This window comes from Tupaia chinensis, unplaced genomic scaffold (assembly GCF_000334495.1).
Source record: "Tupaia chinensis unplaced genomic scaffold, TupChi_1.0 Scaffold000290_1, whole genome shotgun sequence".
NCBI classification, from domain to species: domain Eukaryota; kingdom Metazoa; phylum Chordata; class Mammalia; order Scandentia; family Tupaiidae; genus Tupaia; species Tupaia belangeri.
In genome coordinates, this window is record NW_006159775.1 from 5,375,418 (window position 1) to 5,437,548 (window position 62,131).

Below are 62,131 nucleotides of genomic sequence, written 5' to 3' on the forward strand. Positions count from 1 at the left end.
AATGTGTTCAGAGCTCAGAGGATGGAAGTTTCTGCCGTTGTTCTCACATGCCCTTCCCAAATTTGGCTGTGTGCCCTTTGGCAGTGCTGTGTGCCCACATTGCTTTTAAGGTTCACAGAAAGAATCCTGGAGGAATGGTGCTCATTGTGGCAACTAAATGGTGATATATTCCTGGCTCTCCCTACCATGGTCACTGTCTTTTAGATTGGATGTTCATATAGTTTTGGTATAATGCCACTTGCCCGAGAACAGGATGGGTATCATTTTCCAAGCTCATGCTGTAGCATCCCTGTGTACCCTCCTGGGAGGCTCAGGTGCATCCAACTATAGAGTATTTGCCTTAATGTGCCTTAAAAATGTCTCTGTGTCTCTATGGTCAAAATAAAAATAGGTAAATGAATAAATAAAATTAAAAATAATTTAAAAAATGTATAGTGTCCTATAACCATATACCCTTATCTTTCTACACATTTTATTTACTTATCCATTCCTAGGTGAGAGACAGAGAGTAAAGACAAAGAGAGAGGGAGAGCGAGAGGAAGAGAGAGAGAGAGAGAGAGAGAGAGAGAGAGAGAGAGAGAGAGCTCTTCAGTAGAATTTTGCCATTCTGCAATCTGCCTGCCCCAGCCTCCCAGCCATTCAGGATCACAGGTCTGTGGCACTACAACCTGCTTTAGGAACCAAACCAAGGTCCCCCTCAGGCTTCCACCCCCCAACCCCCGTGCATCTTGTTTCATGGAACAGCACCTCTCCACTGGTCCCTGTGGCTGGAACAAACATTTCTTTTTTAACTCTTTTGTTCTATTATTCGATCATTAGTTGCTTTAAATCTTGGTCGACTTAAATCTGATCTAAGTTAGTGTAACTGATTCTTTAAATAAACGTTTCTAATTGAATTGGAAATAGATCAGTGAGTTGATAAAATTGAGTTTTGTTACTCTACAGACCTGGAATTAGAAGCTGCTCTCCTCTTTCAAGAGTAGGGTACAGGCTGTGCAGAGCATCTGTCTGGAAGGCATTTCATATCTTAGGCACTCAAGGGAGGAGAATAATATGATATGCAAAATGCAATGCTTATCTTAAAAGATAGATCATTTAAATATTTTCTTCCTGAGCTATAAGAATGGTTTAATAATTCTAGAAGAGATTTATCCTGAGGGTTTAGTTTTCTTCTTCTTCTTTTTTTTTTTTAGCTATTTCTGACTGGAAAAAAATTCTCATATGACTTAATATTCCATAACTAGTTGCAATGTAATTTTGACATAGCTAACATTCCTTCACTTTGAAAGAAGTCCACAGGGAGATAACTGAAATAAATGGACTTGATCAACTTACCCTCCCCTTTACTCATCTGCACTGGGAATTTTCACAGTGATCTGTCTGAATTAAGAATGACTCCAAGATAATACAAATTTCATTTCCAATTATAGAATTGTCCTAACACTTCATCTGAGTAAGATTATGTCTCTAAGGTTATTTAAATTCAATTCAGTCAAATTTTCACTCTGCTTCTTTATGGCGCTTGGTCCCTCCAGGCATTTCCTTTGAAATCAATGGAGGCTAAACTCCTGGAGCTCTCTTTGCAGGAAGGGGTTGAAAAATGGTACAAATCCCATGTAGAAATCCCAGCAGCTGAGAGAGAAAACAAGCCTTTGAGGCTGCATTTCCTTCAAGTTCTACTTACCATTAGAATGATCAGAAGGCAAATGCTTCTGAGAAGGAGCCAATCCATTCCTTTAGGTTTCTCTTGCACACAAATTCCAGTGAACTTCAATTTTAGTCCCAGTCTTCTGGGTTCTGAAGGTGGCTCTGCAGCAAGATGTACTTCGAGATGCCCTTTTGGGAGGGCATCGGTGATAACTCTGATGCTCTCTGGGCAGAGGGATGAAGATGTTCTATAATGACTCTGTTTCCCCACCCCACACTCCTGGGCTGGTCTGGAAGGCTGGCATTGTTTGGGCTCTGGGTAAGAACTTAGACACACCTTGCTTCTTATTGCAATGAAACCCTTTGTTGGACACCAAAGAAAAATCCTACAGCGCGAGGACTAGATTTACAGGGAAGATACCCAATGAATAATAAATTACTCACAACATGAAAAATAATTAAAATGCTAGAGCCTATCATCATGCTGAATAAAATTAGAAGGCTTCTTCTTACTGCCAACATTGTAAAAGCAAAATTACATATATTGACAGCACATACACACTCATGCCCACTACGGAACCAACTTCAAGGAATGATACTTCTAGCAGAGGGCATTGTGAAAAGGCACCAGGTCTAACGTATGGGACAGGAAGAAATAGAATAATGAAACTCATCTCCTCATTCAAGTGATTTCTGCTTCCTTCCGTAAGAAGCCCTTTGGCTGAGCTGAAGTCTCACTTTTAAAGATGTTCTGAAAAAACAAGGCTAAGACTAAGAAACTCTGACTTAACTACTACTAGTATGTTCTTTTTCATTTTTTTTATATTTTGGCACCTCCTTTCCTGATTATATGATCGAACTTCTATGAGACAGTATTAATAAAATCATTGTAAAGTAGCCACAATACAGTTTTCTCACTCCTTCTACATTCCTCCTGATGAAATAAGTACAGAACATCTTTTAAACCATCACAAATGTTTACTAAAAAGAAGCTCAATTTGGAAAAAGACTGGAGCATTATCTAGATATTTATGATTATCTTTTCCTTTTTTTTCATTTCTCTTTTCTCCTTCATTAGCAAGGATTTAAATTAAGGTATTACCTCCTTATGAAAAAATTGCAGGCTGTTAGAAATATCAATATATATATATATATAAAGAAGATGTAGTTAAATGTTCTCTAATTGCTAATACATATTGGTTGGAGGATTTCAAAAAGAGATGGCATTTTGTTTCATTATCCCATCATCATAATTCAGAAACAACTCAGGTTCTAATGATGGAATGTGTCTAAATAGTGCTTAGTCTCTTGAGAAACTTAGTCTAGCATGTTTGGAAGTACAAAAAATAGTCTATGCAATTAAAGGGCTACAATGGTATCCTAAAATGAAGAGGATAAAGAGAAAAGAATTATATGTTGAAGATAGTTATGAGAAAGAGAGAAGAAAATTATATTTAAGTAATGGATAAAAGTTTCCACAAAGAAGCAGTATTTGAAGACACCTGCCCAAAACAAATTTGAAATTTAGGGGTATCTGTTTAATTCAAAAATACATAAGGTGACCACATGAAACATATGCTTGATATTTTCTGTTAACAAATATCTTTAGGTAATCACTGAAATGAGAGTCAGAGTCCTAACTGCAATATCTTAACAAATCTTTCTGTGGAACAGAAAATATTGACAATTGGCACTAATTTGTAATTAATTTCAGTATGTTTTAACAATAGAAAAAGTATTTTAGATTGGCATGGCATTTGGTGGTAGATTGTCTAGAACACTAGCACAACCTATATATACTGGGTGATTTATTAATCCATTCTTCTTTTTATGCTGCATAGGTCTTTAAGCCATGAATTATGAAAAGGGATGCTTGTTAAAAATTGCTAAGACATGGAACCAACTGAAAAGTACATAAACAGATAAATGGATTGAAAAAATGTGGCACATATACACTATGAAATACTACTCAGCCATAAAAAATAACAAGACCCTAGCAGAAATAGATTAATTTGGAAGATTTACTGCTAAGTGAAGCAAGCTAGACTATGAAAGAGAGGGGTTGTATTCCCACTCAATATATACTGAATGTTTGTGCTATATGGTGGAAACAAAAGATTGGAAAATATAAAAGCGTGGAGAATGATTGTGGATACTAGAGACAGTGTGGGAGGAGGGTAGGAAATGGGGGAGGATGATAGGAAGAGGATCAATAGGAAAAATAAAGAAGTAACACATTTAAGGGATGCATTAGTGGAAAATTATCTATTTATGATAATATGTATGATAGTATCTTTGACTAGATTAATATACAGTGTGTTTTCATGTTGGGAAAATTCATTTTCCATGCTGTAATGATATACAGTGGTTGAATGTATAACAAATAAAATATTAAAAATGTAAAAAGCTATGTTTGAATAAATAATCACTTAAAAAGTCTTTTGTAACTGTTGCACATCTAACTGAACTTTCATTATTGTTTATTTTTATAATATTTTGTCCAAGGCTTTGAATAAATACCATAGATAATTTTCATTTTACATCTAGATCAGAACAGCATTAAGTTGCTTTTACTCGTGAGATGTATCCTCTTTCAATGGTATCGGGAGCTTCAGGCTCTTGGAACATGATTGACATTTCTCCTTGCTTCTCAATATGTTAAGTACAAATAGTGGTGCTCTTGAGCTCACTTTAAAGAGACAGGGCAGCTATGAAGAGGTTCTCTCCATTCCAACCTACCAAGATCTTTTAATTAGCTCTAACATTACTGTGGCTTTGTTTTTATCTCTGTGCAAAGTATTAGACTTATTTTGGAATAAGGAAGAACAGTAAAAATTTGATTGTAATAACAAGTAAGGATATTCCTAGGCTGATAACTTGAAGCATACATCACAATCAGCTCTGGAGATGGTTTGTGTTTTGTGTAAATTTAATATGTAATACTGTTTAAGATTTGAATTGCAGACACATAGGAGGAGAATGTAAAATGTCTCAAGAAAAAAATGAATGAAACTTTCTGCATGTAAAATTCCAAAGGCAAATTTGATGTCCTCATCTTACAGGGAATTTGAAAGGATGGTGGAGAATATATAGATGCTTCAGCACTTCTAGTACTTTGCTTTGGGGTCAATCAGCAATAAATGTGGAAGACCTTTGTTCTTCTCCTCCTCCTCTGCTTCTTAATTTTTTTAGTTTACAATATGGTGCATGCGTTCTTTTGGGGAGAGAGAGGAGAGAGAGAGAGAAAGAGAGAGAGAGAAAGTGAGAAAGTATCTTCTTGGGGGGGGGGTGGTTACACTGCAATCCCTTCCTCATTCCCCTGTGAGGATTTTGGGCATGTACACATATACACCAAATATGTTTTTCAGGCTGCTGGGTTCAGAATTCAAACTGCTCAGTTGGCTATGTGGGATCCAGCTACCTTAACTACCATGCCACTGGTTGGCTTCTTCTTTTTCTTTAAAGCTTCTTTCTTCTTTTCTTCTTTTTCCTTTCTTCTCTCCTTCCTTCCTTCTTTTTGAGAAAAACACACATAACAGGATCTTGCCATGCTATGATCCTCTCCCTGGATGCCTGGTGTGTTCAAGTCAACCTGGGATCTGAACGAGAGGCTTTTTCATTTTGCTTCAGTATTGTGCAGTGGAACCCTACCACCATTGCCACCACAGCTGGGCCTACATGTGGGAGATTGCAGATTATAATGGAAATCACTCTGGAAAAATCAAGAATCCCTACTATATATCTGACATTGTTTTAGATGTCAGAAATATACCTATAAACAAACAGATAGAGAACAGCAGATGGTATAATGGTTAAATTGCCAGACTCTCATGAAGTTGACTGTGGTTCAAGTCTCAGACCCGGTGGCTTAAAACTCAGGCTGCGTGCATGTATGTGCCCAAAATTTCAAGAGGAGAATAGAGGAGAAGAGATTGCAGCATGGCCATCCCTCCAGGGAGTATTTCTTGCTTTCTGTTTCTCTTTCTCTCTGTTTCTCAAAGAAGTGTACATGCCCTATAGCAAAAAAAAATCTCTCTCTCTCTCAAAAAAAAAAAAAAGGTAAAGGGATCAAGAAGTCAGCATCTATTATGATGATTTTATTTTTAAAGCTACTTTCAAGTAGCTTCAGAGGCAACCAATAATAGTGTATTACATTAGCACGTATCATATGGAAAGCTGAACATTGTTTAGCCAGCTAAAAGAGTGGACTATTATTTATTGCAGGTAATATTGCATTAGAATAATTTACTTTGTTGAAGAGAATTACTAAAACAAGTGCAGATCCTATGTGACATTGCATTTCACAGAGACAAACAACCTCCTCCTCCTCCTTTTTTTTTTTTTTTTGCTTCAGGACACATGTGTTCACTGGAGAAAAACAGAGAGAGAGAGAGAGAGAGAGAGAGAGAGAGAGAGAGAGAGAGAGAGAGAGAGAGAGAGAGAAAGGAGATGGTGAGAGGGGAAAGTGAGAAATCACCCCTTGGGGGGATGGCCATGCAACCATCCTTGCTCCATTCTCCTCTCAGGATTTTGGGCATATGTGCACATGCACCCAGTGTGATTTCAAGTTGTCAGGTCTGGGACTTGAACCCTGGCCAAATATGTGGGAATCCAGTACCTTAACTACCTTGCCACCTGCTGGCCCCACATCATTCTTCTTTATTGCTATTCCTGATGAGGTATTTTATGAATGTTTCCTCCATATTCTTTTTAAACTATGAGTGGTTAATTTTTTTCTGAAATACAAGATTTCCTGTGTACCTGTATGTCTTTTCTATACCTCATAAGATGAACTTTAAGGAAGAGAAACAACAAACCACAGAAATAGGTACTAGATAATTTAGATGGATTCCTCTGGTTTTCCTCATTGAAACTTCTGATTTCAATGGTACCTAACAAGTTGAATCCAGAGATTACTATCATCAGCATTTTTAAGGGATTTTGGGATTACTAAGAAGAAATTATTTGGAGGCTCATTACCTCATTTGTGTTTACGTCTTGTGAGGGTTGTGGGGATGATCTCAAAGTCGAGTCCCAAAGACGAAGTTTGGCCAGGACTCTGAGCTTCAGCACATGAAGAACAGCTTCTGTGGTCTGTTTTGGGAGTACTGTACCAGTTGTTACAGAAACCAAACACAAACATATTAATGCTTTAAAATACTATCAAGATGATATAATCCAATATCTCCTCTTCTCTTCTCTTTGATCCATGTTACAACAATAGCCCAGAGAGGCTACACAGTTTATTAGTACCAAAGCTAGAATAAGAATTCTATTCCCTGATTCACTACTGTACCAAGTTGCTTTTCAATATTTGCCATGCATATGAAGACAAAATAGTTGATGGCTGAACATTATTAGATTTAAAAATACTTTAGCATATTTTAGAGTTTTCATATTTTAGTGTTTAGCAGTTATTTCCATATGCTTTTTTTTTTTTTTTTTTTTTTTTTTTTTTTTTTTTTTTATTATTTCTGCCTACTATTTATCTTGATGTCAAGCCAGTGATATTTCCTTTGCTCAGATGAGAAGGTACATTAAATTTCAGGGATGCACTTGATATTTAATTCTTGTTCTTGTGCTTCTATACTAGTGTCCGGGTAGCAGGACATTTTAATTCCCCACACCATGTGCTGTAGAACACTGTGAGAGCTTTCACACTTGAATTTTTCAAAGAAATGCCACAGAAAGTAGTATGTGCCAATACAAGTTCTCTTTGAAAAGAGCAATATAATTTGTACAGGCAAAGATATTATGGTCCTGGTGTTAGAGCAGTTTTCCATCATACTGTCATAGTATAGGGCTATCATTGGATATGATTTTGGTATCCAAGAATAGGTCTTTTTATTTATTTTTTTAAAGCAGGTGTTCTAAAAAAGGAAATAAAAAATATATATATACACACACATATATATACATCTGTGGCCCTAAACTATGTTTGTTAAATGTAGTACAAGTACCTTCTAGAGCTTATGCCGGCAGGAGGGTTTTCATTAGCCTGGGCGTGGGGGAATGGACAAAAGGTAAACAAGGCTTGTCTTAGTTCTGACCTAGAGTGGTTTCTGTGAGTACATGTTTGACTGTTCACCTATAGCAATGAAGATAAACATCCTGTCCCCTCATTAAAGACATTTTTGTATGTACTGCCAACCAGGTTATTTAAAGGGTGTTAGAAATCACGGAGATTAAATGTCAGTTTCCTAAAGAGTTATGTTAATACAGTACCATAGGGTGATGTTGGTTTACACCCTAAAATCATATTATACCCTGACAGACATGCCTTGTTGCTTCTTTGTGACTTCAGGTCATTGGTGTGGGATGTATTCCAAATGAGTGGAGACAGAATAGCGTGGCTTCTAGTTCTGTGTTAATTAAAGTGTATTACTTACATATTTATTACATACTTGCTACACACTTCTCCTGGACAGTATCATCTTAATCCGTCCCTCGACTCCTGATCATGACAATGGTTGCTGTTCCACAGTGTGGTAATTACTCAGATGCCAAACTGGCTGCTTCGATGACACTGGTCATGCCTCTCCATGAATATGGTTACCCTTTGATGCTGTTAGTTATGCAACTGGCAGACAGATATGGGATATTAGGCACCTCAGGTGGTTTGGGGGAGAACTCCAGAAATAGAATGGTCAAAAGGTAAGAAGTGAGTGTTTGAAATATATTTCTTGGGCCAATATGCCCATATCTTGGCCTCAGATTTACTGAATCAGAATCTCTGGGGGAGAAATCTAGAATGATTCATTCTTAACATGCTCTTCAGATCATTCTGGAATTGCAGACTGACGTTTAAGGACCATTGAGTCAGGATAATTACTATGGGCGACCCAGGGAGAAATGATACCAAGTAAGCCAGACAGTTTTCTAATATGAATAAGATTAGCATCTCTTTGGTGGGGAGGGGTTGTAGAAGAAGGGAAATGGGCCATTTATTTTTTATTTATTTATGTTTTTTGGAGAGACTTTTGCTATAGGATGCATGCACTCACTGGAAAAACAGAGACAGAAAGTGAGAAATCACCCTCTAGGGGAGATGGTCACACCACAGTCCTCTTCTCCTCCATTCTCCTCTCAGGATATTGGGCATGTACACACACACAATTGGTGCAAGTTTAAGTCACTGGGTCTGGAACTCAAACTGCAGTCAACTACATGGGAGTCCAGTGATATAACCATTATGCCATCTGCTGGTCCCCATTTGTATTTTTTTTTAATGTGAAATGTTTACTTTCTTTCTCCTTTTCTTCCTTCCATCCACTCTCCCTTCTTCTCTTTTCTATGAGAGAGAGAGAGAGAAAGAGAACAAGAGGGACTAGAGAAACAGCACCCCCTCAACAGGATCTTGAAGCTGCGGTTCACCCCCTGCCTTATCCAGCAACGGATCAAGGGCACGTGTGTGCCTGGTATACTCAGGGAGGTCTCTGGATGCAAACCCAGAGTTTTTTTTTTTTTTTTCTTTTTGAAGTTGGGTTATTTTCTATTCTTATTCTATTTATTTTTTTTTATTTGGTTTCATATAGCCAAATAGAGTTGAAATATCTTGGCTCTACATCATTTACTAAGAATCATTATTAGTGCCTTCATTTTTGCCATCTTCGTCAGTTTTTATTGTATTATTACTATTTCTAATTTATAAAACCCTGGCTCCTAATTTGTCAATAGTTGTACAATGATATCTTATTCATCGTTAAGGTGTATGTGCTATGTTAGCATGGTGTATTGAAACGTGCAAAGAATCAAGCCCGGTTCAAATTGTACAAGTCCACTAGTTTTCTACATTTGGATGAAGGAGTTAATTTGGTTCTCAAAATTGCAATTTCCTCATCCATATCCCTCTTTGGTGGATTTTGCCATAGGGTGGGCGCCATCACGCCCCCTTTGTGGATTTTTGAAAGAGTAGATTAGATAAACTTTTTATAAGTAAACTAGCTTATTGTAGACTATCTTTGAGTGGTATTCTCCCTTTCAAAATCTGATAGTGTTTTTAATACACATGTTATTTATTCAAAATTATGGTAAGAAGGATAGGTCTAATTTTTTTCTCTATCTTTTAATATTCAGTTTTTCGTAATAGACATGAAATGTGACATTTCTTTCTTGTTGTTATTCCAGTTTGTAACACAATTTCCGAGAATTTTAGATCACCACTTAGATTTTTATTCTATTTCATTGACTTTTAATATCTAACTTGGATTTAATGACTCCTTCTGCACACACACACCCCCTTTCCCCAGTGGGTGCATGCATTCACTAGAGAAGAGACAGAGAGAGGGAAAGCAAGAAATAACTCTCTAGGGGAGACAACCATGCCACAATTCTTGCTCCTTTATTCTCCTCTCAGGATTTTGGATACGCATGCCCAGTGTGTTTCAAGTCACCAGGTCTGGAACATGAACCATGGTTAGTCATGTGGAAATCCAGCCACTTTAACCACTATGCCACCTGCTGACCCAAAGTTAGTGACTCTTTAAATACATAATAGATTTTTTTCAATTTGAAAAATTTCTTTAAAAATTTGCTATAGGGTGTGTGTGCTCACCAGAGAGAGAGAGAGATAGAAGAGAGGGGAAGGGAGAAAGCATCCTTCAGAGGGGATAGTCACATTTCAATCTCTTCTTGAGCATGTGCCCAAGATCCCAGGAGAGAATGGAGAAGAGAGGATTGAGGTGTAGCCATGGCCCCCTCCCTGGCACGGGGGTGGGGGTGATTTTTCACTTTTCCCCTCACTGTTCGTCTTTCCCTCTGGTGAGCACATACCCTAAGGCAAAGCCTCTAAAAATAAATAAATAAATAAATAAACTAGACAAAGAGACTGCGTAAATTGGCATAATGTTAATGATAAGTTATTAAAATGTTGGGGTTAGTTCTGCTAAACTTTAATGAACTTGTAGCCATTCTTTTTCACAGTAAATAGATACTGAAAGTGGGACCAGCAGATGGTGTAATGGCTATGTGGCTGGGCTTCCATGTAGTTGACAGTGGTTTGGTTGGGCATGCATGCCCCAAATACCAAGAGAGAATGAAGGAAAAGGGATTGACATGTGGCCATCCCTCCTGGGGGGTAACTTCTTACTTTCTCTCTCTCTCTCTCTCTCTCGTGCATGCACCCTATAGCAAAAAAAACTCTTGGGAAAAAAAAAAGATACCCAAAACAATTTTTGTCCCACGTGCAGTGGCACAGGTGGTAGGGCACCGCCACCACAATGCCAGGGCTGCACACTGGGCTGGGTTTGAAGATTGAATCAACATGAACACACCCAGCTGGCTGAGAGACTTGGGGAGGACTGGTGTGGCAGTCTATTCTCTCTCTCTCTCTCATGATGGGAAGAAAGAAAGAAACTTAAAGCAAGCAAACCTGTTATCTATTCAGGTCACTCTTAAGTGTGTAGCAGTAAAGCCAAGTCATGTAGTATGGGGGAATGATTACATGTCTAAGTATTCTGTGGGGGAAGCAAGCATCTAACTAATGTTAATGATACAAAATCATGAAGATAGAATGAATGACAAAGGGAACCTGAAGACTTTCCTGTTTCACATCATTGTGTTTTGTTACTCAACCTATCAATAGTTTAAGCCCCATGCTTATTTACATATGTTCAAGAAAGACCTGTCAAATCAGAAAATTCTGGGATTTATTTCTCCTAACGTATTTTACCAGGGCAAGACAGAGTAGTACACCAATTGCTGTAATGAACCTTGGGAGGCCCTCTCCAAATTTCGCTCCTACCATTTCAGTGCCCACCCAACACCCAATTGCCAGCTCCTGTATTCATTTCAGTGATGCCAAAGACACTGTCCACCTGAGCAGCAGGCTCCAGGGATTAACTCTCCCCAGAGGGGCCCCCTAACTGTTAACTGATGGCAGCTGATGTATACAAAGCCACGACTTCCCTCGTTTCTTGGATGGTTTAACCTTTTGGTGCACAAGCTACACTGGCTCCCAGTGTTTGCCAGGAGTACTGAGCTTCAGCTGCCCATGTTGTAACTGGTTTGAAAACACGCTATTTACTGGCTGCTTTCCTTCCCTGTTCATCTCCCCCACCCCACCAGTGGTTGCTTTACCTCCATCTAAAATTGCCCTCAAATCTTGTCTCAGGGCTGCTTCTGGGTAAACTTATGTAAGGCAGTGATCGAAATGAGTTGAGAAGCTCAGGTCTATAATTTGTCAAGCAGAAATTGACAACATTTTTTTTTCTTTTTCTTTTGAGAGTTTTTTTTTTCTATAGGGTGTGTACATTTGCCGGAGAGACAGCGAGAAATCACCTTCGAGGTAGGATGACCATGTTGCAATCCGTTCTCCTTCATTCTCCTCTTAGGATTTTGGGTATGCATGCACACCCGACGTGAGTATGAAGTTGTATGCCTTGGACTTGAACTTTGGTTGGCCATGTGGGAGTCCAGCATTATAACCATATGACATCTGCTTGTCTCTTTTTTTTTTTTTTGCATGCTCACTGGCGAGAGAGAAAGAGCAAGAGAGCAAGGAAGCACCTCCCATGGGGATTGGAAATGCAACAATCCCTTCTCCTCCTCCTGCCTTGTTTCTGTATTTTGAGGATGCCCACACACATGTTTGTTGTGTTTCTCAAGCTTCCAGGTCCAGGACTTGGGCTGGCTGGGAGGGATTCAGCTACTTCAACCACCAGGCTATGGGCTGGCCCCTGACATACATCTTAAAAGATGTATCTAGTAAGTTAAATTGAGGAAAGTTGGATTTTTTTTTATCAAATTTTGAAAAAATGACAAATTACATTCTGAGTCAAACCAGACTTGAACTTTGGTAAGAAACCAAGCCTGGTATTTTGAGCAGTTTTGGGGATGGTTCTGGAGGCAGAAGCTTTTTCCCATAGGTTTTATATAGGAGGTTAAGAAAGAAGAGAAGTGGGAGCAGCAGTTGGCATAATGACTGTGTCGCTGGACTCCCATGTAGTCAACCGTGGTTTGAGTTCCAGACCCGGTGGCCGGGCGTCTGTGTGTGTGTGTGCGTGTGTGTGTGTGCCCAAGGTCCCGAGAAGAGAGTGGAGAAGAAGGGATTGCAGTGAGGCCATCCCCCGGGGGGTGATTTCTCGATTTCTTGCTTTCTTTCTCTCTGTCCCTCTCTGTCTTTCTGGTGAGTGCACATGCCCCATAGCAAAAACCTCTAAGAAAAAAAAAAAAAAAAGAGAGAAGAGATGTGACAGGGAACCAGGCTCAGAATGGTATATATACCAAGTTTGTAATTTTTTTTTTTTGCTAAAACTAGAAAAAGTAGGTCTCACAGGGTCAGTTGAAATTTTTCTTATTTGAATTCAATTGCCAAGCTCATAACTAGAAACTGACACTGTTTTGACTACTCGTACTTTTTATGCTTGAGTTTTCCACTTGCAGTTTTATGCTTGAGTTTTTTTTTAAGGCAATTTATAATGTGATTTAAATTAAATTTGTTGCTCAGTGATCCATTTTCCAGTTTGTTTCTATACATTGCATTCTTGATCTGTCTAGGATTTTTTTTTTCCAATTTGTTTTGCAACCAAACTATTGAGGTTGAACTAGTCACTCACTGGAATTATTTTAGTAGCTTTCTAAGCAATCTCCTTGATTCTGTGATTGCTTTCTAAGAGAGTGGTCTCTATAGGTAGAGTAATCTTTCAACAATACAAATGTGAGCAGAGCACTCCTCAGCCCACGGCTTCCAGTGGCTCTCAGTATATTCAGAATAACTCCATCTTACAATGGCTTGTAAGGCCAAACTCAATCTCACCCTGTTACTTCTCAGACCTCCTTTCCCACTGTTTTCACTCTTTACTTTTTGCAGACACACAGGTCTCTTTGTCCTTTGAATACCTCTCTGTCTGAAATGTACTGTAATGAGATCATCCCATGGTCTATTCCCTAATGTTCTTCAGGTCTTTGCTTAAATAATACCCTATAAGAGACCTCTGCCTCAACTACCCTATGTAAAAGAACATACCTCCCACCACACACTCCTCACTCTGTTTTAACCTACTCTAGTTTTTCCTTAGCCATTTACTGCTATATAAAACACTATATATTTACTAGTTTAGTTGTTTATTATCAGCTTCCTCCCCCAGTACACACACTCATTATTTTCATTATAAACTCCAGGAGAAGGGGACCAGCAGATGGCATAATGGTTACATTGCTGGACTCCCACATAGTTGACTGTGGTTTGAGTCCTGGGCCTGGTGACATAAAAAGCTTGTGGCTGTCCAAAATTCTGAGAGGAGAATGGAAGAGAAGGGATTGTTGAGTGGCCATCTCTTCTGGAGGGTGATTTCTTGCTTTCTGTGTCTCTGGCAAGTGCATGTGCTCTGTAGCAAAAATCTCTTCACAAACAAAAAACAAAAACCAAAACATTCCATGAGAAGAATATTTTCTGTTCACTGTCATATCACTAGTTCTTGTGAATAGGAATTCAATAACTATCTATGGAATAAGTTAATGAATGAATGAATGAATACAAAGATTGGCCAAGGAAAAATACCTGAGGCAATAATATTTAAATTCCTAACTGAAGAATGAAAAGATGCAGCCACATAAAAAGGAAAAGAAAAATGTTCCATCAAAAGTGAATACTAACCATAAAGGGCAAATATTGCTTCAGTTCACTTTTCGCCTTCTTCATTATGTCTATCCTGGTGTGAACTACTCACTTTTCTGCTTCAACCTACCTAGACCTGCTATTACTGTGCTAGACTGGGGTCAGGTCAAGCAGACTATTCTGAGGCAGTCAGTGGAAATTCATTGAAATTCTTAAAATAGGAGGCTGACTTAATCAAATTTATATTTTTAGAATGCCATATAGATTCAAATGTGAAGGACGAAGTAGAATCAGAGAAAGTATTTAAGAGGCAGTTGCAGTAGGATGGTGGAAGATGGGGATGAAAATGATTAGATGGCTCAAGACATATTTTGGTTATAGAACCAGCAAGATTTCTCAATGAATAAAATCTGGGGAGTTAGAGAAGGGTTGACATCAAGGAAGAACCTTTAATTTCTGTCTTGTGTAATCAGCAGATGTGTAATATTCATTAGGTTGGGGGAATTCTGGGGGATAACATTATAAGTTTAACTTGAATGTTTAAAAAGGGGTCCAGATAAGGTCCCACCGAGAGTATAGGGTGTTAAGAGGAGAAGGCTTGGGGCTCCACTTGGAGGGAAACATCAGTATTTTAAGATTGGGGAGATGAAGAATAAGCAAAAGATAAAATACAAGAATGTGGCCAATGAAATACATGAGGTATCAGGAGACTGTGGTGCTATAAAAGGCAAGAAAGAAGAATGTTTCAAGGAATAAAGAATGGTTACGTTTTTTTAGATTCATCCCAGAGTTTAAGAAAAGAGTACAAAACTCTGGACCTTCTATTTGGCAATGATTAGACCTTAAACCTGCTTGATGGGAAGGCTTTGAAGTCTGATGGAACACGAAAAGGAAAGAAAGCACATAGATGTGAATCTTAAAAGTTTGGTGAAAGAAACAAATGAGGCAGTAGCTCTAAGAATGGGTATTGATGGAAATGTTCCAGGAGAGAAAGAGCAAGAGATGGGGAGGGGAAGGGAGAGGAGAGAGAGAGAGAGAGAGAGAGAGAGAGAGAGAGAGAGAAGAATGTATAGGAAAAAATGAGAAAGAGACTTTTAGGGAAGGAGCAAAGTCCTTGAGTACAAATGGGAAATTGTCATTTTATATGAGTAGGACACTAACTCCATGGAATAAGCTGGTGGGGAGGAGAGGATGGAATGCAGATGCAGATGAATATAGAGGTCTGACAGAGGAGGACGAATGGATTTCAGATGAATGACCTTTCTGTCCAATAAACAACAGAATTAGGTCGTGAACTAAAAGGAGAAGGGAAGTGGAGGTGCGGGAGATTTGAGAACAGAGAAGGTATGCAGTAGCAATCTGGTAATTGGGATGGGAATAATTAGAGAAGCAGGTAGGATTTCAGGGAGGTATTTAATGTTCGTCTGAGATTTAAGATTGAGTATTTAAAATGAAAAAAAAAACCTCACTTGAATAATTTATCTGTGTGCAGATGGAGATGGAGGATGAAAGTTTTGGGGGATGTGTGTGAGAGAGAGCAAGGTGAGGAGTTGAAAGACATTCACGAAGAAGTGACTATGGTTGGACTCTTGAAGGTAGATGAGATTAGGAAGGGAGTGAGACTGACAGAGAATGAGAAAGTGGTGGGAGTCAATGAACTCGAAGCTTTGGTCAAGTGGAGGAATCACAGCCATTGAAACCCAGGAGTGACGAGGTTGGAAGGATAAGGGGCAGTGGTCAGAGGTGGTGAGACTAAAACTAGGGCCTCCAAGGCACTCTCATGCTGGCTATGAAAGGGAAATGGCAGCTGAGGGAGTGGGGAAACTAGCAGTCTAGAGACAGAATCTGGGCTGTCAGCTGGCTTATTCATGGGGATGTGTAGATTACTGTGAATCTCCTAAGGAGCTGGAGATGTTGCAGAAGAGTGTGGGTCATATATGAATCTTATTAAAAGTGGAAACATTAAATGTGGAAGAGGGAAGGGATTAATTCCATGAGTCTGAATGGGGTAAGGTTTTGTACAAGCTGGAGGTGATAATAGTCTGAAAGTGACACTGGAAAACAAAAGAGATTTGCATCCCAAGAAAGATAAGAGGATCCAATTTTAAGAGCAAATAAGAACCAAATCAATTAAAAAAATAAAATGCTAGTGTAGATAAAAATAAAACGTTAGCATATAGAGACAGGTAAAAGCATAAAGATGCTAAATATCGAATGGAAGTGTCAAATGCAGGGTTTTGGCATCTGCTCCTTTGTATGAGGCTAACCACCTGGTTAATGCTGTGCTCTGTGGTCACTCAGCAATAATATGGAGAATAGGCTCCTCATCAAACATGAGAAAAAGAAAAAGAAGAAATGGAAAATGAAAAAAAAAAAGGTGTTCTCACATTGTGAAAATAAGATAATTATCCCACCCTCGATATAGGATGAAAATAGTGAGATTTGATAAATTCTAATTATTCTTTACCATCTTTCCTTACAACTCAGAAAAAATAATGGAAGCATATCAATCATTTTATTGCTGTGAACATGACTCTTTGGAAATTGCAAACCAACTTAAAATAGCCAACAAATGATCAAGTGAGGAACAGTACCCTATTAATCCAAAAGTTTTTCATTGAAACTTGAAAGAAAGCATCTTATTTTGAACATCACCAAAGATGAATATTAGAGTTTTAAAATGCTCATAAAATAACAGTAAAGAAGGGACCAGCATATGGCATGGTGGTTATGTTACTAGATTCCGACATGCCCAACTGAAGTTCGAGCCCCAGACTTGGTGGCTTTAAACTCACGCTGGGTGCCTGTACGTGTGTGCCCAGGATCCCGGGAGGAGGTGGAGGAGAAGGAATTGTGGCATGGCCATCTACCCCCCCCTGGGGGGGGGTAATTTCTCACTTTTCCTCTCACTGTCTCTGTCTCTCTCTGGTGAGCACATGCATTGTAGGCCAAACACCTAAAAAAAAAAAAAAAGACAGCAAAGGAAAAATAAGTTAGACTAAGTATAGTTTGATGATAAAGTAATTCAAATATAATTAAATAAGGGAAATGGGGACAATTAAACAATAGATTATTCATTGCCTTAAAATTATTCAGTGGCTAATAGGTTGATCTGTTTGAGCTTTGTCCTGACATAAATGGAATAATTTGGAACTAGAAAGTAGTTTGGTTTTATAGGCACTAACATTCTACCATGGACTTGTGTATTCTAGTGCAAGGTGGAGGAGGTCTTAAAAATTCCAGAAATCCCAGAAAAGGTTGAAATTTATTAAATAGGCATACAAAAATGTGTCAAATACAGTTAAAAGCTTGCTTGGGGTTTTAAACATCTCTCTAAAATAGCCATGACCATTTTTTTGTTGTTGTTGTCAATAATTATAACATCTCTAAAGTTTTGTTCTATATGTTTCATACTTTGGCTGACATAAAATCTCAGTACAAATTTATAAATAAATTGTAAATTGTGTAGGTAACTAAGAACATTCACTTCATAGAGTAAAATGCTATTTTTAAAGATACAAAATTAAAATTTTGTAAGATTACTACATTGAGTGAAAATTATAATGTTTAAAACTATATACATACATAAAACAGATATCCAGATTAGAGTATAAAACTGACCCCAAGTAGATAATTTTTCTGTAAATTTTTCAGTGCAAATACAGTTTCGTCAGGCAATGTGCATAGAGGTAAATAACATGTAAAAGATATATCTGGAATTCAATGTCAAAATTAGCTCAAGATGGTAGTTTGGTTGATATCAAATGGTAAATAAGATACTTATGCCGCACTGTTTTTTTTTTTTTTCCTAAGGACTATCTCTTTAGAAAGCCATATATTCTATAAACATTATGACTGATTTTCAAACCACACATACATAATATTAAATTATTATTTCTTCCTTCTCTCCTTTGTTAAGAGCAGGTTGATCTGAGACACAGATTACGATATGGATCCGAATTATAGCTATTTACTTAGAAAATTATTTCTATCTTTTTTAGGTCTATAAAATGGTGAATAAGAGTTAAAGCATTCTAAGAGAAGAATAAAATTCTGCGCAGAGCCTGTTCATTGAAAAATAGCAAACCTTTAAAGGATGGTTAGAATAGTTGATGTCTTAAAAAGGTAATTCTAGAATTTAGGACTAAACAAAACACCAATGTGGAATCCTGAAAACAAATTTTTGATTTGAAAGTATCTTCCTAAAGAGATAGATGACCAATACTGCATTTCTCTTTTGTTCTTCCATGGCTTTATGTAACTAACAGATCTTAACAACAACAGTTACTAAATATTGTCACTCTGTTGCTTGCTGGACAACCTAAAACATATTCTGGAAGGTATGTGGCATATAAGAAAAGATGTAGGATGCTAGTCACATCAAAATAAGTAAGCATCCTGTGGTCAGCTACCACTCTATTTAATTAATTAGCTAATTGATCAATATTCCTATTGCTTAAAATTCCTGGACCCAGGAATACTAAAATAAATTTTAATAAATCCTTTTGAAATTTGTTTCTGGAAAAGTTACCCATTCTTAATGTAGCCCCCTAAAAGACAGAAAAAAAATAAAAGAAAAACTCCCTTCAAATGACTTTATTTACACACCTGTATTTTGGCATGCTACAGACTCTCAGAATTTTACATACTCTACAGAATTAAAATAAGATGAATATTGCGGTTTTGAAAATATTAACCTAATTCACTATTACACAGAGCAAGATATCTCCAGGTGAAATAATTCACTCCCAACCCCCTTTGACAAGTGTTGGAAGTTGAGTAGTATTTTTTGATCTCATAAGACTTGGAAATTTGAGTAATTGGGGGAGGAGGACTCTTTAAAAGCTATTTACATTTCATAACTTCAGGGCAAATAATTTTCTAATTTTGTTTCCCCAGTGAATTTAAATAAGAGAAAAATATTTACCTAAAATGAAATAGTAAATCTACTTATCTCTTAGAATGACTGTTTCTTTTTGGAGATTTTTAATTAGATAACACTGCATAGCAAACATACAGAAAATGATACCTCATAAATAGGACATTACTAGATTTTGAAGTAAGAAAAATATATTGTACTATATGATTTGGAAGCTATCCAAAAACCACAGCCTACCTACGCCAAGAGCTTACTCACATATCAAATTCGAATTAAAAATTCATGTTAGTGAGAAAATTTAGAGAGAAAGGTACTAAGAAAATGAGTTTGTCTAATATTTTATTTTTGTCAACACAATATCATCAACTCTGTTCAAAGTTGCTTGTTGAAACCTTCAGAAGGTTGTTAAAAGAAAATGTTTAATTCAATTAATGCCAATCATTAGTATTGTATTACTTTACCAAACAATTTCTTTCTAACTTTCCCCATTACACATTTTACATGTCCTTCAAACATTTTTAAGTTCCCCTTTAAAAAAAAGTCCCCAAAGCTTAACCATACTGCACTTTTCTCCTTTATTTTTTTATTTTTTTTTAACAAGTTATTTTTAACAGCTCGGCATAAGTAAATCACTTTACTTAGGACAATGTAATAAAGAGCTGGATATGAACGAATAACATACACTAAAACACAGTCTGAAAACACAATGCAGTGTGCACGTGCTTACTCAGAAGGTGATTCACCACTAGTGATGACAATCGTGCCAGTGTCACTTGTTTCCATCGGAGAAGTCAACTTGACAAAGTTTCCTTTATTAAGTCAGAACCACAACAGTTAAAGGAAAAATGAGTGTGAAATCCCACAACCTCAGCAGTAAGCAATATTAAATCTACCACTATACACACAAACTAGAATTAGAAAAGTCCTTGTCTCTGCGGATTTCATTGAAGCCCACGTTAAGATTCAGACTCAGGTGTTGCCGGTTTGCCCTGAACAAATCTTCCCCTGTTGCTACTCTCTAATGGAATGTCCCTCCTAGGAAATAGCTCCTAATTTAAAATTAAATCCATCTAGTGCAATTTTTAGGTAGGAATGCATGGTGGCTTGTGTTCTTGACTATGTACTCAGAATTCTTTTTTAATGGCTAACCCTGGTCTGTATCTGCGGTTGGACTTTCATTGGTGCGATCTGTGAAACTGACGGGCGTTTGGCACGGAGTTCAGATATCCCCCACCTTTATGAGCACATTTGCATGTTTAGTTCCTTTGGATGAGCTAAGTGCAAATCAAAACACAACAAGAGGGTTATGCCAATTGCCATCTTAAGGCCAGTGCTTTCAAATGACCAAGCTTATTTGTTCCACATGCTGGGAACAGCTATACTCTAAGCCGTACAGGCCCAAAGAAGAGCAACCTCAAGTTCAAGTTCACTGTCATGATTTCATTACCACTAATGTAAGAAAAAAAGTTTATAAATGTTAAGGAGTGCTTTTCTCCCAGCAGCAATGTTTCCACTTGTTTTTCTCATTGTGGTTTCTCTCCTTGCTCCAAGATTGTTTTAGCACCTGGTTCTGTGTCATAAATCACATGGCTAGATTTGGGTGGTGGGGATTGAATCTGTCACAATAACTGTGGAAAAGTGTGCTGGGATCCTGACTACTTGGTATACTGTACTGTACTGTACTTGGTGATTCGACTCCGGGCTGTCCTAGGGGAGGCAGATCCAAGGGTCTGGTTAAAGTGGTGGTCGGAGGAACTCACGTGGCCAATGGTGGCTGTGCCCCCCATGCTGCTACTCAGGCCCCCGCCTCCACTCAGGGTGCTCAGCCCGATGCCTCCACCACTCACTCCAGCTCCACTTATGCCCCCACCACTAGTACCCCTGCTGGTGCCACCCAGGCCTGTACCTCCACTTATTCCAGCTGTGCCACTAATTCCAGTTACGCCAGTGCCAGAAACGACCCTCTCTGTCACAATCACGTTGTGGGCATTTGATAACTCGGGGTGCATGCCCAACCTGCCAGAAGTGGGTTGGATTATTCTTTCTGTCACTACCACGTTTGAAGACTCTCTAGGATTAGGGATAGTCAGAGAGGTGGGTAGACTTGAGCTTGGAGCTATTACCCTTTCTGTCACTATAACATTGGACCCATCTCTCAAGTCAGGCATCTCTAACATTCCATGCAAATCAGTGCCAGAGATGGGGCCTACCACCCTCTCTGTCACCACCACGTTTGATGCATGTCGGTTATCATGAATGTGGACAGAAGGCTTCAGGGTGCCAGAGGTGGCGTAAGACTCGGTCAGAGTGACATTGCCATAGCCCAGAGGATCAGGAATAGGCATAGGATGCTGAACACCGGGTCCGGAGGGATAAGTGCTCTCAGAAATGACCGTGGTCTTGCCAAAATGGGGGGAGATTGGTGGGTGCCCACTAATGGGCTCTGTTCCTTGTGGAGGGCAAACTGGTTCAGTGCTCTGAGGTGGCCAAGCAGGACAAGTAGGATCAGGGTCTGGATAGGGTTCGACTTCCTTTCCCATGCTGATATCTGCCAACTTCTTAAATTTAGGCCCCAGGGTATCCAAGAAACTGTCATCCAAGTCTTCTCCAATGAAGCTACAACAACCCACGGAGCCAGCGGGGGAACCTACACCTTCAATATCATAAATGAGCAAACAGTCATTGGATGGGCGTCCTTCCTCTTCATCGGCATAAGCATATGCTTTCTAAATTTGTAGGAAAAAAAAGAGAAAATAAAATTAAAAATTCATTTTTAATCCTAATACACTTATTTTTTCCCAGCATATCACCAACAAAAGAATATATAAAACAAAATTCTAACAGCTATTGGAGATGCTTTAAAAATCATGATTAAATTGCTTGAAAGAATTTGATTAGAAACTATTTTAACTATAATTCTGATAATATACTTTGGCTTTGAAAACTTACTTGCATGAACTTGTTTATAACTGTGTACTTTGAACACAAAATTACAAAAAAAAAAAAAAAGGTCTGAATGATTTTATAACCCAGTTAGAAGGAGATACATAAACATGTTAACTAAGTACACAAAAGCAATGTTTTCTTGGTCTCAAAAAGGTAATTACTGGTTGATTTTGGGATTTTGGTTCATTCAGGACCGTGTTTCTTTTCTTTCAGTTGGAGTAAACATGTGGGTGTGTGAAGGCTTATTTCAGTGTGGATTTTCTCTGCACAGCAACAGGAAAATTAGACTCTGGTTGTATGCCATTTCATATTCAAAATTAACAGTGACCAAGGACAATTTTTAAAAATATCTCTCTTTTAATTCCAAGTGACATGTGCACAGACATGCACTTTTCTCTTTTTTTTTTTCCAAATTTGCTAGAGGATGTGTGTGCTCATGAGAAAGGGGGAGAGAGAGACAGAGAGAAAAGTGACAGAAAAGAAAAGAGAGAAAGAAGCAGCCTCGATGGGGGATGGCCATGTACTCCTTCTACACTTCTCCTTTCAGGATTTTGGACATGCATGCATGTGCATCTGGCATGCTTTTTTTCTTAATTTTTAAATTTTTTTAAATTTTTAAAAATTTTTTATTATCATCATAATCTTCTTTATATTACATTGGATTACATATAACTTTACAGTGTATTACATTGCTTTTTCAAAAGGGAATGCCATGCAAGTCAGTAAGTACAAAGACATTAATCTCCCCGCTTCAACATTCAATATCTTTTCTATGTTTTCCCCAATCATTATTATTATTATTATTATTATTTTTTAAAACAGTCAATCGCTATTTCTCATTTTGCTTGTAAAAATACTTAGCCCATCATGAAATACTTCTCAGACCAATCCAGTTGAGAGTACTATACATGTCATCATCAACAGTTAATAAGCCATATCTGTTTCTCACTAATGTCCTGCCTCTCTATTGTTCTCTTGCTATCTTTCTCTATCCTCTCCACTACCCCCATTCCACACTGTCCTGCTCTCATTAAGTACCTTCATTGCTTTTCTGTCCTCCAATTTTTTGCTCTCTATCATAGAGTGCGGATAGTCGGTATATATTGAGTGGATACATACAATATCTTTCTTTCATAGCCTGGCTTACTTCACTCAGCAATAGATCCTCCATATCTGACCACTTTGCATCTGGCATGCTTTTTAAGCCTCTGCGTCTAAGACTTGAACCATGCAGTTGACCTTGTGAGATCCAGTTGCCTTAACCACCAGGGCACTGACTGGCCTCATGTGGATTTTTAGCTCATCTTTGCTGTTCATAATATTGGATTGCAAACTTTCTGGTTAAGTATCAGAAATACCTTAACCAGTTCATTGTGCTATTTCAGTCACAAAGTTCATAATAGGACTTTGCTATTTGTTAGATACTCTGTTAGCAACTTAGTTTTGCAGTAATGATCAAAACCACATAAAGCACTTCTCTCATTGGGATTACATTTTAGTAGAGTGAGACAGGCGATCCATAAACACATGCCAGGAGAAAGTACAGGGTAAAGGGATTGAGAGTGAGTGGAGGCTGTTATTTTAGATATGGTGGTCAAGAAAGATATTTCTGATACAGTGATGTCGGATCAGAGATTGAACTGAAATGAAAGAGTAAGTGAAGTGAATAGAGTCTTCTGGGCATAGAGAACTGTAAATGCAGAAGTTCTGAGCTGGGCTTTTGCTTGTATAAAAATAATACTCATATGTAGGGACTCAGACAGGAAATATTCCTATGAATTGTAGCAACAAGTCTCATTATCTATTGCCAAGTGGAAAGCTTTTACTAATATTTTGTTTAAACATGCCAGCCACTTTTTCTTTTTAAAGAGATTTTTGCCTAGGGCCTGTGTGCTCTCCAGAGAGACAGAGACAACACCCGCCACCAGTGTACGTGGCCATGCCTCAATTCTTTCTCCTCCATTCTCTTGGAATTTCGGGCATGCACGCACATGTACCCGGTATGTGTTTCAAGTCACTGGGTCTGGGACTCGAACCGCTATCTGCCATGTGGGAGTCCAGTGACATAACCGTCAACTGGTCCCTCTTTTCTTTTCTTTCTTTTTTTAAAAAAATAATGATTTATTTGGGACCAGCAGATGGCATAATGGTTACATCACTGGACTCCCATGTAGTCGGCTGTGGTTTGAGTCCTGGGTCTGGTGACTTAAATCTCACGCTGGAAGTGTGTGCGTGTGTGTCCAAAATCCTGAGAGGAGAATAGAGGAGAAGGGGTTGTGACAAGGCCATCCTCTCTAGGGGATAATTTCTTGCTTTCTTTCTCTCTGTCTCTGTCTCTCTGGGTGAATGTACATGCCCTATAGCAAAAATCTCTTTCCAACAAAAAAGAATTATTTATTTAATCTTATCTATTATCATTTTCAATTTGCTATCAGGTGCATGTTCTCACCAAAGAGAGACAGAGACAGACAGAAAGAGAGAGGGGAAATGAGAAAGCATGCCACCAGGCCTGGGACTCAACCAGGCCTGGGACTCAAATTGTGTTCTGCCATGTAGGAGTCCAGCACCTCAATCACCATGCCACCTGCTGGCCTCTATATATCAGCCGCCTTCTAACTCATTAGGGGAATTAGTGAAGGTATTTTAGATCAGAATACAGAAGGACAGAGATTTGTTTCCAGACAGTAACAGACACAGAGACTTCCCAAAGAGAAGTATCATACGGTCTGAAATCACCAGCAATTGCATTTCTGTCTGGGAATGACAACATTAATTCTCCTTCTGCTGCTGCTTTAGGCTTCTCATTCTTCCTTTACCAACAGGTGGTTCTTAGAATGATCTGGAGGTATACTATGACTCTTGAACCCGCTCTTACTGAATGTTTACTAGGTGCCTGGAAGTGTCTAGGACTGGCAATATAATGTAAAGAACATATGAATGAGACACAAAAAATGGTGATAGATATATGAAAGCAGATTTGAACAATGATATGTTCTATTAAAGGTATTAACAAAAGTACTACAGACATGCAGATGAGAAAAGGCGAATCTTATTTTCCCCAGAGGGTTACCGTGAAATCTTTAACAAGGCAGTGGTATTTGAACTGTGCCTGGGAAGAAAGACAGATATGAGTTTGAGAGAGAGATGATGGAATAAAAGCATTCCAGAAGGGACACGGCATGAGCAAAGGTAGGAGAAAAGCCTGCTGTGAATAAGGCAAAGGTGCTCAGTAAATGTGGTCAAGGGGTTGATTCATAAACAACCTACTTGTCACATTAGGAAGCATGGACTTCATGCCATGGCCAAAACAGAGCTGGGGCCACTGCTGCTATTAAGTGGTATAATCATGTGCTCAGATCAGAGCTTTAAAGATATCATTCAGCAGCAATGGATTGCTAGGCGTGGAGACTAGAGTTTGAGAATCTAGTTAAGAGACTGCTTGCAAAGCCCCACTGGGATTTCGTGAGGGCGCGGATTAGAGATACGGTTGCACAGACGGGGAGGGAGGCTCTTGACTAGAGACCTTACCTGACAGAAGTAGCTTTCCATGAAATTCATATTCAGACCTCCTTCTCTACATTCTCTCATAGAATTTCTTCTTAACGTTCCAGAATAGTCTTGACATATCTCCTGTCCTGTTTTAACTCCATCTGCTATTTCAAATCCTGTTGTTCTTTCTCCTCCTCCCAGGTCCTGCATTTCCCGGCCGCAATAGTCATTTGTATAAACTCCTGAAAGTGTTAATAATATCAAATTTACTTTCTCCAGTGTATTGTAAACGAAATATTAACAACGTATTATAACATTCATTTTTTTCATTTAAAATATGCATTTATGAACAAAGAAAAAAGATCATATGTAAAGAAAGGGCTATGCGGGATACTGGGTAAAATAACGTTATTATGAGCTTGCAAATTTCATAATTATCTATTGAGAGACTACTCTGTGCTGAGCAGGAAGTGGGGAATGTAGTACTGAAGTTATAAGAACCTATGTTTTAGAGTTTAACTGCAAATGGAGGGAAATTACTCAAATTTTAGAGGTTAAAATTCAGTATAAGAATACCCCAATACATTATTAGAGTACAGGGCACCTAGAGGAAGGCATGAGAACCACAGGAATTCAGAGAAGAGACCATGGATGGCTACGGTGAGGGAAAATATTTTCATGGTGAATCTTGCATATGAACAGTTAGTAGAAGCCTGTGACAATATTTGAGCGAGGTGGGATAAAATGATGGCCTGTCCTATGGAATGTCCATGCATGACAGAATGTTTATATTGGGATAGGTATCCAGGGACTGTAATATTCTAAAGATCTTGAGTCTGGAGACAGTATGTTTTTCATGCTTCAGTGAACTTAGTATCTCTCATCGTGCTCTGTTTAAGATTTTTGCAAAGGTTTGTAGACTTATTGAGAAAATAAATGCACAAATAAATATCTAGTAGACTTAATGATTCTGAGAACAGATTGGGTGTTATAACAGGGAGATTGACACAAAAAGGGAGTTAACAATTGAGTTTCCACTTTTGGAGTAGGAGAGACATTGGTGGCATTGAAAAATGGATACACCAGGAGGCGAAATAAGTTAAGAGATTAGTGTGCCCAGTTCTTTGAATAAGGTCCAATTTTACAAACAGCAACATTTTTATACCTGTTGCATTTTAAAGCAATCAAAGTAGAAAAGTGATGAGCGCTAGTTTGAAAAAGACTAAGAGGTAAATAAGATAATAAACATTGTTTACCTGAAAAAGATAAGATGTTACAACTATTTTCATAGATATGAGAAGTTATTATTTTCTTATTTATTTATTTGAGAGGTTTTTGCTTTAGGAAGAGAGAGAGAGAGAGAGAGAGAGAGAGAGAGAGAGAGAGAGAGAGAGAGTGAGAGGGAGAGAGAGACATCACCCAGAGGAGAGAGAGAGAGAGACAGTGAGAGGGAAAGTGAGAAATCACCCCCAGAGGGAATGGTCGCACTACAATCCCTTCTCCTCCATTCTCCTTCTGGGATCCTGGGCACATGGGCACACATGCCTTCTGTGAGTTTCAAGCCACTGCATCCAGGACTTGAACTGTGGTCAGCCATGTGGGAACCCAGTGACATAAGTGCTACACCATCTGCTGGTCCCATGAAGAAGTTATTCTAATTGCTTTTTATTAGGATCTAATTATTCCCTTGTTTCTTCCTGGGATCTGTTTTAAGGCAAGTTGTATTGACATAGTCTGACCCATGTGCAAGGAGAAACTCTACCAAAGGCACCCAATGTCATTTGAGAGCTTTGAAAGCTCTTGACTATATTTCATCTATATTTCATCAATTTCTTAAGTTGAGAGTATATTATATACTATATTGAGAGTACATTATATACCATATATTATATAATATACTCTCAACTTAAGAAATTGATCAGATCTTTTTTAAGGTCAATATTTACGCAGATATTGAAGAGTCAATATAGTTTTTTTTCTTCATCAAAATTAGCAACTAAAGTCAGAGCAGCTTTGAATCACTACATTAATTGTGGAGGAAGATTTGGCCTTAATAAATGAGCATAGAGCTACTTTGACATAGTTGTGCTTTAATTTTAATTAGTGTCTATCTCTTTCTTATCTATATATTGGGTTGTCAGAAAACTCATGATGTATATTTGCATAGAAAAACAGAAAAATATATCATGACTTTTTTGATGACCCAATAGTTACACTCTCTCTCTCTCTCTCTCTCTCTGCTGGGCGGTTCTCACATGGGAAGGTTCCCAGGTCATGCCCAGAGACCTCCCTGTGAACTCCTGCACTATGCTTGCTCATGACCTTGGGCTGGAATAAGGCTGAAGGGTGGAGTGGAGGCCCTGTTGGGGGCTCTCTGTTTCTCTTACTCATGGAAGATGCAAACAAACTCTTGACCAAAATTGATTCAAGGCTGCAATGTAATATTTTTATTTATAGAAGACCTAAGACATAAGATCACTGAAAAACCGTATGCAAAGAGAAAAAAATAGAGTTTCTTAGTCTTTGAACTGTTAAAAACTTTTTTTTTCTTACCTGGGGTGTCAGTGTATTCAATTATATTTGCATTATCAGGTTGCATTTGTGGTACACAGATAGTAGCTATATCCTAAAAGATAAGAAACATTTTCCCATTTGTAATGACTCTTTTCTTTTTGTAGTTACTCATTTGGTTTATTTTCAAATTATCTCAGATTTCCTTAAAAATACTATTTAGGAAACTTAAAATCCACTTAAAATCTGAACCACATTTAGAAAGACTCTTCTAGTTGTTTTTAGTTTTTTTTTTTTTTTTTTTTTTTCCTTTAGGATGTGTGTGCTTACCACAGAGAAAGAGGGAAAGTGAGAAATCACCATCCTCCCACCCCAGCTGGGTGGCAGGCGGCTGCACTGCAATCTCTTTTCCTTCTGTCTCCTCTCAGGATTTTGAGTACAGGTGCACACACTCCCGGCAAGATTCTCAAGCCACTGGGTCTGAAACTTCGGACCATGTAGCCAGCCATATGGGATACAGCACTTTAACCTCCATGCCACCTACTGGCCAATAGTCCCCTAGTTTTTGATGCACTTTTGAATCTTCATTTTCCCCATTAGCTATCCCAGAACAAAGACTGGCATAGACTGTAAGTGATCACTAACATCAGGTTTACATGTGGAAAACCTAAGTTTAGGCAACTACCGAAGGCATTTTACAGATCAGTACTTACCCTGGGTTCAGGCTGTGGTCCTTCTACTGCCCATGAGTGAATTGCTCCATCCGAACATTCAGGAACAGGCTCAAAGCCGGCTCCACCACCAGCTCCACCTCCACAATCACAGCAGATCAACAAAAACGGGACCACTGACAGTGAACAGATAGAATACTGAGATTAGCAATGGGCCCATGTGAAAACAGTACATCCAACTTCTCTATGGTCAAATTTTAATTCCTAATATAACTCCACTTGATTCTAATATGAGTTTATTTGTTGCTAATATTAGTTTCAGAGAACAATGGTCAGATACCAAAATAAGTTTGATTTGTATATTAGATTGCAATTAATTCATTTTACACTATTCAAATTATAAATAGTATTATAATATTAAAATGAATGAGTCCTTTTTCTATCATTATTCAGCAAAATATTAAAGCAAGAAGAAGAAAACTGGAGAGACCAGGCAATCTTGATTCTTCGTGTTCTCTCCTCCATGGCTTCATTTATTTTCCTTCTTTCACATGCATCTGTCTATATTTATTTTGGTCATAAACTCTTATTTATGCTTCAGGCAAGTATTCTCTATGAAGATGTTATTTTTACCTACATAAATATCTTTTATTTAACTTATTCTTGCACAAATAGAGAACATCACACTACTTAATAATATCTTTTGTTAATTGGATTTTTCTTACTCATTTATTTATTAATAGTTTCTAGCACAGTCTTTTATATAATACAATCTTGTTTAAAAAGAATTATTTTATTTTGACTTTATTTATTTATTTATACTTAACCAGAGACAGAGTGAGAGAAAGAGACAGAGAGAAAGAGGGAAAGTGAGAAAGCAAGTCACCAGGTCTGGAACTCAAACCGTGGTTGGTTATGTGGGAGTCCAGTGCCCTTAACCATCACGCCACCTGCTGGCCCCCACAGTCTTAATAAATGGCTTTGAGTGTATGAATGCATTAAGGCAAAGGCATTTCAAAAATGTGGAAATTTAAATAAAAAATGAGGAAATGAGAAAGGACAGAAGGAAGGAAGGTAGGGAATATGGAAGATAGAAAAATTAAGGGCGACAGGAAGAGGATGAAGAGAAGTCCATGTATTCTGCTTTTTCGAAAATATGCCAGGCTGAGAGAAAAACACTGAAGCTAGAGGTATTGATGTTAAAGCTCACATATAATTTTAAAATCTTTTATGAACTACACTATCTAGCGGTAATCACTGAACAAAAAACAAATTCTAAGTAAAAGTTAGATATTGTTTATAATAATAACCAGCACCTGAGTAACTAAGTTACTTATACAAAATATTGAATTTTAAAGTTTTGTGATGATGATAAAAAATCAATATTACTAGAAAAACAGAACTATCCATTCTCATACATGAGGAGTTTTCCAAAATTCATGGAAAATGCATACTATGAAAAATAATCCCATACTGTAATTCCATTTTTCCACAAGCTTTTTGGAGTTCTCTGGTATTTTGTGTTACATTCCACACATTTGCTAGCAGTTTGCATTCTTCTTGCTGAGGCTCATTTTGGTGAGAAAACTTTCTTTTTTAAAATTGTTCCTACTTTTATAAAAAACCTTCCTGGTTATCACTCTAATTTATTATGAGCCAATATGAATGAATTCCTATTGCTTATATAAACCTTTTTATTTTCTGAACTATTAATACTTTTGAAATTATGGATAAAAGAGCCTCCACACTAAGCTGTGTCATTGGCAGGCCCATACTCTTCATTTAAATAAATCCAAAGTTGATTAAAAAGTTTAAAAGGCTGGGACCAGCAGTTAGCGTAATAGCTATGTCACTGGACTCCTATGTAGTTGACAGCTGTTCGAGTCCTGGACCTGGTGGCTTAAAACTCACTCTGGGCATGTGTGCGTGCATGCCCAAGATCCCTAGAGGAGAATGCAGGAGAAGGGATTGTGGTGTGGCCATTTCCCCTGGATGGTGATTTCTCACTTTCTGTCTCTCTGTCTCTCTCTGTCTGTCTGGCGAGCGCATGCGCCCTATAGCAAAAACCTCTCCAAAAAAAAAAAAAAAATGTTTAAAAGGCTGAGTTATTAAAATCAGAGAAAAAAATAGTTTACAAATAAAAGTAGTGAAAAATATCTTTTTATGGCTATTCAAGAGAAATGAAAGCAGAAAAAATATTTCTATGTAAGCGTTCTTGACATTTTATGTGTGTTTTGATGAAATAGCTGAGATATCTATTGACATTAAGATTTCATTATTCTATACTTGGAAATGGCAATTTTTACATTAATTTAATTATGCACATACTTCAGACTATTTACTTCAGAGCTGCTATTCTCATTCCTCAAAGGCTGTACATGGTGCTCCTCTCCACCCTGATTTCTGTTATCATCCAAGGCAATGTTGAAGACCATCTGGAGAATCCACTGGTTCTGCCCTCATGGTCACATTCTTGCCTAGGGTTACTCTAATGACCACAGAATGTGTGAAATCCTTCTTGAGTGATACTTCTTTTTCATCATCAATGCAACGTTGTGAAATAAGGATTAATATTTCACAGATAACAGTGAAGCTCAGAAAGGTTAGGAAACCTTTAAAAGACTCAGACGACTAAGTTTGGAAGCTGGAGTTTCACCCTATTTGACTCTCCTTTTCTTAAGCTATGCACCTTAGCATAGCATAAAGTCCCTTCAACCTAACTCCCTGCTTCTTTTTATGGTTTCAACCCTCTTTATGCAACTAGGCACATCCTTTATTTCTTCCACATTGGAGTCCTTTATTTGAGTATCTTGCACGCTCAATCTTCTGGGCTTTGGCATGCAGAATTTTTGTCCTTGTTTCATAATCTCTTTTCTTTTCCATCAGACTAACTCCTGTTCTTTGTGAAAACCGAACTCAAGAGTTTACTTTCTCTGTGTAGCCTCTTCTGATTGTTTCTCTAGGTCATTTCTGATTATCTTCTTTACTCAAATAGCAATTTCATCCTACTTGTTATGGCACAATCTCCATCCACATATTATAAGGGATCAAAAAGTTTGATTTTTTAAAATCTTATAAACAACCATAGAAATTTCTTGATCATTACACACAATAAGAATTTATAAAATATATTTTATCAAAGAATCAGGAAACTGATTTCCACTAATTTTTCCCTTGGTCAGGAGGACATATATAAATAGGATTATTAAAGCACTTACATCCTAGGACCAGGAATCCCATGATGAGCAATCCAATTCCAGCAGGGCCAAAATGTACATTATCTGTGAGACCTTCCCTTGCCGGATATATGTCAGGTTCTTTATATGTGTTGCTTACGCCTGTTCTGTCTGTGGTGGGTAAAACGTCTACAACAGTGCTAGGACCACCACCTGTGCCTGTACTGGTACCACCTCCAGTGTTGACACCAGTATTGGTATTGGTATTGGTATTGGTATTGGTACTACCAGTATTTGTGCCATCTGTATTAGTTACAACTTCTTCCCAACCAGAACCATCAAGATCAATGATGACTGTACCAGTGCAAGTTCTTTGAAGATTATCTGTAACAAGATTCAAAATGAAAAAGATATTTGAAACATTAGTGTAATAATAGACAATACAGAACGCTTTTTTATATCAATACTTATTTCAATGTCTTTCTTCCCATCATTTTGATAACGTTCCAAATTGTCTTTTGTTTGTGACAGGGATGATTTGAGACATTTCAGTCAATTAAGTTATTGTATAAGTATTATCATAGTTAACATTATTGTCATTTTTTTAATTGCTAGAGCATGTGTGTCTCTCACTGGAGAGAGACAGAAAGAGAGAAGGAAAGTGAGAATGTCCTTCACATGGGGGATGGTCATGCCACCATCCTTTCTTCTCCTTTAATCCTTTCAGGATTTGGGGCATACATGCACACGTGCCTGGTGTGTTTTTCAAGCCACTGGGTCCAGGACTTGAACTCCACAATCAGCCACTTGGGATCTAGATGCCTCACCTACCATGCCACCAGCTGGTCCAACATTGTTATTACAAGATAAAATATAAGTTATTGAATTGTTTCATTATATTTTCAATAGTTGGATATATAATTTCGAATGTATAGAATGATAGAAAGAAGCAAACAAAAACAAAGTCTATAGCACCAGTACTCAAAGACAACCCCTATTGATATTTTCTTGACAATCTTTTGTCCTTAATTATGATCCCTAAGGGCTACTTATTATTTCTTTCTTTTTTTTTTGGAGAGGTTTTTTGCTATAGGGCATGTGCGCTTGCCAGATAGACAGAGACAGAGAGACAGAAAACGAGAAATCACCCCCCCAGGGGGGATGGTCATGCTGCAATCCCTTCTCCTCCATTCTCCTCTTGGGATCTTGGGCACGCATGCACACGTGTCCGGCATGAGTTTTAAGCCACCAGGTCCAGTGACATAGCCATTACACTAACTGCTGGTCCCTACTTATTATTTCTATTACATTGATATGATAACATATTTCACTTTATTTTATATTTTGTACTTTAAACAGGAAGTATTCTTTCATTTTTAATAAACTTTTCATTAACATGGTTTCTGGGGGCTACATAATTTTGTACTAAGTATTTTACCTGCTCAGTTATTTATTGTGGTTAGTGCTATAAATACACTATACACACACATATGCACACACACACACACACACACACACGTATATATTTTGAAAGTGAGAGAGAGAAAGAAAGGTAAAATGAGAAAACACTGAATTCTCCCCCCCCATGGGGAGATGACCATGCCCCAATCTCTTATATTCTCTCTTTTTTCTCCTTATTTTGAACATGCATGCACACATGCCCAGCATGATTTTCAAGCCACTGGGTCTGGGATTCAAATCATTCAGCTGGGCATGTGGGATCCAGCCACCTTAATTGTTACACCACTGGTTGGGTCACTCTTTCAATATTTAATTATTAAAGATAGTGCTGTAATTAACATCTCTGCGATTCAGCCTCTTGTACTTATGCTTTTTCCCAAGATTATTGGAAGTGGAATCATTGGGTAACAATATAGAAAAATTTTGAGGTGATTTATTTTATCTTTTTTTAAATGTAGATGTCAATTCAGTGGTTTGACTTTGCTCACTGATCTGACCTAGAACCTGGCACAATGGCTGACATTTAGTTAGGACTCAATATATACTTTCTGAATAAATACATAAAAACATCACTGAACATATGTAATAGTTAAGTGAGTCTTACTTCAGAGCTTATGGACTTAGCCACTAAATTATGTTGCCTCATATTGTAGAGATTTGAGTCTGTAATACTCAATATAACAACTTCTGTTAAAAAACATTATTTAAAATTTAATTAAAATTTTAATATCTAAGTGTATATGGGGAGTCTTTAAAAGTTCATGGAAATGTATACTGTGGAAAAAGTATACATTGATTTCAAAATTAGTTTTTTTACACCAAGGTAAACTCATACTTTATTTTCCCAAGAAATTTTTAAAGTGCCCTCTTTTAAAGCTTCTTCTATAAGAGAGAGAACAATGTTAATTGATTTCTTACCATCTATAGATAGAATTGTTCCTTGATATTTTCCATTAAGCATTTTATATTGTTCCCAGGTAACTCTATTTCTCAAAATAATCATGCCTGATTTTGAGTCAACATCTAGCAAGCCGGCTGGATTATTTCCCATTACATAGCTGTGGAAAGAAAGCAATACAAATTAATGTCAGCTATTGAAAAAGAAAAACATTTAAATTCTAACATATTTTTCTAGTTAATAGTTATAACCCCTGGACATAGGTTTTAATTTTTAGAGATTTTTATTTTTTTGAGGAAGTCCCATCTGTATAGGGCATTCAGAAGTAGACATACATTAAAATTTAAAGAAAAAAGACCTACTGATGAGCTATTTCTGAGAGAATGTCTTTTCATGCCCATCCAGATCTCAGAATAACCTTTTGGTACTTGCAGTCTCATATTCATTTGATTTTGGTGGCAACCCAACTGTCTCTAAAGATCTAAATCATGGATCTTCCTGGGATACTCCTAGTTTTAGATATTCTCTTACCAAAGAAGTTGCTCCTTGCTCACCAGCATGGCCTGCACTCCCTCCCCACTTCCATTCCTTCTCCCCACAGGCACGATGACTTCACAAGACTTCTTTCAAATTTGAAATTACGTCTTTGCCTTGGCTTTTTTCTTCATCACTGATTTCAATGTTTTTCTTAGATATTTGTGTAAACACTGGCTAAATAACTCTCCTTTTCAGGCATTATGCTAAGCTCTGGGAATATATCTTTGAGAGGAACAGTGATGAGGGGGTTGCCCTCAGTGATTCCTGTGGGGTACCAGAAAGCTCAGCACTGCTTGCAGTACGGCCTAAGAAGAGCTATGATGGCACTACTTGGTGAGAACAGAGAGGAAGAACTTTGAAAGCCTATCTGTGAGGTCTTTCCTCACCGTTCTCCTCGATCACAGTCACATGTACAAATACGCGTATACATGTGCACACATTTTCATGATTAAGTGTAGTAGCTCCCCTTACTGAAGGGCACGCCTTCTAAAACACCCAGCGAATGCCTGAAACCACAGATAATACTAAACCCTGTACATAATATCTTTTTTCCTATACACGTATACCAATGATAAAGTTTATGTATAAATTAGGCACAGTAAAAGATGAAGAACAATGACTAATAAGATAGAACATTACAACAATATATTGTAATAAAATTTATGTGAATGTACCCTCTTTCTCTCAAAATATCCTACAATTGGATTAGACACTGGTGCAGCAGTAAAATGTGAGGTTCTGCAAGGTGATCACACATAGGAAGGTCTCAGATCAAGTATGGAAACATCCTTGAGTGTGCTGGACACACGTGTGACCATGGTCTGGGGCCAGCTGAAGGCTGGGCATAATCCGATGGATGGGGATCATGTTAGGGAGTACTGTCTCTATTTCTCTGTCTATCTTGCTCATGGAAGAAGTAAATAAACTAAAAAAAATACCTTATTGCACTACATGACTGTGATTGGCCTCAGGTAATTGAAACCATGGAAACAAAATTGAGGATAAGGGAGAATTACTGTACAAATATTTGTACATATAGAATTTTTAAAGGGGACATAGCTTACTTTTTCCTTACAAGAACTACTTTTTCATACCAAAGTTATTGACCAAGATCATGTGCTGATTAAAATGAAGGAGGTAACTGAATTGAGCCAAGTCTAATTGTTTTAAGCAGGGCAAATTTGCAATGGAAAAATTAATCTCATGACATCTTACAGGGGAATAATCATAGCATGTGGCAATCAGTTAATTGACTAGTAAGATATACAAACCCAGGAATGTCAAAACTTCAGAGATCTATTATTATCACAAAGTATATCTTTGCAGTTCATCTTACATCTTGCAAATTGTTATATTTTCTTAAGCATCTAATTTAAATAACAATTTAGTAGTTAGTATTTTTTTAAGACAGATTTTTTGCTATAGGGCATATGAGCTTCCTGGAGACAAAGACAGAGAGACAGAAAGCAAGAAATCACCCCTCGAGTGAATGGCCATGCCACTCTCCTTTCTCCTCCATTCTTCTGTTGGGACTTTGGTCATACATGCATATGTGCCAGGCATGAGTTTTAAGCTGCCAGGTCTAGGACTTGAACTGCGGTTGACTAGATGGGAGTCCACAATGTAACCGTTAGACCATCTGCTGGTCCCAGTTAGTACTTTTTACATTTGAATGATGATTGAAAGATAGTGAAACATTTTAATTCAGATACCTCAGATGTCTAAAATAAAAAAGGACTTAAGTTTACTATGTAGTAAAAATGAGTTAGAAAATGGCATTCTTACCGAACAGTTGCTGAAGCTAAACCTGTGTCCAGGTCAATAGCTGGAAAGCCTCCCAGCTTATAACCTTGTCCCATGTTACTAGTTACTACAAATGTCTTTGAACCTGGACGGAACACTGAGCCTTCAATTACGTTGGATACAGCCACAGAGATTGCAGTTGCTGTGAGTTTATATTGAGACATAATTGAATGATGAAATTCAGCTTTATTTCTAACGCCAATACTGAGTTGCAGATTTTGCATAGCTTCATAATCTAAGGGCTAGAAAATATAGAATGAAATACTTTTATTAGAAGAAGACAAAACATTCCAGATAAAAGTCCTTTGAGAATACTTAAAAATTCTTATGTTCTTTTAAAAAAATTACATATGTATGTATAAACTGATTCTTAATTCAATGTAAATACATGTAAAGATAGTAATAAAAATCCAGTTGCCCTGTATCGTTTAAAAAGTTGAAAATGATTGATATAAGCTTTAATTGTCCACCAAACATACTAATCTTAAACTTAGACTTAAAACTGGTAGCTGAATTTACATATTTTGTGGTGCAATGACAACTGATGCTAGTGTCAATCATTTCATCCTTCTCAGAAAATATCTCTATGGATTTCAATGTATGAGTCAAACATAATGGAAGTTGAATCATTTGGGTTTATCCATAAAGCTTTAGAAAAAAAATTCACTTCTGTGAATATGAATCTTTGAATAAAGTCACAGAATGTAATATATATATGATACTCAAAAACTCCTTATTTCCTTCAACATATCTTAGGAAAAAATCAATTTCATATTATAAAATAATCAACATAACACTTTACATTAGGAAAGATGATGTCAATATCTCCAACTCAGAAAATCCACAAAGAACTGTGCCGTTATGGTCATATGTACCAAATATGTTAAGTTGTTGGGAAAGTCATGATGCATTTTTGCATAAGAAAACAGAAAAGTACATCATGAATTTCCCAACAACCTAATACTTTTCTAAAACTTCCCATGAAAGTAGTTTAGGTGAAAATAGAGATTCATATATGGAACTCTTGTACTTAGCTAAAACGTCGAATCTTTGTTCTATTGTTGGTTTTTATTTGTAATTTAAAGGATAGCTGTACAATCATGTATACATATACATCACACACATACTTTTTGAAGACCCCTCATACATATTTTTGCACAGAGAGAGAGAGTGAGAACAAGTGGGTTGAATGATTTTCTAAAGTGATATAGTGCTTTGGGGGTGAAATAAATTAGACTCCATATGTCCAGTATCTTAATAGAACTGTGGAAAGAAAACAAACTTCACAACTAGGGAAACTTCAGTTTGAATGTTGGCTGTACTATTTACTACCTATGAGGATGTGAGTAGGTTATGTATCTTCTCTGAACCTCAATCTGCGACATGGGCCTGATATAATCTAATTTGAAAAGACACTGTATGAAATGAACTTGAGCATTTGGACACCACTTCAAGTGGAAGCTTTAGGCAAGGTGACATTTTATGAAGACACAGGAGGCAAAAGACCACTCGTTCTTATGGGAACAGAATTCCTTAGGAGTCTGTTTCTCGGTATGTTCTCAAAGAGAGAAATAATTAAAAAGGGATTACACTTTACCATGAAGGACACATACTGCATGAATCATATGCAATCACTGTACAGCTACTGTAGATTTTTCAAATGGAATCTAGATGTCTTATAGCACAGGAGAAACCTGCACTATCAGACCCCTAGGAGCAAGATGTTTTTTCTCACATTTCACATTCTGTTGCAACCAAATATGGTAGATCACTAAATAGGTAAGATATAGGAGAAAACCATTGACTTGGGACAAACCTCTTGTATTTTTGTGCTCTTAATAAACCTTGATCAGTAGCAACACTGTATAATTGACTTACAATGTTGATATGGATGCATTTTTTTATGTGCATGTTAAATTCACTTCTAAAAACGTCCTTAAAATATTAACTTAAGGATTAATCATACTTCATTATAAGCATAAGATTCTTATTTTAAAACATTTTTTAATTTATATGTTCTGTTGGGATGTACTGTAATAATAAATATAGTTTCAAGTTAAACTTGAATGCCTATTTCCATGAAATGAAATAAGCAGAAAAACTCCCTGTCAAAAAGACTGTTGTTTAAAATTTTAAAACATACTGATTTTTATTCATTCACTGACTCATTAGTGAGATTTCAACATCATTTTATTTTATAGTTAACATTTTGTAAAAGAGCAATAAAGCCAAATATTTAGGATAATTAGAACATACCTTAACAACCTTTAAAATTCCCACATTTGTTCTTTCATTCATTTCTATTTCAAACCAATTTCCTTCATTTCCAGAGATAAAGAAAATCACTGCTATCCAGTTGGCTGTGAACTCTTCATCCAAATCAATTACTCTTATCTGGAGCAAATCTGAATGTAGAGCATTTTCTTCGATATTTACAGAATACTGAAACAAGAAGTAAATAATCTTAATACAAACTGTGTGAGAGAAGAGCTATAGTAGATTTATATTGGAATTCTTATTGCTATTCATTATTCAACCAAAATTACTGTTTATAATCTCACTTTTCATTATTGTTTCCCTATTATATTATTATTAATCAATGTTTCCCTATTATATTACCAAGGACTAGAAAAAGGTATGTGTCTATATTTGGGTTGTATGTTACGAAGCAGCATGTATACCTGTAAACAGAATTGTTCATATGAATTTTAGAATAGAATTCATTTAAAGTTACTCATTTCGAGAGCAAGTACTTACCGAGGACTGTTCCATGTATGGGATGTTATCATTGACATCGAGGATTTTAATGTTGCATTCACACTCCGCTGACATGCCATCTGCCCCACCGTCTCTGTCTGAGCCTCTTACAGCAAGAGAATACTGGCCATATTGCTACAAATACACATTACAAGCAAGATCATACTTGATGTAGAGAACCTTTATTTTGCCTTATAAAAATTATTTAAAAATGTTGGTTGGATATATACCTAAATCTATGATAAAGATGGGGTAACATAGAATAAGTAAAATCCACAAATCTCATGAGAATCAATATGGACGTTGCCACTTAAATTCTCAACAACGCCTATCCAGCATCATTGAAAAGAAGAACACTTTTTTGAAAAGGTCTCATTCTTTATTACTAATAATGTGTATAGAGGTTGGAAAAGTTTGTAAGGAGTAAAATGAACTTGAATAATTCCGAATGAATCGGCTTTTAAGTGTGCAAGAAAAAGAGAAATGACAAATGACTTGCCTTTCTTGGGAGGCAGTGGGTTGTACCAATAGAGTTTTCAATGAGGTACCTACTCTTGATTGTATTTACTAGTGCTTAACATTTTTAGAAGGTGGTGAAATCTATGGTTTCAGTTTCCACAGATCTCTGTGTGGACCCCAGGTTAAGAATATCTGTTCTGATGCTTCTTAACAGCTATAGGGTCCCTTTATTTATGACATCTCCTTAGAGCTCTTTACCATTCAAGCTCTTTTGATATTAAAGGAATATCATTGGGCTGTTCAGGAAAATTAGAGAGAAGAAAAAGCTAATCAATTTCTTTTATGGTGATTTTCAAATAAGTGAAAAGATTTAGGTGATCTGGAAACAGATAACATTTGGATTATTAACAAGTACAAAAATAATTCTCTCTATTCTAACCCTAGGAGTCACTAGCAGGAGATTATAATTTTATAATAATGAAAACATAATTTAATTGGATATCATTTACAAAGTAAATTAAGTATATTGCTCATTTATCTCCTTAACATACATACAGGTTAGCAATATTCTATTTAAAGACAATATTTTAAAAAATCATTAAAAAGTAGTTATTTTAAAATTAAATCATGGGACCACATGGGGTGAAAGAAACCACATAACATGATTCTAATCTGTTAGAAATCACTAGTTATTTTTTTATTTGTAAATGAAAAGATGGTATGGATATTATTTAATTTGTAATCTTGTGATTCATTTCCCAAAGAAAACAAGTAGATGGACTGTTAGTAGATATTACATAGGAAAAAAAAAAGACTCACCAAGCTGGGGACAAAATAGCAGTGTTTCATAAATTTCTTTCATTATAGAACATACAATTTTTTAAAATGGAGCTTTTGCCTCTATCTTATACATATTTCAATGTACTATCACAATATAGTTTTCTTGAATAGAGGCAAATCTTAATTGATTGACGATGAAAACGTCAGCATAAAATGTATCAAGGAAGGCCCATTTTTTTCATCTTGAAGATGTCATCACCATCTTATGTCATCACCATCATGTGAAAAGGTTATCTAATAAAGTTTTAAAACATCATTTTCCTTTTCTTTCTCTTGTGATTAAAAAAACCCTTTCAGTGAGCATGTACACTCACAGAAACAGAGAGAGAGAGAGAGAGAGAGAGAGAGAGAGAGAGAGAACCCTCTAATGAGGCATGGTCATACAATTTTTTAAAATGGAGCTTTTGCCTCTATCTTATACATATTTCAATGTACTATCACAATATAGTTTTCTTGAATAGAGGCAAATCTTAATTGATTGACGATGAAAACGTCAGCATAAAATGTATCAAGGAAGGCCCATTTTTTTCATCTTGAAGATGTCATCACCATCTTATGTCATCACCATCATGTGAAAAGGTTATCTAATAAAGTTTTAAAACATCATTTTCCTTTTCTTTCTCTTGTGATTAAAAAAACCCTTTCAGTGAGCATGTACACTCACAGAAACAGAGAGAGAGAGAGAGAGAGAGAGAGAGAGAACCCTCTAATGAGGCATGGTCATAATTCAATCCTTTTTGTTTCATTTTTTTCTCCTGGCACAATTTTGGGTATCCAGATACAGGTGTCTGGCGTGTTTTTCAAACTTCAGGGACTGCAATTTGAACAGTGGTAGGTTATGTGAGTCCTGGCTCCCTTAACTACCAGGTTATGGTGGTAGCCCACTTTTTCTCCTTTTTAAAGGTACCCTTGCTTTTAGAATCAGTTCATTTGACACCAAAAACGTATCGAGAATAATTACCTCTCTGTCTAGAAAATTGTTCATTGTTCGAATTTCCCCAGTATTTCTGTTGATAATAAACATTGGTGAATCGGAAGGTTCCTGTCTTATGATCTTGAAGGCGATTTTTGAGTTCAAGTTATTTGGTTCATCTGCATCGGTAGCATTGAGCTTCATCACCAACGTATCTAGAAATCAAGGAAAATTGATTGCAAACAATCACCATCAGTTTACACTTTTATTACAATCTAGCACAGTATTATGTTTCTAACAAGCCATCACAGTCAGCAGGGACATTTAGTGTACACTTGGCCATCTTCTCTTTCTAGTCCTTCGGCATATCAATATCTGAGCTCCTCTTTATACCTTTGCCTTGATAAAAAGATCCCATTTACAATCTAGGCATTATCTATGGCCGAGAAACAAAGCAAATGTGTTTTTCCTGGCTTTCTATTTCATATGCTAGTATAACTCCTTTTTCTTTTGCTGATTTTCTTTCTTTGTTTTTCTTAGGACACTATGGTAAAACAAAATATCAAGACCAGACAAATTTTTTGAATCTTTAACACCTTTTATGTACTTGACTTCAGTTTCGACATGACATGTATTATCATGATAATAGTACTATCCTCATTAAATTTACATGAGAATTTAATAGCCAATGAGACAAAACTATGTAAAGTTTATACTTTTATGCTGAAAATGCACATTCAATAACTATTTATTATTATTGTTCTGTTTGAGGTGGTCTTTAGTTGAGTGCTTGGTAACCAGTAAACTGAAAAAATAATTTGTTTTACTACGTACATTGTCTTGTCTCTTATTTTTGCCATTAATCTTACAAGTAATTTAAAAAAAAGTTTTTGTCATAGGGTACACATGCAGACCAGAGAGAGACGAAAGAGGGAAAGTGAGAAACCAACCCCTGGGGGGATGATCATGCCATAATCCCTTAATCCCTTCTCCTCCTGGGATTTTGGGCATGCAGACATATGTGCCTGGCACGATTTCCAAGTTGCTGGGTCTGGGACTCAAACAATGGTTGATCATGTGGAAGGCCAGTGCCTTAACCAATATGCTACTGCTGGCCTCAACCTTACAAATAATTTGAATGAATGATAATGGAGAATGAGAAAAGCTGCCAGTGTTTACCCATCAACTAGAATTCTTTTCTACTCTCCAACTTTATTTCAAGTGTAATTTTCCTACAAATGCACGGAGGCATTCCTTCTCACTCTCTCTCTTTCTCTCTTTCTTTGTCTCTGTCACCTGCCCTCTCTATCTGTAATCCTTTTAGTATAAATTAAAATAAATTTCATTAGACAATGAACTGATTATGATACATTTATGTAATGAAACCGATGCCACTATTAAAATGAGTAAAGATACCTACATGTGATATAAATATACTTTCAAACAAAAGTTTACGTTGTGAATGAATATGCAGAGATGATTGACTGTAATTGCAAAACTGTACTCATTTATGTTTAAGTAATCATAGAACACATGTACCTAAGTAACCAATGGTACTCCTTGCACCTGAAGAATGGTACTAGAGAAAGCAAAGAACCAATTTACAGTCTCTCTGTAGTTTCTGTAGTGCATGAATTTTTTACCATGAACATTTTATAATAATATGTCCTAAATTTCAAAGTATAAGCACAGTATTTTAATGAATAAAAGTGAAATGTAAGGATTTTTGAAATTGATAAGATGTTATACCACTTAAAGATGAAAAGTGACAATGGTAATTTGAAGTTTTTACTTCAAATGAGCCATTGTTCCTGTTGTTTTGGTTGTACTCAGGACCATCTTCAAAAGTGTGCTAAGGTGTTAATAACTCTCCTCCCAAGTGTGCACTGTAGGCCAAATAGGATTTAATTTATAATGCATTGCAAATCCCTAAAATCGGCAACTCCAGTTAAAAGCAAACAAAACTGATATTTATTAAATCAGATTTAAGAAGGGAAAGATAATGTTTATTTCCCATTTATTTGTCATGAACAAAAGTTCTTGGCCATTAGTACAGTCAGGTCTGGAGGCCAAATCCCATCCCAATACCCCTAACACAACCATGCAAAATACTTTTGAAATTTCTCAGCGTAGGAATATCTACAGAGCTAGTATGTGAGATACATGAGAAAAGTCTTCCTCATTGTTTGGAGCCACTTCCTTTGTTGAAGGAAAAGCCTTTCTTCCTGCATTTTTGTTTTTGCTGCTTATTTCTTACATTCTTGATGTGCACTTTGACATAGCTTAGCATCTAATTAGGTGTCTGGCTGTTAAAAATTATCTGGAAGTCAATATATTTGTGTTTATTTAATAAAGGAGATTACTTACTTGCATTAGAATTTTCTTCTATTTGTCCTATAAATGTAGACATCAAAAATACTGGGGGATTGTCATTTATATCCAAAACCCTGACTCTGAGTTCAAGAGGCCTCTCTAAATCTTGTCCCATTGAATTCAGAGCCCTGCAAACAATCTAGAAGAAGAAAAGGGAATAATTACACAGCAAAAAATATATTTAATAAGCTCTTTTTCTTTTTACTATGCTAAGCACTGTGGGAAATTAAAAGAAAAGTAAGATATTAGTATTTCATACTAGAATGTAGGTACAAATGGTATTTCTAATCAATGAAGGAAGGCAATCAAACACTAAATACCATTTAATCCAAAGTATCATGATAAATTATATATAGGAAGAACAAAAATGCATGATTTCATAAGAGGATGTAATGATTGAGCTAGATCTTGAAAGAGCATTATCAAGTGGAATTGGGCAGTGGTAGGGTGTTCTCAGTGAAGAGATTCATATGAGAAAAGAAAAGGAGTGATGAAAGTAATGTTTGAAATTAGAAATAGGGATGGAGGGAGAAGAACAGTAAGGATGTGGTAAAAGACAGTCATATAGTGTCTTCAAAGAAATGAAGCATTTTTAAGTGAGGTGGTGGCTACATAGCTGTTTATTTTAACTACTGAGGCAGGGAGCCTGAGCAGCTTCTGATGGAGGTATAGACCAGGACTCTGCCAGATCCTTCATTGAATCCCATCCAGGAAGAGAGCTGAGGGAGGTGGAAGAAGAAAAGGCATTCCAGTGTAAAAAAGAGCCAGTAACTCTGGACAGTTAATTATTATTACTTATATTTGAGGTGTGTGTTAAGTGTAATGTGTATTATTTTATATATGTGGTATAGTTCTTATGAAAATCCATATTCTTCGAGAAAATCAAAGGGGCTGGCCTGCTGACTTAGGGAGTTTGTGGAGAAACAATATGGGAGACAAGATTTAGAACTGATTTACAATTAATTTATATTTAGAATTGAAGGTTAAGGATATAAAGGTTAAGGAACTAAATTAGTCCTGGGAATACAGATAAGCAGTATAGGTGATACCAGCAAATGTAGATTACCATTTGAAGTGTTTTTGGATATGGATTGATAGAAGTTGAATAGAGGAGGTTAGAAGATCAAAATAGGGTTTCCTTATTTCTTTACATATTTTAAATTTTAAGTATTAAGAAATGTTGACCATAATGATGGAAGTGGAAGTAGCCAATGGCACAAACAAGGTTGATAGAATGAGGTTCTTTAAGAAGCAGGTAATTAAAGGACATTGGAAATATCTTGGGTTAAGCTGTCGGAAAAAGTAGAAAATTGGTCCTACTTGTGGATCTAATGAAGAACATTTCTAAACTGGAAGAGAGAGTATGAACTGTGGAAGTTTGTGATGAATGGCTTCAACCTTTTTAGTGAAGTTGGTCATGTGGTCAGCGATTTAGAGTGGGAATGAGGGTGAGGGTTTGAAGAGAGAGAATATTTAAATTATATGACAGCTCCTGTAAGTATAGAATGAGATTCAGTTAAGGATCAATGAATTTCCAAGGCACATTCAGAGTTCAGGTGTGCTTCAGCAATGTGAATTTATAATAAAGTATTTTCACCCAGAAAAGACTCAGTACCTCCAGAATCATTACTCAACATTGGAGTTAAAGGAAACCAACATTTTTAACTGCATTAAAGAAAAAAGAGTTAAAATTACATGTTCTTCCAAACACATATTCTAATTTGCCAAGAGTGACCAACAAGAAGTTAGAATGCTTGCTGAAACCTAAATCAGACACTCCTTTTCCTCTTAATCTTCTCTTTGTTTCTTTTGGGACATGGGTGCTTATGAATTAAGAAATGACCCAAAATGCCCAATATCAAGACTACTGAAATCAAACTAAGTATGATCTGAGTTTAAGAACGGTGGTTACCAGGACCAGCTGATGGTGTAATAGTTATGCTGCTGGACCCTCACATAGTCAACCACAGTTTGAATTGTGGATCCAGCAGCTTAAAACTCGTGCTGGGTGCATGTATGTGTATGCCCAACATCCCAAGAGGAGAATGGAGGGGAAGGGATTGAGATGTGGCCATTCCACCTGTGGGGTGAGTTCTCACTTTCTGTCTCTCTCTGTCTGGTGAGTACACACTGCCTTTAGCAAAAAAAAAATCTCTTAAAAAAGAAACAAAATATGGTGGTTAGCAATGACTGAGATCACTGAGGGGAGGAAACGATGGGGAGATGCTAGTCAAAAAATACATAATTCCATTTAGGAGAAATTATCTCAAGATACCTGTTGAACAGAATGGTGACTAGAGTTAATAAAGATAGACACCATTATAATCTTGAAAAATGCAAAGAAAGTGATTGTTAAGTGTTCTCACCAAAAAAATATCCCCCAAGCATCTGTTAATTATCTAGACTTAACCATTTCACAATGTATATATACTTCAATACATCATATCGTACATGATAAATGCATACAATTTTATCCGTAAACTAAACAAAATTCAATAACATATCTGAATATCTGGTGTTCCTAAAATTTTTTTAAAGAATAATTTAAACCTAAACATATATATTGACATGGAGCCAACTTACAAGAAAAGAGGGGGTGACCTCTCGATCAACTATAGATGTTATATTAATTTCACCAGTTTTTGGATTAATAATGAAGATTCCATAAGGTGGTTGATCAATTCCCATTCCAGAGATACGATATGTAACTTGCTGGTTTGCAGCACAGTCTGAGTGGATCTGTAGAAAGAACACAAATGAAAATATTACAGGGAGCAAATGGAGTTCTCTTTGCCATCTGACAGCTATCTTTCCTGGATATTGTTGAAAGCAATGATCCTATTATATTTTGGGAAGCACTGAAAATAGAGATTTATTTTCTTAGGAAAGTGTAATAATTATAGCCCTAGTATATTTATGGTAACTGATGAAGTAATAAAAGAAATTTAATTGTATTTCTAGCAGATAAGATAAAAGTAAAATATCACCACAATAAACCTATGTAGTCATCACTTGTCCATTCAACACTGAAAGGATTTTAAGAAAAGTTTATTTATTTATTTCTCCCATGAGTGAGAGCTAAAGCGAAATAGGAAGACAGCACTCCCAATAAGGTCTTGATGCTGCAACATACCCTCACCCCCTGCCAGCGTCTGCAGGCCGCACGTTACGAACACACATCTGCCCAGTGTACTCAGACTCTGGACGTGAACCTGGGACCTTCCCATGAGGGTCAGCCTCTCAGAGCAGTCGTGTTTTACTGCTGTATCAGTGTCCAGTCTCCAACGTATATAATTTGATCTCATATTATTATCAGATTCTGTGCTAGTCCTGGGGCTGGATAAGCAAACTCCGTACCCTCTTTGGGAGTGTAGCAATGCTGTCATTGTAAATTTTGATCTTCAGATTCCAAAATTTTGTAAAAAGCAAAGTTTTAGAAGGAAGTTTCAAGTGACAAGAGTTATCTGGCTATGCATCAAAGCTCTTCATTCCAGGGAACCAGCAGTTAGCGTAATGGCTATGTCGCTGGACTCCCACGTAGTCGACCGCGGTTCGTGTCCTAGACCCGGTGGCTTAAAACTCACGCCGGGCGCGTGTGCGTGCGTGCCCAAGATCCCGAGAGGAGAATGGAGGAGAAGGGATTGAGGCGTGACCATCCCCCCTGGGGGGTGATTTCTCGCTTTCTGTCTCTATGTCTCTCTCTGTCTGTCTGGCGAGCGCACGTGCCCTACAGTGAAAATCTCCCCCCCCCCAAAAAAAAAACACAAAAAACTCTTCATTCTGAAAATGGGGGAGATATAGTAGCATAAGGAGACTTCTCCAAATTAATGGCTGTAGAAACCAGGAGCTTTTTTTTTTTTTAGAGGTTTTTGCTATAGGGCACGTGCACTCACCAGAAGACAGAGAGAGACAGAGAGACAGAAAGCGAGAAATCAACCCCCTGGGGGGATGGCCATGCCACAGTCCCTTCTCCTCCATTCTCCTCTTGGGATTTTGGGCATGCACGCACACGTGCCCAGCGTGAATTTAAGCCACCAGGTCCGGGACTTGAACCTCGGTCAACTACATGGGAGTCCAGCGACATAGCCATTATGCTAACTGCTGATCCCGAGCCCTTTTTGATATAAAGTAGTGTAAAGTAGTGTATGAATGTTAACACATCTACTGGGGCAAATCCGTGAACATCTGTGTGAACATGTGTGTCTGTGTACGTCAGTATATGCATATTCAGATCTATGTGAATCTGTGTGTATATTTTGAGTGTGTACAGGTGTAGAGAGAAAGGTAAAGGAAAATGAAATTAAAAGGAGAGTCTGGCAGTGGGCACATCACATATGTACAAATGTTGATAAATAAACAGAAAAGTAGGAATTCAATTCTAATAGATTGTGAGGCAAAAAGAGCATATTTTGAAGTGGCTCCTTTGAATGTCTTGAATGCTACTTCACTGTTTAAATCTCTCTATATTTTTTTCACCTAGAGTTTTGGATAGACATGGTTCTGTATATTAATTTCACCAATGAGGTGAGTCAGTGTTTAACTGTACCTGAGTGCTTAAATGTCTTGATTTATCCTTTATTGGAGATGAAGTTTTTATCATCAGAATGACAATGGATCTCAACTATGTTATAGCTTCTGAGTGAGACATGTTCATAGAATATTTAAAAACCAGGTTCTTTTGTAACTTTAATCCCTCTCTTTCAGATTTTCAATTTTATGTTTTGGGGTCGATACTTACTTTGGCTATTGGATTTCTTTTTGAGTTGTCTTCGCCTTCACGACAGGCTGCAGCAAACTTGATCCATTCCCGTTTTTGCCTTCTGATTGTACGCCACTTGATGGTGCCATTTTTAGCACTGTAATCTCTTTCCTTGAATAGGCAGGATAAAGCAATAGCATCCATTAACTTTTATTCATAATTTAAATTCCACTGGAGCTTTATTTATTTATTATCATCATAATCTTGTTAATATTACATTGGATTGCATATAACTTTACAGTGTATTACATTGCTTTTTCAAAAGGAAATGCCATGCATGTCAGTCAGTACAGAGACATTAATCTCCCCACTTCATCATTCAATATCTTTTCATTGTTTTTCCCGATCATTATTATTATTATTCCAATTATTTTTTTAAACAGTCAATCACTATTTCTCATTTTGCTTGTAAAAAGACTTTACCCATCATGAAATACTTCTCAGACCAATCCAGTTGAGAATACTATACCTGTCATCATCAACAGGTAATAAGCCATATCTGTTTCCCAAAACATCCTGCCTCTTGAAGGAGTGTTATTTATAAATGTCAAAAGGGAAGATGTTTAATTGGTAAAATTGGTAATCCTGATAATTTATTAAATCTAGCATTACATTAATTTAACTTATAAAATGGATTTTTCTTTAGAAAATGTTTTTAACTTCCACAAAAAACATCTTTTTTTTTAATTTGGAAAAGCAAATTTGCGATACATTACCTGAATTCGAAATTCACTGTTAATTTCCACCACCACCTACAAAAAAAGTAAGAATGTAACCATTAGTTTCAATGGACTACTTTGAAAATCATGTTATTTAATCATTTCCCCAAAACAGAAACTCTAGTCTGTGAGTTGTTAGAACTATTATGCCGGGTGGATCAGATTTATTTCTCAGATTTGATGATCATACTAAGAAATTTTTTCCTTTTTACCTTTCAATTTTGAAATCTCATTTTTGTTCTTGGCTTATTCCAAAACAGGTAGTCACATGGTAGGATATTTGAAGCTAGAACCCAGGGGGATTCAAGCCTTTCGACCAGGCTTGAAGCAGGTTCTCTGAAGTAAGACTTGTGTTTGAAGAACTAGGGATACTCCGGTGCTGTTGAGTGATGTTCAGCAATATGTTACAATACTAAAACCTCTGACTACAGTTTTAGGATCTAACTAGTCACAGATAGAAACTGAAAAGAACTTGGAGTGAAGAAAGGATATGAAGCAGAAAATTATCCAGAAAGCTTCAGAACATTTTCTCCTTCACAATCCAATTCTTGATGAAAAGTTTTCCTTCCAATATTCTTGAAAATTTTAAGATACTTTTTCACTTGCTTTGAGTTTAATGTATATATATACTTGTTTAAGACATTGTAAAATATTTTAAAAATCAGTGTTGAATTAGAAAGCATGAAAACAGTTATCATAATTGGACTTTATTTGTATCATGAATATAGGAAAATTACCGTTTGTATTTAAAAATTACTAATGAGCTAACTCTGTGGCCTGGTGGATAAGGTAGCTGAATCCCACATGGCCGACCATGTGGTTCAAGTGACAGACTTGAAGACTTAAGAAGCACACTGGAGGTATGTGTGTGTGTGTGTGTGTGTGTGTGTGTGTGTGTGTGTGTGCATACTCAAAATCCTAAAATGAGTAAGACATGGCAAAGAAAGCATTGTGGTGTGAATATTCTGTATGGGAGGAACTTTAATCTCACTCTCTCTTTTCATCTCTCTGTCTCTATCTGGAGAGCACACGTGCCCTCTAGCATACACACATACATATGTAAAGCTACCAATCATAGTCATTGTAGAATGTAGAAAATTACTTTTTTGTTTGCTATTGGGCACATGCACTTGCTGGGGATAGAGAAAGAGGGAGAGAAAGTGAGAATCACCCCTGGAAGGATGGCCATGCTAAGATCCCTGCTCCGTCCTCCTGGTGGGATTTTGGACAAGCACACATGCATGCCCAGCATATTTCAAGCCACTGGCTCTGGGCCTTAATCTCATGTATGATCCAGTGGCCTCAAACTTCATGCCAGCTCCTGACCCTGAAAATTGCTTGTTGTAGTTGATTTAAATTTTGCTATTAAAAAATGTTAAATTTTAGTCTCTTTTTAAATTTGCCCCATATTTAATAATTGAAGAAAATATCTATCTATGATCAATATGAGTACTATAGGAATAATGAATTATGGGAATTACATACTCATGAAATATATTTATTTATTATTATTATCACTGTTACAAGTCACTGAATGATAAATAAGTATTAGGCACTATGTCTAGAGAAATCCATACATTTTTGTCTTTGTAAAACATGCACATGGCCATTAGCAGTATCCTCATTTTACAGATAAGGACATTGAGACTTGAATATTAACTTCGAGCTAAGTAGAATTTCATACAATTTAACTGAAATTTGTGCTTGTGGGTTTTACAGTAATGTATAAGCTAGCTTATTCCTTTAAATACAATACTAAGACATAATAACAAACATTGGCTCAGCCTCCATGGCCCAGTCCATAGTGAAAAGAGCTGCACTACTGCAAGCCGCAGAGTCAACCTCAGATTCAGATTGCTGGGTCATCCATAAAACACTCCAAGTGTGTGTACAAGGGTGCTTAAGATCTGACAAGCTAGTAGGATGGGGAAGAGGAATCTCAAACTCTGTGAAGTGAGTTTCTCTCTCACTTTTCTAGTGCACATGCTCTCTATCATACAAAAAAATGATACTACAACTTTGGGAACGCAAAAATTCTGATTTTAATTTATTTTCACATCGTCTTTGTAATTAGTAATCCTTATATATGACAGTAGTAACACAGAGAAAAATGGCCCAAATGACTAGGACATGTACCTAAAATGCTACCTGCAGTGTCTACCTCACGTCTAGAACTGAGATGATGTTAATGTGAAATGCATACGTCTTGCTACCTGTGAACTTATGAGTACTTTCCCTTGTCTTTTGCTTGTAGGTGTTGGATGGGGATATAGGGGTGCCTTCTTTATTTGGAAGTCATTTCTTCATAGCCACAAAACTGTGTATGCGTCTGTTATCTGTTGTTGCACTTCTCTAACTGCTGTGAAATGTTAGTGCTGGTGTTTGTTTTGGGTAGCTATGCCAGATGACTAAGAAACCTTTCCAGTTTTATGAAGCTGGGTCATCCTTTTTCCCACAAGAGACAATTTAGGCAAAAGACCAAATAGGTTTCTCCATAGTGCCAGACTCCAGTTACATTGGTAATTAAAAAACTGCCAACGCTGCTTAAACTTGGTGGGTTGACCTAAGCTTATTTTCTTTTGCTCAGAGTCTTGGATAAATTCTGATACAAAGTCATTCTTAAACTTCTAAAGGCAAAATAATAAAATAAAAAGAGCATTTGGTAAGTCAGAACACCTTCAGTGTATTTTCTAAATTCTTTGAGCTTTAGTTTTCTCATTTGTAAAATGACAAGGGTAAACTATACTATGCAAAGGTAACTTCCCAGTTCTAACAACAAAGCCCTGTGTGCAGTAGGAACACATTGAAGTATTTCAATCATGGGAAGGGCATGATAAAATTGTGGGTTTAAAAAATTACCCTGACAACAGTTAGTTGGGAAGGTGGGAAGAGGCAGTGATTACAGGTCAGGGGAGGCTGAGAGTCTTGTGTCAATGGAATGTAGGGGTGGGAGGAGCCCCCCTTTTTCACCTCCCCCCCACCAGGAGCAGTGGGAATGGATAGGGTAAGCTCAAGGAGAGACAGTGCCCAGATGGAACTGACAGGGTTTATAAGCAGGTAGAATGGGGAAGTCTCAAGTGAAAGGGGGAAATTTTAAGTGATGGCAGCTTTAAACTGTAGAGCTCAGAACAAGGCAGTAGCAGAATTCTGCAGGTTAGAACAGATTTCACTTGAGATGCCAGAGAAATGCCCAGGTAAAGAGGCTTAGTGATTTGAAATATGTATCGGCACATTGAATGAAAGTTCAGGCTGGCTATGCAGATTTGAGATATATCTGCTCAGGCAGAACAGTAGAAGTCATGGGAGAATGTGACACTCCTAAAGTAGAGTATACAGGCTGTTGCTGAGGAATAAATAGGGGAATGCTTACACTTATATAACTGAAAATGAGGACATCAAATAAGAAACAAAGAAGTGGAGAAAGACTGGCCAAAGAGACAGGAGGAAATGATGAGGGGTCTTCAAAAAGTCATGGGAAATGCATATTATGAACAAAAAATACATGGATTTCAAATTTTTTTGCACCAAAATAAACAGATACTTTCATCTCATTTTTCCATCAATTGTTTTACGTACTCTTGTATAATACAATGAAGAATCAAAGGAAGGGGGAATTGAAAGACATGTGACGTGTGAACAAATGTCAGATGATCTGAAAAAGCAGGGTCTTGGGGAGTCATGAGATTGTCAGTGATCTGCAAGAGAGTATCTTCAGTGAGGTAAAATGGGCACTTGCCTGACTGAAAAGAATTGGAGAATAAAGTAGAAGGGAAAAGTACAAAGATGGCACTCTTTCAGGAGAATTAGTGATGAAATAGAAAAATGAGATGGTAAAATTAGATATAGAGTTCAAGGAAGTTTTTTCTTTTTTTGGAGGGGGAGAACGGTGTTATTTTGCAAACTGAGAAAGAGGAGAGAAATTAATTGATGTGAAAGAAGAGAGGTTCAGATAGAAGACACTTAACAGAGGCGTTATAATGGAAAGAACAGGAGGGATCAGGCAGAAGATGAAAGGACTTTGAAGACAGAGGTAAGGAAGAAAGGAAGGATGGAGATGATAAACAGTGAATTAGGAAAGGGAAATTTGAGGACATGGTCCTGAATGACTTAGATCCTCTAGATCCCTTGAGTAAGGGTGTGGTCATTTCCTGGCAATTAAGGGAGTTGTCTGGATTCAGAATAAGTTCGAATACATGCCATGGAGGCTGTGATGAAGATTCATAGAGTCAAACGGATCAAGTATAACTTAGCTATCTTGCTCACTGGATATTGGCATTGGGATAATTCACTTAGTCAATTTGTGCTTCAGTTTTCTCATTTGTATTTGGGATGAATGCCCTTTAAATCCTGAAATTCAGTGGAATGGTTCTCCTGTCCTCCCCTTCATTACTGTTTTAGGGTCCTATCCATTTATTTTTTGAAAAGCTACAGGACACAAAATGGCATGCTAATTTTAGTTATTCCCTGATATATTCAGTTTTAGTGGTTTTTGTTTAGGGATATTAAAGTTTGGACTATTTCATGTATGATAAAAATAGACTTGAGAGTAATAAGTAATATTTATTAAAAAATCTCTTACATTTAATAATTGTAAGGTGTTCTTCTACAGTTACTTGGTAGTTTTTGTTAATTACCAAATTTTAATATATTTGTAAACTATTAGGTATATCACAAAGGTGTGAACTGAAACAAAGATATAATAATCTACTTATAAACTTTCTCTTTTGTCTTTCCTTTGTACTCCTCTAACAGAGTATTAGTTTGGAGCTAATAACCCCTCAATGGGTTAATTTCTCTTATTCATTCATTGGCTTGTTTACTTTCGAAGAATATATTGAATGTATAAGTGGTTTCAAGGCTGGATTATGATTTTTAATGGGCTCAAATCCTAAAAATATTATGATAAGCCTTAGTTGATACACCAAGTAAACGCAATGCTACATCATAAAAATGTTAGGGAAAATTTAACGTGAGTCTTTCCATGCTTCATACCTTGATGATTTTTCTGGAAAGTGTGAAAAGAAGGAAAACATAAACCATCAAAAAATTCTTTTCTGCTATCCCTGCTTTGTGTGGCTAGATATCTGCTGAGAAATCTTGTACTGGTGTAAAGCACTATGAGAGATATAAAGGCAAATTGGACACAGAATTTGCCTTCAAATAATGTACAGTCAAATAGTTTTATGAGCAACAAGCAGTCATTAATTTATGGAGATATGGTTTGCTATTAGATAAATGGAAAAGACTGTGTTCTATTCTCATAGACCAATTAAGAGCATGGATCAGCAGCCAATGGTATTTAAAAAAATTTGACCTGCTTAAGCCTATTAAAGGAATTTGCATGCCAAGCATAACTAGCAAGGGCAGCATGACCCAGCACTCTGAAAGGGTGTTCCTGCAATCGAAAGGAGAGTAATAGTCTAACTGCAATGCCAGGCAGAGCAGGCCTCGTGCTTATACATTAAGCAATGCCTCTTAGGACACAGGGATATTCAGCAACAATATCCTTGAATTAAGTGTAGTGAAGAAAAAGTTATTAGAAATTAAGTGCTCTGGGTATTGACAAGAGTGCCATTTTTCTAGATTCAGAAGTCTTGATAGATAGGTGAATCTCGTTTCTAAGGTCCAGGTCTTCAGATTTATCAAGACAGTATTTCCCCAGTGCTTTAGGTTTCTTATTACCTAAAAGAGGGCAATGCAAATCAATTCAGTGATGATAAATTTATACTCCCCATTTTTATAAAGCTGAAAGAAGATGCTTAGCCTAAGTCTGCAGTAAGATAAAAAGTTATTATGAACACTATCTCAGTGGAAATGATTATGCTTAAATGCAGTTCATTAATTTCTCTGAATAAGTGAACCAAAAGATTGCTCTCATTTTCTAGAAAATATCTTATGGAATATAATACACACATAAATAAGCATGAAGTCTCCCTTCTGTTTATCTTCTGTTTGGTCTGTACTGTTTTTTCAGTCCTTTACTTGCATTAGGCATCTGTGAACGCAACGGTGGGAACTTAAGATGTCTAGATCAAATTAGTAGATAAACTATGTAATAAAATTTGTAATTTATTATTATTATATTTTAGTTTTGCTATAGGACACATGTGCTCACCAGAGAGAAAGTGAGAGAGTGAGCAAGGGAGAGAGAAAGTGAGAAATTACCCTCCAAGGAGAATGACCGTACTGCAATCACATCTCCATTTTCCTCTTGGGATTTTTGAGCCTGAGTGCTGAGAAAAACCTTGAAAAACTCATGTTCGTATCTTAAAGAATTTCAGATGAGTCCAAACTGTTGGAGTTAGTTTATTGAGTGATTAAAAGTTTTTTTTTTTTTTTTTTTAGTGAAACATTAACCCATAGAAAGAGGAGAAGGGAAGTTAGTATGATGAACTGATAACATCAGATCATGTGTGATAATAAAAATAAGTTTCTTTGTTCTTTGAATTTAAGCTGTAAAGTTTGCCTTTGTTGAAAAAGACACCTCGAGATTTGTATTGATTGAATGAACTAATCGAACCTGGCAAAGTTGCAAGTAATTGGTCAGGTATCATTAGAACTACAGAAATGCTACAACTTCTATTTCGCTTTCCAGCATGATTGTGACAAACTTTTGATCATCATCACAACCATCCACACAGATTTCTTACATTTGGTGCATAGGTTAACATTATCCTCCAGCATAGAAAAAATACTTTTTAACACTGAGTCTATGGTAGCGGAGAAAAAGAAAAGTAAATGCAGAATCGACAAAATGTATCTGGTTTGCCATATTTTAGCAGGTGTAAGCCATCGTCCAGAGACTTGTCTGAATAATGAAATATTCATGTAGCAATCTTGATCAGCATAAGAGATGCTCTTCCATTTTTTTCTCCCTGTTCCAACGCATTAATTTGAAGGACTAAAACTCTCAAGCATATTGAGCAGACTACACAATATTCCGGTAAATACATAGTTTTCTAGCTTTCAAATGGGTCTAAATTAAAGCTACTTCTAGTTTAAATGTCCTAAAGGTCTTCAAAAGTGTTCAAATATGTTTTCTAACATGGATTTTCATTTATCAACTTGGATCTGAAATTAATATAAACTTTAGATTTTTTTCTTTCTTTCTTTCTTTCTTTTTTTTTTGGTAAAGGCAAACATTCACCAGGAGGTAGCAACATTCACACAGGATATTGGGAGAGTTTGCTATGATGGTGGTTGTCTTTGGAGAAAAAAATTTTAAGCAAAACCCAGATAACTTCAAGGAATAATTTAAAAATCATCTGGCAAAATCAATTATAAAAATAAATTATGACCTACACAACATTATAAAGTGAAATATTTTACTAAAAAAAGTTGATGTCAAAGTGAAAATGAAATAATTTATTTCATGATAGCTTAAATTCCTTGAGAGGGACCAGCAGTTAGCGTAATGACTATGTTGCTGAATTCCCATGTAGTCGACTGCGGTTTGAGTTCTGGCCCCGGTGGCTTAAACTCATACTGGGCACGTGTGCATGCGTGTCCAAGATCCCGAGAGGAGAATGGAGGAGAAGGGATTGTGGCATGGACATCCCCCCTAAGGGGGGGTTTCTCGCTTTCTGTCTCTCTGTCTCTCTCTTTCTGGCGAACTCACACAGCCTATAGCAAAAACTTCTCCCCCTCAAAAAATATCCTTGAAAAATAATTTTCACAAGGCATATAAAATACTTGTGATTGATTCCAGAGTAAAATATGACCAACCCTTCTTTCTGCCCCCAAATTAAACCCCAAAACAAACAAACAAAACATGTGGACTCAGAAAAATAAAAATGCCTAGAAACTGTGTCTAAAGAGAGAAAGTTTCGTGAGGATACTTGCTTTAATAAAATGATAATATTTTACTGAATCATGAAAAATTAGCAAATACCATTTAAGGGGATGTAATTAGTTAGAAATAATCACAAAATCAGTGAGATAGATCTTATATATTCAATGAAATCAGCACTTAAAAATCTGAACAAAATTTAATTAATTGATCTTAATGGATTGAATTTACATGAAACCAAAGATAAAAGTGATCATTTGGTCATATGTGAATACTTGTATGTTTTATAATGTTGTATAATGCACATTGAACCCTGCCATACCACACGTTATAATATCCACTGATCCAAAAGGCTATAAAACAGAACTGATGTTTAAAGAACAGCTTGGAACTAAGTCTACCAGTTTATTAATGTTCATTTGTAACTAAATCTACTGTTTATGAATGCTCTTAGTTAGTAAGCTAAGTTCCAACTCACCAGTATACCTTGAATCAAAGATCTAACTTGTTATTATGAAAACCCAACATTCCAGTTCAAAAATTAAGCAAGTAAAAACAGATAGAAACCACAGCACTGCATCCTGCCAAGCTGGAGGGCGATTTCCCTGGCACCTATCTTTTGGATTACACTTATCATCCTGGGAGAGAAACTGAACTTTTAAAATCTTCTCCAAGAGTGAAATTGATGTAATGTTTTGATGTTCCATTTAGTATTATCTCAAAAAGAGAAAACAAGTAACACATGAGGGACGTGATGATAATGGCATTACATTCACCGGACCATTGACTGTGTAACTTTCTGTCCATCATTGCTGACTTTCCCGTAGAAAGAATAAGTAGAGTAATAACTATACTTACTCCTTAATTATAGACATTCCTTCACCTACTATGTCATTTATAAATCTCCTCTACTGTCATTTTTAAAAATTAAAAATGTTTTAAATAGAATCATAGTTTAGCAGTGTGGAGCTTACAGTACTAGTGGTATGGATTCTAACCACATTTGGAGCAGATGCAATTGTTTGGATAGTGAGGCCAGTCATGAACTGCTATGACTTTAATTTATATAGATCCTAGTTTTATGCTTGAAAAATTATAGTGAACCTGCCAGTAAATACATCAAGGAAATGAAAATAAAAATTAGGTTAAAAATCAGGAAATACCAGAGATACTCAGTTTTTAAGCTCACCTGCAAAAGAGAATTTGAACAACAAAGTGCTAGTAAGTAGTGATATGAATGTCCTGAATTCAATATTTTCCTAGCATGACTTAGCATGACTTTACCGTCAGAGATGTGATATGATGAATGGATACTGATGCCCTAATGTGATCTTGAGTCTTCAATTAAAGAGAGAAACACTATTTAAAAATCAACTTCATAAAATCACCTTGTCATTAACATAAATTTTTAATGAGTTTGGTTAGATATACAGGTTGCCACTAAATAGCCTTTTCTAAAAGGCTCTCGCTGTTTACAGTGAGAATGATATAAAGGCTTTTTAACAGAACCCACTTACCAGGAAAATTAACAGCACCACAGCTGTTCGGAAGGGGTGCCAGTCCATCCCTGCTGGGTTCTCTTACATCCAAGACCAAGGGAGTTTTGCTTGTTCTTCTCTGTTCTTTTCCTTTCCCCCACTCAGCTGGTGTCTGATTAAAATAATTTCGCAGTAGATGTTCTTACATGCAGGCTTTGAGGTGTTTCTGCCTTCCTCTGGGAGAAGGACTGAAGGTACGTATAACCAGTCTGGATCCCCACCCTAAAAACTTGGGCTGGTCTCACTGAAATGCTTGACAAGATCATCATTGCTCCCAGGTAAAAGCTCAGAGACACACCCTTCTTCCAGCTGCAAAGCAACTCTCTATGGACTAAGGAAGACTCACTCCTTTGCTAAAGGGTTTCAATGGCAGGTACTGAAAATGACTGAGCTGTGAACGGTCATATAGGGGTTTTTCACCCTATGCTTTTATTTATAGGTTGTTTAGCTTCTTCTCATATTAAAAAGGCAAGTATAGTTTGAGTGCTCATACTAGTCAAAGAGGATTATTGGTCTGATGTGTGTTGCCAAACCCTCAGGACACAGCAGAAAATTATAAACTTTCCATTTTTGTGAGTGTTAGAAATGATTCAACTTCTTTCTAAGTTGTTAAGAGACAGAAAAGATGATAATGTTGACGGTGATAATTTTTTAAAGCATTAACTCAAAGAGCAAAATTATATACTTACAATTATAAAGTGCTCTGTGTAAGTAACGATTCCCTTTAAGTGACCAGTTTTAGTCCATTTTCTCTCTAAACAAATATTTTCTCTCCCCAAGTATTTTCTTCTTTAACATTTTGCCGTTCTCAAATGCAGTAAACAAAACATAAAATCTCAGTAAGTTACATTAAAAGTAAATGATGAAAACCAGCAGTTAAGTTCCTGTTGCTAGTTTTTAAGGTGAGATTCGGTGCCTGAGATACTCATGGAAACAGAAAGCTGCTCTGCAGGTGAGGTGGGTTAAAAGTCGATGACAATACTCAAGCACAGAGCCAAGAGTCTATGCAGAGAGCCAATTAGGACATAGGGAATAACACTGAAGAAATGGCTGCCCACACATGCAAATAGGAAACCACATTCAGCAAATAGTGCAAATAGTGGTTTGTGCAAATAGTGGCCCTCACAGGGCAGTGTTTGAACATTTTCTTGGGATTTCTTCTCATCACCTGGCAATGTCTAGTACAAATATTATGAGTGGCAAAAAGTATGATGCTAGGTGCTTCTAGAGTAGAAATGGCAGTTTGGAAAGAGAGAGCTTTCTGTTAAGATATTATATTAAGTATGACCTAAAAGATGCTAAAAATGTCTTCCAAAGGAAGGATGTCTCTGAAGTAAGAGGGTCAAAATAAAATGCTGTCATTTCACTACAGGTATGTAGCAAAGAACATTTCTCAACAGCAGTCTGAAATGTCATGCTGTTCATTACAGAGCACAGAGGGGAGGAGATCAGCTACATATGTTTACTTGTAGTGAGTAATACACTTTATAAGAATCGATTGATGTGAATAAATACAAGGAGATGGGCAAGTTGAGTTTCTCATCAGCTGAGTAAAATGGAATGTGAATGTCGACTTATGACTTAGTCTGAACAACACATCAGTACTGGATTGTAGGCCTATGAATGACAGAAGACTCATTTTGGGCACAAAAGATGAAAGGACCTACTCTTGTAGCTTTCCAGTGTCAAGTGAATGTTTTATCCACCTTGGATTCTAGTCATGATGTTTGGGCGTGCACAGGTCATCTTCATCCATTGAATTATCCTTCCCTAAACCCAACCCTGACTCCACCCCTAACTCAATGTCCTGCTTCAATAATCCCAACCAACTAGAGGATTCATAAGGCAACATCCTCCAACAGCTTTCTGGAAAGGAGGCGTGGCCAAACCCCAACAGCTGTGGGTGTCTTGACAGCCACAAGAGAGCTAATGAGGTTAAGCTCTGTGGAGAAGGGAGTTTATGTATAACTAGCCCGCCTCTGATTCTTTCTTGTCTTTATCTTTCTTACTCTTCTGAATATCTTTACAATAGCACTCTCCAATAAAACTGTGCATTGTGAAAACGTTCTCCTTCTATGCTGCCCAGTATGGCAGTCACATTTGAAATGTGGCTATTATGAATGCGGCACTGAAATTTTCACTTTATTTAAGTTAATTTAAATGTAATTCATCACATGTGGCTAACAGTCACCGTATTGGACAGTGCAGAGGGGTTAGAAGAGAAGATCATGGGTTTTATTATCTTCTATCCTTTATCTTTTTAAAAAATTTGCTAGAGGGCATGCGTTCTCACGAGAGAGAGAGAGAGAGAGAGAGAGAGAGAGAGAGAGAGAGAGAGAGAAACACCAAAGAGAGAGGAGAGAGAGAGAGAGAGAGAGAGAGAGAGAGAACCACCAATGAGGAAGAATCATATCACAATCCTTTTCCTCCATTTCTCCTCTTGGGATTTAGGGCATGCACACACATGTTCAAAGTGTATTTTCCAAGCATCCCGTCTGGGACTGAAAACGCCACATGGGATCCAACCACCTTAATCACCATGCCACTGGCAGGCCCTATCATCTTCTCTTACTCTAAGCCTTAACTCCTTCTAATCATTATACTCAACTCTGGGTAAATCTACCTTACGCTTTTTCTTAACTGGTAAATTCTAGCTTTATTCAAGTTTCCAACTAGCACCTTTTAATATCCTTTTCTTTATGTATATTTATTATCTCAGTTGATCCAGTCTCCTTTGCTGTCTCCTCAGTGGTCCTATTTCTTCATGTCAATGAACTAAGATCCTTTAAAACATAAATTTCTCTCATTTTCAGTGAACATTTTCTCAAGTGTTTTTTCCAGCCACCTCACACGGCACTGCTGCATAACTGTGCTGAGCAAATCACTGCTTCTATCTGGTCTCAAGGTCCCCTGTTTCTGCTCTGGATGTGGTTGAGTACATGGATTTTCACATGTGTGCAAACGGTTCTCATTTCATGAGGAGTATACAGAATTTTGGGTGATTTTTCTGCCTGGAATTTCCCTGCTGAGCTGTCCAAGTTTACCATCAGGATCAGAATTGTCCTGGAAATAAAATTTTCCCTTTTTATAAGGACAGCAAACTCTAGAATGCATTTCTATATTTGTCCACACCTTGGGGTACTATTACACCTTCTAAGACACTGTACTCAACATTTTTAACTAACGGTGATAGATTTTACTGACCTAGAATTTCTTTTTATTTTATTTTATTTTATTTTTGAGAGGTTTTTGCTATAGGGCGCATGAGCTTGCCAGAGAGACAGAGAGAGACAGAGAGATAGAAAGCGAGAAATCACCCCCCCCCCCAGGGGAGATGGTCACATTACAATCCCTTCTGCTCCATTCTCCTCTCGGGATCTTGGGCACGCATGCACCCACGCCCGGGGTGA

General features: G+C 36.9%; 2 protein-coding genes across 3 annotated transcripts in view; both read right to left on the reverse strand.

Moving 5' to 3' along the window:
• DSG4 (desmoglein 4) overlaps nucleotides 1-9,530 on the reverse strand; it is a 57,133-nt gene extending 47,603 nt beyond the window's left edge. The window contains exons 1-3 of the mRNA XM_027772645.1: nucleotides 9,440-9,530; nucleotides 6,628-6,755; nucleotides 1,685-2,047 (exon numbers count right to left, since the gene is read on the reverse strand). Coding sequence (XP_027628446.1) covers nucleotides 1,685-2,047; nucleotides 6,628-6,755; nucleotides 9,440-9,530 — 582 coding nt within the window. The remainder of the gene's footprint in view (nucleotides 1-1,684; nucleotides 2,048-6,627; nucleotides 6,756-9,439) is intronic.
• Nucleotides 9,531-19,625: 10,095 nt separating this feature from the next.
• On the reverse strand, nucleotides 19,626-58,930 carry DSG1 (desmoglein 1). 2 transcript variants are annotated; one of them, XM_006150575.2, is made up of 15 exons: nucleotides 58,701-58,930; nucleotides 49,392-49,427; nucleotides 48,655-48,786; nucleotides 46,500-46,655; nucleotides 43,911-44,055; nucleotides 41,592-41,758; nucleotides 39,332-39,466; nucleotides 38,831-39,016; nucleotides 36,557-36,816; nucleotides 34,255-34,394; nucleotides 31,918-32,259; nucleotides 28,742-28,875; nucleotides 28,071-28,143; nucleotides 25,557-25,759; nucleotides 19,626-21,808 (listed from the first exon to the last, which is right to left on the reverse strand). In XM_006150575.2, the coding sequence occupies exons 1-15, from the start codon at nucleotides 58,746-58,748 to the stop codon at nucleotides 20,738-20,740; spliced, it is 3,228 nt and encodes a 1,075-aa protein (XP_006150637.1). In that variant the 5' UTR covers nucleotides 58,749-58,930; the 3' UTR covers nucleotides 19,626-20,737. The 2 variants fall into 2 exon arrangements, with proteins under 2 accessions (XP_006150637.1, XP_006150638.1); XM_006150576.2 differs by having other exon boundaries at nucleotides 28,071-28,136; nucleotides 28,738-28,875.
• Nucleotides 58,931-62,131: the final 3,201 nt, after the last annotated feature.

What these genes read in the sequence shown, in the direction of transcription:
- DSG1 (XM_006150575.2), bottom strand. Translation starts at nt 58,748, where the DNA reads ATGGACTGGCACCCCTTCCGAACAGCTGTGGTGCTGTTAATTTTCCTG. An exon ending in AAAGAAATCCAATAGCCAAA is followed by an intron (nt 46,656 to 48,654) that starts GTAAGTATCGAC and finishes TTCTTTCTACAG; the next exon opens with ATCCACTCAGACTGTGCTGC. An exon ending in AACAATTCTATCTATAGATG is followed by an intron (nt 32,260 to 34,254) that starts GTAAGAAATCAA and finishes ATCTTGTTACAG; the next exon opens with ATAATCTTCAAAGAACTTGC.